This window comes from Pararge aegeria, chromosome 24 (genome assembly GCF_905163445.1).
Source record: "Pararge aegeria chromosome 24, ilParAegt1.1, whole genome shotgun sequence".
Taxonomy (NCBI): Eukaryota; Metazoa; Arthropoda; class Insecta; order Lepidoptera; family Nymphalidae; genus Pararge; species Pararge aegeria.
Genome location: NC_053203.1, coordinates 307,692 through 377,517, shown reverse-complemented (window position 1 = coordinate 377,517; position 69,826 = coordinate 307,692). Strand labels below are relative to the sequence as shown.

Below are 69,826 nucleotides of genomic sequence, written 5' to 3'. Positions count from 1 at the left end.
AAGACATTAAGACTAATATTAATTAAAAGATAGCAAATAGCAAAAGGTACGTGAGGTTATTAGCAAAATACAGAGAACTACTATAGTATGAGAATCTGGGAATTTATCGAAATAGGAAACTTAATTATAAAAAAAAAAGGAATTAAAACATTTAGATGAAATTTTAACAAAGAATATGCAAGGATTAAGCCAAATATGATCGATTGCATGGGTCAATGTGCGAGAACAAAGAACAAAGGCAACGAGCGTAATGGCCGACCCACATGCGTGTAATTTACCTAATTAAAAGATATTCTAACGTCTAAACTTTAAGGAATCGTTCAACACTTACCCGATACACGGGGCCTAGATAGCTCGAGGGAAGGTATCCTTAGGGTCTAAGGCAAAAAACAGCAATCGGGTGAGAGACGTAAAAAAAAATGCGGCGGCCGCACAGCGGCCGCGCGGCGTCCAATCTCAGGTAGCAATTCTGGGCGACTGACGAGCCGTGCGAAGTTAGAAAGCCGCGAGCGCGGTTGGTCCCCGCGTACCGCTCCCCTCGCGCCGGGATCCAGTTTCGCGACATTTCGGAAGATTGCCCGCGCGCAAATTCCAACAATATTATTATAAAATTTATGTAACGTAATTAAATAGACATTTATTACGTTACAACTATTTACTCATAAACACAATCTGCTAGGTAATACTTAGACAATCTGGTTTTGAAGATGGGTAGGGATTTGGAATTGCGAATTTCAGAGGGAAGGCTATTCCACAATTTGGCGGACTTACAGGTAATGAATTACTATAGTATCGTGTGTGACTAGCTGGAAAAACGCTCCTTTAAATAAGATGGCGCATGGGGGTTATATAGAACATAATATAGAAATGAAAGTAAGTGTAAATTGCGGCGCAGCCTGATCGGAAGCCATTTCAACCGGGCTCTGTACTCGGACACGTGGTCAAACTTACGTAGTCCGAAGATAAACCTTATACAAAGGTTTTGCTTCTTGAGGTGCTCATCAGACAAGTCAGGATAGGAAGAGTCGGCGTAATCCAAAATTGGTAAGAGAAGAGAATGAGCTAAGGAGATTTTGGTTTTTATAGGAAGAAAGTTTTTCCAACGCCTCAGGCATCCAATTGTTGCGAATAACTTTCGGCCTACAACAGCTATATGAGGCCCCCAAGTTAGAGAGCAGTCAATGTGTATGCCAAGGTTTTTGACAGTTGAACTTATAGCCAGAACTGTAGGACCAAGCCGGATCGGAGGTAAGTTACTTGGCACGATCTTCCCTACTTGCTTGGGACCACCCAATATAGCGACCTGAGATTTATTAGGATTTAGACTCAATCCACACGACTCGCTCCAAGTGTTAATTTTATCTAGATCACGGTTAAGATTATTAATAGCAACATGAATATCATTGGGGGGCGCAGCAGTATACAGTTGAAGATCATCAGCATACAGGTGGTAAGAAGAGGAGAGATGCTGGGTAACAGTATTAATAATTTATAAATTCTGGATAACAGTATTAATGCAGTATTTTATCTATGTAACTTGATATATTCTTATAATATATACTATACATAGATCTTAATCTAGTTTTATTCCTATTTATAGCGTAGTTTACGATCCTTTCACAGAAGTTCCTAAATTCCTTACTGTATATTAAAATAAAAATAAAATAAAATAAAATTCATTTATTTCGACCGACTTGGATCATAACTGGTTAGTAAAATACAAAGTTAAAATTAAGTTAAGTTGTTAGTAAACTTAGCCTAAGGAAATAGTTTATATAAAACCCTTCGAGCATGCCCGATTGGAAAGCACGTGTACCATGCAGCAATGGCACAGGTACTGACAATCAGTCCTGCCAACAAGTACCCTCAGAAGGCCGTTGGAACTAGCCATAACCCTGCGCACCAAGGATGTACACCGTTTTCGCATGATCGTGTAGAAACAATCTATATGCGCTTCGGCAAACATCCCTGACGCGCTGCAAGACCGAGGCAATCCCATCAGCATCCTGAACGCATTATTGTACTGTACGCGGAGGGCACTGTACTGTTTATGCGTGTAATTAATCCACAGACTGCTCGTGTAAAATGATGTACAGTATGCTCTGAAAAGAGTGACTTTAACAGGAACTGTACAACGAGCAAACCTGCGCGCTATCATATTGGCCCTCACAGACAATGCCCTGCGCTATCTCTCTATATCTGCATCATCTTTGAGGTCAAAGGATATCACATGCCCCAGGTATTTAAACTGTGTCACTCTCTTTAACGGTATACCGTACATTTTGATGGCAGGTACACTGGCAGGCAGTGCTTTTCCTTTGGCCTCAAAAACCATGCATTCGCCTTTCCATACGTTATAGTATAAGCCATGACTGCTGGCATAGTTCTCACAAATACCTAACAGTTTTGTCAATCCACAGACAGACGCACTCAGCAGTGCAATGTCATCTGCGTAACTAATGTTGTTGAAACATATTCCATCGATATGACATCCGAGACGAGAGCTGCTGAGTTCCTCTATTAGTGCATTAATATATAGGTTGAAGAGCTTTGGGGAGGTCAAACAACATTAAAGTTAAAGTTGCCAGGGTCTCCCTTTCAATTTTCAGGTTGGTTGCTTGCTCCAAATCGAACCGTAGCCTACAAAATTTTTGGCAATCTTCTAATAGGTGAATCGCGGTCTCTTCCGCTCCAGGTTCGCAAACGCACGCCGGACTGTCCTTGCACTTGTACTTGAAAAGGTACTCTCCGAACGCTCCGTGACCTGCTAAAATTTTAACTAATTTTGGGGTCTAAGTTGTTTTAATAATTTTTTTGCGTTTAATATGTCCGGAAGAAAGAGTTTTGTCGTTTGTGCCTTGTCACTTTTTAAGTACCTATCATTCCAAATTTTTATGGTGTCCGATCGTATTGATTTTCTTATGAATGATAGGGGACATTTGTCATAGTCAGGTGCTGTCTTTTTATATTGTTTTTTGCCAGTTCGTCTGCTCTTTCGTTTCCCTTTACTCCTGCGTGTGCTCTTATCCAAAACAGGTTCCCTTTTGTATCATTTTCCCTAGAATAACTAAGATTCTCTTTTATAGAAAATGTCAAGGGGTGAACCGCGCTAGCATTACACAGTAGCTCAAGGGCTGACCTCGAATCACTGAAGATGTCAACATTTTATCCAAGTAAATATATGTATTCTAATAATAAATATAATACTATAGATCCGTACTATCTGTATAGAACATACCAGCTACGACTTTAAGTTTTATTTCAGTTTATTGTTTTTATGGCTACTTTGGAGCAGAAATCCAAAAATGCGTCCTGTGTTTCCTTCCGAGCTATTAATAGTTTAAGAGAGTCCTCCTCCACCATGAAGATGGTCATCTGTTCGAACTCGAGGCGCTCTTTTCCGTATTTAGGACCGTCGATCAGTATGTGAAGCACCGACTCATCGTGCACAGGATCACAATTGCAGGCTGGACTGTCTTTACACTTGAATCTGTACAGGTAGTGTCTAAACCCGCCGTGTCCTGTTAAGATTTGGACGTGAATCGGTGTTAATTTAGTCTTCTTTACTACCCTAAACGCGCTCATTACATCAGGGAAGAAAAGCTTGGTCAAGGTTGCTGTGTCACTGCATTGGTATTCCAATTCCCGATCGTTTTTGTCTTATTGTGCGTTTTAGGAATGATAAAGGGCACTTGTCGTAGTCCGGAGCAGTTTTCTTCTTCCTCGCCGCTTCTTTTGCGAGGACGTCTGCCCTTTCGTTGCCGACGACTCCGACATAAGCCCTTATCCAGAATAACCTTGTGACGGTGCTTCCTCCCTCCCTGATGAGAGTGAGATTTTTCCTCGCTTCGAATGCCAATGGGTGAAACGTTCCCGGGTTTCCGATGCATTCCAAGGCTGACCTGGAGTCACTGAGTATATTGATGAATGGCTTGCTAGATTTTAAGGCTATGTCGGTGGCTTTACAGATTGCTAAAAGTTCAGCTTGGAATACAGTGCAGTAAGGCTCTAAGAGGAACTTACTACTCCGTATTTCCTTCTCGCCTTCCCAACAAGACAGCGCTGCTCCTACTTTGCCATCGATCTTGCTACCATCCGTGAATATGCTCAGTCCCTTTATGCTGTTACTCTTAGGTCTCGTACTCGTAGGTACATGCTTAGGTCTTCGAGGCTGGTGAAGGTTTCTATTGTTTCCCTTGCCGGGTGTAAAGCTTTTAGGAAACACACTTTTGTTTCCACTTCTCGATCTCCTAAAGAGCACTGCGGCTTTCCCCTTTTTGCCTCGTACAGTTCAACACACTCTAGGGCTCTCAAGCACTCGGATGGAGCCCAAACGTTTACCGCATACAGGATGATAGGTTCAATTATTTGCGACGTACATTATCCTGATGATCTCCGTTGACAGCCCCCACTTTATTTTTGCGGAACGAGCAAGTGGCTTATAAATATTTAACGCTTTTGAGCATATGTATTTTACGTGGCTGTTAAATGTAAGTTTGCTGTCAATGATTAGGCCGAGGATTTTAACTTCTTCGACCAGCTGGATCAAAGTGCCTCCCATGTCTATGCGAGGGGTGTTGTATTTCAATTTTTTGGTTATCACCATCGCACTTGTTTTGTGAGGCGCAAACTTCAATTAGTTCGTTACACCCCACTCATACACACGGTTAAGCACCTGATTTGCTTTCTCCTCAATGTCAGCCACTGATCCACCAGAAATCACCAGGACAATGTCGTCTGCAAACGCCTGACAGTGCACTTTTCTGCCGTCAATTTCTTCTAGCAGAGGTTCTAATAGGAGATTCCAGAACGTGGGGCCCGCTATCGAGCCCTGGATACACCCCTTTGAAGTGGAAACTACGTGTTCCTTTTCTGCGTATCGAACGCCAACTTGTCTATCTTTAAGATAACTGTCCACAATACGCCTCAAGTTTAATGGTCATTTTTTGTCTAACTGCCTACACTTCACTGCCGGCCACCATGCGCCATCGAAAGCTCCCTCTATGTCCAGCGATACGTGAACATTAAGAAGTCTCTTATCAATGTTGCTCCGTATTTGCTGAACCAGATCGTAGAGGGAGTCCTCAGTACTGCGCTGTGGAACGAATCCATACTGTCGTGGATTTGCTTTTGGAAGCAAGTGCCATCGAATTCTTCTTACGATCATCTTCTCCAGTATCTTTCCCAGGATCGGTAACAGTCCTATGGGCCGGTACGATTTTGCTTGACTGTAGTCTGCCTTGCCGGGTTTTCTTAGAACTATTACCGCTGCCTGTTTCCAAGATACTGGGAAGCATGATAATTCCAGGCACTTGTTGGCAATGGAAAGGTATATTTTTATGTCGACGAGTATGGCCTCGGCGGAGATGTCGGCTGTAAAGCCGTCACTTCCACTTTCAAACTCAACTCTATGTCATTACCAGTAATTGTACTGGTACTTGTATAGGATAATTATAAAAAGTATAGTGTGTGCATCTTATCAACCACTGGCACCAGACCCTAAATGCCCTTAAATTTTACCTCGTTAAAATATTTAAAGTGTACTCATTGCCTTCCTTGGATGTGGTAGCAGTTTCTCAGGCTCCCTCACCGGAATCGAACCCTGATTCCCCGTTACCCGCGACAAACAATGGTAGTCGCAGAAACTCATTCAGATTACGAGACCTCGTAAGAGTCCGGTATCGTTATTTTTCGTCACTACCTACCCCCCTACCTCCTCCCGTGCGGGGTACAATATTGATATGATATTAAAAAAATACCATTAATAAATAACATAATAAAAGACCACCACTTTTATAGAGACATAAAGCCACTGTGTGGCGCCGCCATCAGACTCGACACTTCGTCCTCACCGTCACCTTCGCACCTTCGCCCCATACAGTAGTGGCGCGGCGCGACGGGCCTAATGTGTAAGTGAACAAAAAAAAAAAATCAAAAAATTTAATTAATTGTTATTTTACAATATCTTCTAATATAAATAAGAGTACTTTGTAGTGGTACGTTTTGTTTTTATTTTTTTTTAAACGGAAGTGAACCTAAGTGCCCGGCCTGCGGCCGGGCACCCCTCTTGTTCATGTTCTAACCTAACCTAACCTATCCAAACCTTTTAAAACTAGTTTGGATTCCTTTAGACCTAAGCCCACCGGCAACTACGACTAACTAAACACTGATCTAGCTATCTGGCTTTCATCAGTGCATCAACAGCAGCATAACTAGTATTAAAATAGTAATGAGTTTTTATGAATGCATATATTCACATTAAATCTTGAATCTAGTCTAAAGGAATCAAAACTAGATTTAGGTTAGGTTAGGTCAGTACAGTCAAAAATTATATATTATTTACTATTATTTATATTTGAATGAGAATGAAAAATAGCAATTATTTTGAATAGTTTTCAGAATGAGACAGACGGGTGTGGTAGGGTAAAATCTCCATATTGCGTATATGTTATATGTGTTTGCATAGTTGACGTATATAATGCTTGTCAATTGTGTCAGTTGGCAGTAATAAACTAGCTACGGAGCGATACGGTAGTTTCATTCACACCAACCGACATACCATCTGGCGACGAGGCACGTTTAATTAAACCTACCCGCGTGTGTTTCAAAAATGAATCAAAATCAATTTTATCTCGGGAATTTAAGCCTTTTCGATTATAAAATTAACGAATGGGAAGTTTTTTACAGTCGGTTGACACAGTTTATAAAGTTAAACAATATTACAAAAGCCAGTCAAAGTGCAGTTTTGTTAACTCATCTGTCGGATGAATCATACCGTTTGGTTCGGAATCTAGTGCATCCGAATAAGCTCGAAGATTGTGCCTACAGTGAGCTAGTAGAAGTACTCAATCGTCATTTCACACCAAAGAGGTCGACTTTCGCAGACAGGGCGAAATTCTATGAAGCAAGCAGATCGGATGGTGAGAGCATCGAAGAGTGGGCGGCGCGCCTGAGGGGCTTAGCCGTGTACTGCGACTTCGGCACGGAGTTAGACACGCTAATGCGGGACCGTTTCGTTCTGGGATTCAGGGCAGGACCGGAGCGTGATAAACTTTTCGAATGCGATTCTAAGAGTTTGACGTTCGGACAAGCCGTGGAAGTGGCACAGAAGGCGGCGTGTGCACGGCAAGCGCGCGTCATCGTCAAGGAGGAGCCTGTATTTCGCGTCAGCGAGCAGCGCAGTGCCAACCAGGGCCAAAGCCAGGCAAGGTCCCGCGGCGGACCTCAGGAAGATTCACAGCGCTGTAATGTGTGCGGTCTCCGGTTTCATAGTGCGGAAAAGTGCAGGTTCCGAAATCTTAAGTGCAACGCATGTGGGCTTAAAGGCCATTTAAAAAAAATGTGTAAAGCTAAAAAGTCTAATTTACATAATATTGGTGCGGAATCTGATACATCTCAAGGAAGTGATTGCAGGGAGTGTGATCTTTTTAACATGCGGTATGTAGACTATAGTCCTATTAAATTAACTGTGAACGTTAATAACGTTAGCTTACCTATGGAATTGGATTCCGGATCAGGCGTCTCAGTGATGTCAGAAAATCTTTACTCGAAATATTTTAAAAATATGATGTTGCATAATTGTGATTTAAGAGTGTGTGTGTGCACTGGCCATAGAATAACGCCTTTGGGGTATTTCATTGGCAGGGTAAAACATAACAATAATACAAAAAAAATCAAAATGTATGTTATTAAAAATGGTGGCCCACCCTTACTAGGTCGTGATTTTATGGCTAAGTTTGGAATTTATTTTGCGTCGTCTAATAACAATAATTTAATTTGTACAAATAAGCCTATTGACGATGTGCAACGGCTATTAAAGCAATATCAGGAAATCTGGAGCGATGATTTAGGTTGTTTTAATAAATTTGAAGTCGAGTTACAATTAAAAGATGATGCAAAGCCGAGATTATTTAAACCACGGTCCGTGCCTTTTGCACTAAAAGACAAGGTTAGCGCAGAAATCGATAGACTAGTTAAATTAGGCATTCTAATACCCGTTAACCACTCAGAGTATGCGACACCTATAGTTCCAGTTTTGAAGGAAAATGGAAAGTTAAAAATTGCCGGTGATTATTCATGTACATTAAATAAAGACTTAAAAATAGATAAGTACCCTTTACCGAGGATAGAGGAGGTTTTTTCTAGACTAGGAGGGGGGGAATGCTATTCGAAAATTGATTTGAGTAATGCTTACAATCAATTTAAACTATCAGAATCATCTCAAAAGTTAAAGACTATTAATAACCATAAAGGCCTTTTTGCCTACACTCGATTGCTGTATGGATTGGCAAATGCGCCAGCAATATTTCAGAGAGCAATGGAAACTCTGCTATCGGGGTTGGACGGGGTCAGCGTCTGGCTGGATGATGTGTGTATAACCGGGCCAACGAAAGAAATACATTTGTCTAGGCTTAAAGAGGTCTTAGGCAAATTGCAAGAGGCGGGTTTGCGGTTGCAGAAAGATAAATGTGTCTTTTTCCAAAATAGTGTGACCTATTTAGGTTACGTAATTGATAAGAGAGGTCTAAGAACGTGTCCTACTAAAGTGGCGGCAATACTTGACGCACCCGCGCCGTCTAACGTACTCGGAGTAAAACGTTTTCTAGGGGTAGTGAACTACTACAGGAATTTCATTCCGAGTGCGTCAGCAGTGTTGAGCCCACTACACGAGTTATTGCGCGCGGGCGCAGGGTGGCGGTGGGGCGAGAGGCAGCAGGCGGCTTTCGACAGCGTAAAGCGTGAGCTAGCGAGCGAGCGGGTGCTGGCGCATTTCGACCCGGCCGCGCCGCTCATGCTCACCGTGGACGCGGGGCCGGTCGGACTCGGCGCAGTGCTCGCACATCGGGACGCCTCGGGCTGCGAACGGCCGATAGCGTTCGCGTCGCGGTCATTATCGACTAGCGAAAAGAACTATAGCCAAATACAGAAAGAGGCAACGGCTATTATCTTTGGGGTGAAATATTTTCACCAATATTTGTACGGCCGTCAGGAACCTTTTATTTTGAAAACCGATCATAGGCCATTACTTTCTATTTTTGGTAAAGAAAAAGGCATATCAGTCACGGCCGCATTACGGCTACAGAGATATGCGGTAACATTGTCTGCATATAATTGTATAGTGCAGTACGTAGACGGCAAAAATAACCAAATTGCAGATTTTTTCTCACGGGCTCCCTTATCAGTTCAGTATGACGATGGCGAAGGAGACGACTGTTCTAAATATTTTCTCTTTTTCGACTCGAACGCGGAACCAGTTCTGTTTAATGACATACGGCGGGCCACCGCGGCCGATAGCGTTCTAAAAACGGTAATGAAATATATGGACAAGGGGTGGCCTAAAAAAATCAAATGTAAATCGATATTACCGTACTTCCAATGCAAGACGGATTTAGAAGTGGTTGATGGGTGTTTATTACGGGGACATAGAATAGTCATTCCGGATACCTACAGAGAAAGGATGTTGAAAGAATTGCATTCATCGCATTTGGGCATAATAAAAACGAAAAATGTAGCACGGGGAAAAATGTGGTGGCCGCAGATCGACTTACACATCGAACGGTGGGTTAACTCATGTCAAACGTGTGCGGCAGTGCGAAGCGCGCCGGCGTCCGCGCCGCCCGCGCCTTGGCCGCGGCCGCCGGGTCCGTGGCACCGGCTGCACATAGACTATATGTCGATAGGGCAGTCCGTGTACCTGATTGTCATAGATGCATATTCCAAATGGTTGGAATGTGTTTATATGGACCGTGGCACATCCACCAATGCGCTTATTTTTAAACTTAAAGAAATTTTTTCTAAGTTCGGTGTTCCTAATGTCATGGTTTCCGATAATGACGTAAAGATATGTTCTGCGGAATTTAACACATTTTGTCGGATGAATGGAATCCAATATCTTACTTCACCGATCTACCATCCAGTTAGCAATGGGCAAGCTGAGAATTCCGTTAAAACTTGTAAAAAAATGATAAAATGCATTTTATCTGAAAGCAGATGTCAAAGACATGTAAACGAGAAATTACTCAGTTTTCTTTTTAACTACAGGAATACTGTCCATTGCACTACAGGTGCCACACCAGCGATGCTGATGATGGGTCGGAATTTAAGATCAAGATTGGATTTAATATTACCGCCTAAGGAAAACTATTCTAAACAAGATATGGCTGCGTTAAAGCCTAGCCGAAATTTTCATGTAGGTGAAACTGTATGGGCTAAATGGTTTATTGCAAGAAAGGCAATATGGTGCGTAGGCGTTGTTAAAAGAGTTATAGGTAACCGAATGTTTGAAATTTATTTTGAAGATTATAAAACTAGTTGTAACAGGCATGTAGATCAGATTACAAAATATACTAGTTTTTGTAATAGTGATGAAAGCCTCGACCAATCAGGCAGTACCCCGTGTCGACACACACTGAGAGCCCAGTCTCAGCAGCTGCATCTCCGCCTCCTCCGGCCATTGTAGTGGAGGAGAGGGACGTGCAGGTAGCAACAGACAATGTTGTACCTATTGTGGGGAGCGGTAATGATAGCGTAATGGGCCAAGGGGGAGCTGATAGTGAGGAAAAGGCGGACGTTGTAACGCAAGAAGAACCCCGACCGGTTGAATTTGGTGCCGAATCATTACGTTTGGTTAATAATAAATCAAGTAATCCAAGTAGCGCGGAAAACAGTCCAGTCGGGCGTTCTAAAAGGTCTAGGAAACCTATAGATTATAGACAATATTTTAAATAATGTTATATTTGGTATTACAGGGAATTATTTGTAAATTGTTCCAGGTTCCCAAACTAATGTTGGAGGGATGATGTATATAATGCTTGTCAATTGTGTCAGTTGGCAGTAATAAACTAGCTACGGAGCGATACGGTAGTTTCATTCACACCAACCGACATACCAGTGACACTTCAAGAAACTGCGTTACGCTCCGCTCACGTTATGCGCTCACAATGAGAGCGAGTGAGAGGCACGCGTCCCTTCCACTCGGGCATGGTTAGCCCGCCTAAGAGCGAGAGAGACAGACATAAAAAGTGAAAGGCACGCGTCCCTTTGTAGTAAACGCTGTTTCATTGTACGCAAATGTATTGCAAGTTATTGTATGTATATTTGTATATAAATACGTATGTATGTGTAAAGGTAAAAATAAAATTTTGTTAATATGAAATTCAGTGCGAGATTCTTTGTATAAATTAATGTTTTAAATATAATTCTTTGTATAAATAAATGTTTTAAATTGTTACTATTATTTCATCCTTCTTCCTACTATACGAATGAATATTCACATTAAAATTATTTTACCACTCAAAGTCGTTGTCACGTAAAACTTTCGCCCGTATACCGACTTTACAGGCAACCAATTTTTTTTTTTTTTTTTCACTTACACATTAGGCCCGTCGCGCCGCGCCACTACTATATGGGGCGAAGGTGCGAAGTCGACGGCGACGACAAAGTACCGAGTCTAAGGAGTCTGATGGCGGCGCCACACAGTGGCGTTATGTCTCTATAAAAGTGGTGGTCTTTTATTATGTTATTTATTAATGGTATTTTTTTAATATCATATCAATATTGTACCCCGCACGGGGGGGAGGTAGGGGGGTAGGTAGTGACGAAAAATAACGATACGGGACTCTTACGAGGTCTCGCAATCGGAATGAGTTTCTGCGACTACCATTGTTTGTCGCGGGTAACGGGGAATCAGGGTTCGATTCCGGTGAGGGAGCCTGAGAAACTGCTACCACATCCAAGGAAGGCAGCAGGCGCGCAAATGACCCACTCCCTGCACGGGGGGGGAGGTACGGGTAGGTAGTGACGAAAAATAACGATACGGGACTATTACTAGGCCTCGTAATCGGAATGAGTACACTTTAAATATTTTAACGAGGTAAAATTTAAGGGCATTGAGGGTCTGGTGCCAGTGGTGGTTGATTAGATGCACACACTATACTTTTTATAATTATCCTATACAAGTACCAGTACAATTACTGGTAATGACATAGAGTTGAGTTTGAGAATTATAAATATTTCAAAAGTATCGAATAATCAATACACGAACTGCCCACACACTTGTAAATATAGACGCGCAAGATCGTTACATGAACCGCTTACCATTATAGTAAAGTACTATGCAAACACACATAACATATACGCAATAAGGGAACTTTAAATTGGAGATTCTACCCTACCACACCCGTCTGTCTCATTCTGGAAACTATTCAAAATAATTGCTATTTTTCATTCTCATTCAAATATAAATAATAGTAAATAATATATAATTTTTGACTGAATTGAACCCAAGTGCCCGGCCTGCGGCCGGGCACCCCTCATATACATGTTCTAACCTAACCTAACCTAAATAGGTTAGGTTAGGTTAGGTTAGGTTAGGTTAGGTTAGGTTAGGTTAGGTTAGGTTAGGTTAGGTTAGGTTAGGTTAGGTTAGGTTAGGTTAGGTTAGGTTAGGTGGCTATTGGCTTTTTTAAGCATTCGGTGGCGCATTGGTATACACGCAAACTTCGTGCGGAAGGCACTGGTTCGAAACCTACCACGGCTATTGGCTTTTTAAGCATTCGGTGGCGCATTGGTATACACGTAAACTTCGTGCGGAAGGCACTGGTTCGAAACCTACCACGGCTATTGGCTTTTTAAGCATTCGGTGGCGCATTGGTATACACGTAAACTTCGTGCGGAAGGCACTGGTTCGAAACCTACCACGGCTATTTGGGATTTCGGAGGTTTGATTTGGTGATTTGTTGTTGTTTTCGTTGTTTTTTCCAAAAGCCCTTCTCAGGGCTAGTAGTAGTAGTAGTGGTTGTTGTTATTTCGTTGTTGTTATTGTTGTTATTGTTGATGTTATTGTTATTTATGGTTGTTATTGCTTGTTTTTAAACGGTCGTGAATCCAAACGGCTCTGGTTCGTTGCCGGTGCCGTGCTGGGTTCCACCCCTTGGGGGGGATCGTTTAAGGGCCCTTTTAAGGGCCACTTGCTAATTGTTGGTTTTTCGTTTCTCGTTGTTTTTTCCTTTCTTTGCGTTGTTTTTCTTTGTTATTGTTACCTATTTTTAAGTGTTAACAGAGGTTGTCGGCTGGCACTTTAGTGTGCGGTCCCTGATCGTCGGCCCACCTGGCTTTCCAGACGGGTGGACCATTGGAGATGACGGATGACTTGGGCTCATCCGGAATGGATGGTGCCCCTGGTCCTGAAACGCGCCCGCGTCGCAGGGCGGTCGCAGTGAGGGGAGGAGCTTCTGCCCGTACCCCTATTGTGGCGAGGTACTCGCGCCGTGAGGATTCGGCCTCGCCCAGCTCTCGCAACTCATCTGTCTCAAGGAGTACGACCCCGATTCCTAGGGGGAACTATGGGTTAGGGAGCGCGACGGCTGAGCTTAGGGCGGCAGAGGAGGAGACGAGGGAGAGCGGATTGAGTCGGTTCCTCCGGGACCGCGTGGTGGGGCGGGCGGCCCATACTACGGTCTTAGACCCAGAGGAGGGGATGGCGAGTGAGGAGTCTTGCCGAGAGGACCCCACCAAGCTCGGCACACAAGAGCTGCGGGCTTGGGCGGGAAGGAGCACGGCGTCCATCATACAGTTGGCTACCAAGTCCATTGTTTGTCGCGGGTAACGGGGAATCAGGGTTCGATTCTAAAGTACTATGCAAACACACATAACATATACGCAATAAGGGAACTTTAAATTGGAGATTCTACCCTACCACACCCGTCTGTCTCATTCTGGAAACTATTCAAAATAATTGCTATTTTTCATTCTCATTCAAATATAAATAATAGTAAATAATATATAATTTTTGACTGAATTGAACCCAAGTGCCCGGCCTGCGGCCGGGCACCCCTCATATACATGTTCTAACCTAACCTAACCTAAATAGGTTAGGTTAGGTTAGGTTAGGTTAGGTTAGGTTAGGTTAGGTTAGGTTAGGTTAGGTTAGGTTAGGTTAGGTTAGGTGGCTATTGGAAAAAGTTGTACTTTAGGCAGATTTGCTTGTTGAATTTTTGAATTTCATGTTTCTTTTGCTTGGTTTTGGTTCGTTTGTTGGTTCTTTGTTGTTTTCTATATATAGTTTGGTTGTTTTGTTTGTTTGTTGTTGTCCTCTGAGAGTTGACCTGCCAGGTTTCCCCGGCAGGTCAGCTCTTAGAGATGAGTGACGAGTTATCGTCCGAAAAAGGAGCTTCGTCTGCACGCAAAATGGTTCGCCAAACTGCTTCGAGGGTGAGCTTAAGGAATAGAAGCCCAATCCGACGGACCGCCCGCAGGGACGGGTTGGATTCGTCCGCCTTGAGTTCTAGGGAGGTTTCAACTTCAAGAGCGTCGTCAGTTTCGAGAGACCCTACCCCTGTTAGGCGTGGCACAGGGATAGCTCAGGCCAGAGCTGACCTCAGAAATGCTAAGGAAGAGGCCATTGAGCAGGCGTTTGATCAACGACTTAGGGATAGAGTCTATAGAAAAGAGGCAGTTGTAACCGTGCTGGACCCTGAGGAATGGTTCGAGACTGAAACTTCCAATAATGAGGATCCAGGCAATCTTAATTCAGAGGAGTTGAGAGCTGCTGCGGGACGCAGAGCGGCGGCGATTATTCATGTTGCTACTAAATCTGGTCATTTGAAAGGCACCTTCGTTAAATGCCTCAAAGAGTCGGCTTCGGCGCTGCAAAATTTTGTCGATACGCTTGTTAACAGAACAGAGTCAGAGGAATCCCGTCGGTTGAGGCTTGACAATACTCGCCTCCGCAATGAAGTGGATAGTCTTAAAGCGGAGCTGAAAGCCCATCGGCGGGAATTTGTAGAAATGAAAACTAGCATGGCGGCGGCTAATCGTACAACGACACCAACTTTAAATGTAGACATAATTGAGGAGATGAAGGCCTCAATTGTTGCATCGGTGGGTGTCATGCTTGACGCTAGATTCGCTGGTATTGAAGAGAGACTGCTGCCCGAAAGAGTGATTCGCCCGCCGTTAGCATCGGATAATAGAAGGCCGGAAGCCCCGCCGCCACGATCGGCAGCAGCTCCTCCGAAGTCTAAAAAGGTGCCAGAAAACCGAAATGGCGATGCACGATCGGCTTCTCCCGAGAACTCCGAGGCAGCCACGGGTTCAAGTCGCCCTGCTGTGAACGAGGTAGCGGGTTGGTCTACAGTTGTTAGAAGAGGAAAGAAGGGAAAGAAGGCCTCCTCTTCCTCAAATAATGCTTCCCCTGAGGCTACTTCTGCCCACACTAACAGACCTAGGGGCCCTCCGACGTTTACCCTTCCCAAGACTGCCGCGATTATTATTAATCTCGAGCCGGATGCCGTAAAAATGGGAATCTCATACGCTGAGGTGCTAGAGCGGGCCGAACAAAGTATAAACCTACAGGAGCTTGGTATTGGGGAAGGCATAAAAATTCGTAGGGCGGCCACTGGAGCAAGGCTTCTTGAGCTTCCTAAGGAACAGACTCCGGAGCAGGTGGAGCTGCTAGTGAATAGACTGCGGGCGGCCCTAACTGGCATGGCCACTGTCGTTCGACCCACCAAGACTGCATCCGTCAGGCTTATGGACCTTGATGATACTGTGACAGGGGAAAAAGTCATTGCCGCTATCGCCAGAGTTGGAAATTGCCCTGTTAGCTGCATTAAGGTAGGAGAAATACAGTCTGGCCCCAGAGGAATGGGCCTACAGTGCACTGTCCTGTCGAGGTTGTAAAAGTGATGTCCGATGCGGGGAAGCTTTTGGTAGGTTGGAGTTCCGCTAGAGTCCAGGTTCTCGATCAGCGCCCATTACGCTGTTATAAGTGTCTCTGTATCGGGCACACAAGGCCGCTGTGTCCTTCACTAGTCGACCGTAGCAACTTGTGCTTTCAATGTGGCGGCATCGGGCACAAGTCCTCAAAGTGCTCGAGCCCTATGCGCTGTGCGGTGTGTGTGGACGCAGGCCTTCCGTCGGGGCACATAATGGGGGGAAGGGACTGCAATCCCCCCCCAACGAGGGGTACATTGGACACATCGGCTCGGTCCAGCGAAGGGCTACATCAGGATGAAGGGGAAGCTAACATGTCGTCATGAACCAGGGACGGCATTTTAACTTCCTCCAGACGAATATTAACCACTCCGCGGGTGCTCAAGATCTTCTTATGCAGTCCATAGCGGAGTGGGAGATAGATATAGCGGTAGTGTGTGAACCGTATTTCGTCCCCTCACAGCCTCATTGGGTTGGGGACACGGAAGGTCTGGTGGCGATTGTATTGGGGGATAGCGCTGGTCCTCCTCTCGAGTCTATAGAGAGAGGGCCTGGATACGCGGTAGCAAAATGGCGGGATTATGTTGTCGTCGGAATATATTTTTCGCCCAACCGCAGTTTGGCAGAGTTCGAGATTTACCTGGACTCTGTCAGAGCGGCTATTTTCCGACGGGCAGGAAATATAGTCGTACTTGGCGATTTTAACGCGAAGTCCCAAGCATGGGGGAGTCCTAGAACAGACGAACGGGGCAGAGCTGTGCAGGAGTGGGCTCTTACTCAAGACTTATCTCTCCTGAATCGAGGGACTGCCAGCACCTGCGTGCGGCAACAAGGGGGGTCGATTGTAGACTTATCGTTTGCCACTGCCTCGGTCGCTGACAGGGTAGTTAATTGGAGAGTGGAGCAAGTGGAGACTCTCGCCGATCATAATTATATCCGTTTTGAGGTCTCCACTTCTTCAGCTATGGCAATGGCCCCCCGGATCGCTAGTCGATTCCCTCGCTGGTGCATAACCCGCCTTGATCGCGATCTGGCTAAAGAAGCTGCCATTCTGCGTCGGTGGACAACGGCTGGGTTTGCCGGCGATACAAGTGTGGACGAGCTTGCAGACTCCATGCATAATGCCCTAACTGTGGTTTGTGAAGCATCTATGCCAAGAGCCCGCGGACGGTGGCGGCGGCGTCACGTTTACTGGTGGACTACCGAAATCGCTGACCTTCGCATTGCATGCAATCGGGCCCGGAGAGCCTTTGTCCGCAGTCGCAGAAGAAATGGCTTGAACCCGGCACTGGAAGCCATGCTGCATGAGGGGTACCGCGTTGCTAAAAATAATCTGCGGGTCGCTATTAGCCAGGCGAAAGAGCTTGCACACAAAGAGATGTTAGAGAGACTAAACAAGGACCCCTGGGGACGCCCTTATCGAGTTGCGCGGAATAAGCTGCGAACCCAAGGGGCGGCTGTCACAGAAACCCTGCAGCCAAACTTGTTAATACGGCTAGTGGGAGAGCTGTTCCCTGATACGCGGGGCTTTGCACCACCAATAATGTCCGCACACCGGGATGATGTGGTCGAAGAGGGCGTCCCTCCAATCACAGAGGAGGAATGGGACATAGCCCTTAACCGCCTTCGAAGGAGAAAGACGGCGCCAGGCCCAGATGGCGTTCCGGGAAGGGTGGTTTTTATAGCTCTCGAAAGTCTAGGTGAGCGAATGCGGAAATTGTTCGACAAATGCTTACACACCGGAAGGTTCCCAAAGCTGTGGAAGGAAGGGAAATTGTGCCTTATTAGAAAGGAGGGACGACCGTTGGACTCTGCTCCGGCGTATAGGCCAATAGTCTTACTCAGCGAGACGGGGAAACTCCTGGAAAAGATTATTGTCAACCGTCTCAATGAGCATATCGACTCAGTGGGTCCCGGGCTCTCAGACGCACAGTTTGGGTTTAGGGAAGGTCGATCGACACTGGATGCCTTAGAGGCTCTAAAACATCTGTCCACGGAGGAAATAGAGAGAGGAAGGGTAGTTCTTGCCGTTTCGCTCGACGTGCGCAACGCTTTTAACAGTCTTCCCTTCGAGACTTTGTTGGAAGCTCTTAAATACCATCGGGTGCCCCTCTATCTCAGAAGGCTGTTAGAGGCGTACCTCCAGGACAGAGTAGTTGCGTGGGAGGGAAACAATGGTCGAATAACCCGGCATGGTGTTCATAGTGGTGTTCCACAGGGCTCAGTGCTGGGCCCAGTCTTGTGGAACATTGGGTTTGACTGGCTTCTGCGTGGCCCGCTGCTTCCAGGGATGAGGGTCATTTGCTATGCGGATGACACCCTCATCACAGCCAGTGGGGATACTTATGAGGACGCAGCGCGTTTGGCGAGTGTTGGTTCTGAGTTGGTAGCCAACCGAATACGGGCATTGGGCCTACAAATATCAGCGTCGAAGACTGAGGCTATCCTCTTTCACGGTCCACGAAAAGGTCCACCTCGAGGTGCTCATATCTCCATCCATGGCGTAGCGGTTGAGGTCAGACGGCACATGAAGTACCTAGGTCTTGTGCTGGATGGACGTTGGAACTTCAATGAGCATTTCGAGCAGTTGGGCGGCAGACTGATCAAGGCTGCTTCTGCTCTTGGTAGATTATTACCCAATATCAGGGGGCCGGCCTCGGCTTGTAGACGCCTCTATGCGGGTATTGTACGGAGTATGGCACTGTACGGAGCTCCTATCTGGATTCACGCACTTTCGCCGCAAAACAAAAGACTGCTGAGGAGGCCGCAAAGAGTTATAGCGGTGCGTGTTATCCGTGGATACCGTACAGTGTCATGGACTGCAGCGACTTTATTGGCTAGTGATCCACCATGGGAGCTACAAGCTGAAGTGCTGGCCGAGGTTTACCAGCATAAGCTGGACATAAGGTCAAGAGGCGAGCAGATAACGTCGGAGGGAATCAGTAGAGCGAGATCCATCGCTCATTTGAGTCTGATTCAGAGATGGCATGAAGACCTTGAGTCCTCTAATGTGGGAAGCTGGACGGTACAAGGGATTCGCCCACATCTGGAGCGATGGCTTAGGAGACGACATGGTCCACTGACATTCCACCTTGTACAGGTACTTACAGATCATGGTTGCTTTGGCAAGTACCTGAACAAGATAGCGAGACGGGAGCCCACTCCGGGGTGTTGGGAGTGCGATGCACCAGAAGATTCGGCATATCACACATTAACAGAGTGCGTGGCGTGGGCGCCGCAACGACACTCTCTGCTGGCGGCTTTCGACGGCGACATTTCGCTAGTAAATATAATAGACTGGATGATAGGTACTGAGTCCAAATGGCAGGCAATGACGTCATACTGTGAAACAGTAATGAGGCTGAAGGAAGCGGCGGAGCGGGAACGGGAGTTGGCAGCGGACGCCCTGCCACTCCGCAGGAGAAGAACGGGTTGTAGAAGGCGGAGATTTGCTCGCCTTATACCTCCTAATTAATATATTGCCTATATAATATATATTATAGCCGTACAATTGTCGAATGAGACGTTGAAGCGCAAATGTTGAGTGCAATTTGTGATCCGTTGGCGCTTCACATACAACGTAGAGGGTACGCTGGGTTTTAGTGGGTATTCTGGTCATCTGGCCAGTGAGTCCCACATACCCTCTCGTAAATGAGGCTAGGGGATAACATCTCCTGCATCATTTGCGAGAGGGATGCGTAAAAGCATTTCCCAGCGAGAAAAAAAAAAAAAAAAGGTTAGGTGGCTATTGGCTTTTTTAAGCATTCGGTGGCGCATTGGTATACACGCAAAACTTCGTGCGGAAGGCACTGGTTCGAAACCTACCACGGCTATTGGCTTTTTTAAGCATTCGGTGGCGCATTGGTATACACGCAAACTTCGTGCGGAAGGCACTGGTTCGAAACCTACCACGGCTATTGGCTTTTTAAGCATTCGGTGGCGCATTGGTATACACGTAAACTTCGTGCGGAAGGCACTGGTTCGAAACCTACCACGGCTATTGGCTTTTTAAGCATTCGGTGGCGCATTGGTATACACGTAAACTTCGTGCGGAAGGCACTGGTTCGAAACCTACCACGGCTATTTGGGATTTCGGAGGTTTGATTTGGTGATTTGTTGTTGTTTTCGTTGTTTTTTCCAAAAGCCCTTCTCAGGGCTAGTAGTAGTAGTAGTGGTTGTTGTTATTTCGTTGTTGTTATTGTTGTTATTGTTGATGTTATTGTTATTTATGGTTGTTATTGCTTGTTTTTAAACGGTCGTGAATCCAAACGGCTCTGGTTCGTTGCCGGTGCCGTGCTGGGTTCCACCCCTTGGGGGGGATCGTTTAAGGGCCCTTTTAAGGGCCACTTGCTAATTGTTGGTTTTTCGTTTCTCGTTGTTTTTTCCTTTCTTTGCGTTGTTTTTCTTTGTTATTGTTACCTATTTTTAAGTGTTAACAGAGGTTGTCGGCTGGCACTTTAGTGTGCGGTCCCTGATCGTCGGCCCACCTGGCTTTCCAGACGGGTGGACCATTGGAGATGACGGATGACTTGGGCTCATCCGGAATGGATGGTGCCCCTGGTCCTGAAACGCGCCCGCGTCGCAGGGCGGTCGCAGTGAGGGGAGGAGCTTCTGCCCGTACCCCTATTGTGGCGAGGTACTCGCGCCGTGAGGATTCGGCCTCGCCCAGCTCTCGCAACTCATCTGTCTCAAGGAGTACGACCCCGATTCCTAGGGGGAACTATGGGTTAGGGAGCGCGACGGCTGAGCTTAGGGCGGCAGAGGAGGAGACGAGGGAGAGCGGATTGAGTCGGTTCCTCCGGGACCGCGTGGTGGGGCGGGCGGCCCATACTACGGTCTTAGACCCAGAGGAGGGGATGGCGAGTGAGGAGTCTTGCCGAGAGGACCCCACCAAGCTCGGCACACAAGAGCTGCGGGCTTGGGCGGGAAGGAGCACGGCGTCCATCATACAGTTGGCTACCAAGTCCATTGTTTGTCGCGGGTAACGGGGAATCAGGGTTCGATTCCGGTGAGGGAGCCTGAGAAACTGCTACCACATCCAAGGAAGGCAGCAGGCGCGCAAATTACCCACTCCCTGCACGGGGGGGGAGGTACGGGTAGGTAGTGACGAAAAATAACGATACGGGACTATTACTAGGCCTCGTAATCGGAATGAGTACACTTTAAATATTTTAACGAGGTAAAATTTAAGGGCATTGAGGGTCTGGTGCCAGTGGTGGTTGATTAGATGCACACACTATACTTTTTATAATTATCCTATACAAGTACCAGTACAATTACTGGTAATGACATAGAGTTGAGTTTGAGAATTATAAATATTTCAAAAGTATCGAATAATCAATACACGAACTGCCCACACACTTGTAAATATAGACGCGCAAGATCGTTACATGAACCGCTTACCATTATAGTAAAGTACTATGCAAACACACATAACATATACGCAATAAGGGAACTTTAAATTGGAGATTCTACCCTACCACACCCGTCTGTCTCATTCTGGAAACTATTCAAAATAATTGCTATTTTTCATTCTCATTCAAATATAAATAATAGTAAATAATATATAATTTTTGACTGAATTGAACCCAAGTGCCCGGCCTGCGGCCGGGCACCCCTCATATACATGTTCTAACCTAACCTAACCTAAATAGGTTAGGTTAGGTTAGGTTAGGTTAGGTTAGGTTAGGTTAGGTTAGGTTAGGTTAGGTTAGGTTAGGTTAGGTTAGGTGGCTATTGGCTTTTTTAAGCATTCGGTGGCGCATTGGTATACACGCAAAACTTCGTGCGGAAGGCACTGGTTCGAAACCTACCACGGCTATTGGCTTTTTTAAGCATTCGGTGGCGCATTGGTATACACGCAAACTTCGTGCGGAAGGCACTGGTTCGAAACCTACCACGGCTATTGGCTTTTTAAGCATTCGGTGGCGCATTGGTATACACGTAAACTTCGTGCGGAAGGCACTGGTTCGAAACCTACCACGGCTATTGGCTTTTTAAGCATTCGGTGGCGCATTGGTATACACGTAAACTTCGTGCGGAAGGCACTGGTTCGAAACCTACCACGGCTATTTGGGATTTCGGAGGTTTGATTTGGTGATTTGTTGTTGTTTTCGTTGTTTTTTCCAAAAGCCCTTCTCAGGGCTAGTAGTAGTAGTAGTGGTTGTTGTTATTTCGTTGTTGTTATTGTTGTTATTGTTGATGTTATTGTTATTTATGGTTGTTATTGCTTGTTTTTAAACGGTCGTGAATCCAAACGGCTCTGGTTCGTTGCCGGTGCCGTGCTGGGTTCCACCCCTTGGGGGGGATCGTTTAAGGGCCCTTTTAAGGTGGTGGGGCGGGCGGCCCATACTACGGTCTTAGACCCAGAGGAGGGGATGGCGAGTGAGGAGTCTTGCCGAGAGGACCCCACCAAGCTCGGCACACAAGAGCTGCGGGCTTGGGCGGGAAGGAGCACGGCGTCCATCATACAGTTGGCTACCAAGTCCAGCCATCTGAAAGGGACGTACGTGAAGAAGTTCAAGGAGGCGGCCTCGGAACTCCAGGCCATAGTAGAAGCCCTCACCACGCGGAACGAGGCCGAGGAAACCCGCCGTCTGCAGGCGGATAACAACCGCCTCCGCTCTGAATTGGAGATAATCAGGGCGGAGCAGAAGGCGTATCGGCGGGACTTCAATGAAATGAAGACCGCGATGGCCAAGGAGGCAGCGAGGGAGGCCTCGAAGATGGCAGCTGAGGGAGCTTCGGCGAAGAAAGCGGCAACGGGTGCGCCACCTGCTTCGGCCCTGCAGGCGGATGTCCTGGAGGAGTTAAAAGCCTCCATAGTGGCCGCAGTTGGGAGGATGTTGGACGCCCGTTTTGCAGGGATTGAGGAGCGCCTTCTTCCTGAAAGGGTCGTCCGCCCACCGTTGTCCTCAGACAGAAGGGGCCCGGCTCCTCCCCGTACGGCTGGAGCTCCACAGGCAGGTCGGGGCCCCTCGGGCGGCCTCGGAGCGAGCCCGGCCTCAGCGTCACCTGGGGCACCCCCGGCGACGGCGGGCCCCAGCCGAGCAGCGCCGCAGGAAGAAACATGGTCGGAGGTGGTGACCCGTAAAAACAGGGCCAAAAAGACTCCCACCAGCAATCTCCCGACGGCAACACCGAAGAACCCTTCCGCGGCGGCCGCTAAGCCCAAGCCAAAGCCCAACCTGGCCCCGCCCAAGACTGCAGCCGTAGTAATTACCCTGGCTCCAGAGGCGGCCAGGAAAGGCGTGACCTACGCTCAGGTCTTGGAGCAGGCGGAGAGCAGGGTAAATCTGGAGGAGCTTGGCATTGGCGCGGGGATGCGGATTCGCCGCTCTGCCACCGGGGGCAGGCTACTGGAGTTGCCTAAAGAACAAACTCAGGACCAGGCTGAGGTGCTCGCGGAACGTCTCCGAATAGCATTGGAGGGAGTGGCGGAGGTCGTCCGCCCTACGAAAACGGTGACACTCCGTGTTACCGGGCTGGACGATTCTGCCACGGCAGTAAAAGTTGCGGAGGCGGTGGCTCGGGCAGGGGGCTGCTCGCTCACCGCGGTTAAGGCAACTCAGGTGCAGACGGGCCCCTTGGGAACTGGCTGGTCCACTGTTTACTGCCCAGTGGACGCGGCCAAAAAGGTTTGTGATGCCGGACGCCTGCTGGTGGGCTGGAGCTCAGCAGGAGTCCAGGCACTGGAGCACCGCCCTCTGCGCTGCTTCAGGTGCATGGGTATGGGACACACGGCGTCTTTGTGCCCCTCCAAAACCGACCGGAGCAAGATGTGCTACCGGTGTGGAGAGGAGGGCCACAGGCACGTAGGATGCGAGAGGCCCCTGCGCTGCGCCGTCTGCGCGGACGCATCTCAGCCGTCAGGGCACATCATGGTGGGGAAGAGCTGCCACCCCCCTCAAGGGAAAGCCCGAGTTGTCCCCTCTCAGAGCGACCGAAGTGGCCCAGCGCAGACCGAAGACACTGATATGCCGTCAAATGAATAGACGGCATATCAGTGTACTCCAGGCGAACTTAAACCACTCTGCGGGGGCTCAGGACCTCCTACTGCAGTCCGCCGCAGAGTGGTCTATCGACATAGTTGTGGCTTGCGAGCCATATTATGTCCCCACCCAGGAACGCTGGGTTGGGGACATGTGTGACTCGGTAGTCGTTGTTTCGGCGGGCGGCGCGGGCCCTCCCCTCTCACCTCTCGAGAAGGGTCCCGGGTTTGTGGTTGCGGGATGGGGACAGTACACCATTGTCGGCCTGTACTTCTCCCCTAACCGCACGCTGGCAGAATTTGAGGATTTCCTCGACTCTGTCAGCGAAGCCGTCCGCCGGCACAACGGAGGGCGTACCCTGGTTCTTGGAGACTTCAATGCCAAGAGCCAGGCGTGGGGGAGTCCCATCTCGGACGGCAGAGGCAGGGCAGCGCCTGTACGGCAATTACCGGGAAGCCGTCGGGACCCTGAAGGTAGCAATGGCAACAGCCAAAAATCTGGCGGAGGAGGAGATGCTGGCTAGCCTCGATGCCGATCCCTGGGGCCGGCCATACAAAATGGTGAGGCGTAAGCTTCGCCCCAGGGCCCCACCGCTAACCGAATCTCTTCAGCCTCAGCAACTGGAGTTAGTGGTGGGGACTCTGTTCCCCAGGAGGGATGGCTTGGAGCCACCGTGTATGGCGCCACCCATCGGTGCTGCGGACGCGTCTTTTACGGGCGCGCCCGAAGTCACCGAGGGAGAACTGAGGGCGGCGCTGCTGCGGCTTCGAGCCAAAAACACTGCTCCGGGACCCGACGGCATTCCCGGCCGGGCCTGGGTCGTGGCTTTGGGTCCGCTAGAGCCACGCGTCAGAGCGCTTTTCAGCGCTTGTCTGGATCAGGGTCAGTTTCCGACTGCTTGGAAGACGGGGAAACTGGTCCTGCTCCGGAAGGACGGACGTCCGGCAGACTCGCCGTCGGCTTATCGGCCCATTGTGCTGTTGGACGAGGTGAGCAAGCTCTTTGAGCGGGTAATCGCTGGTCGCCTCGTCAAGCACCTGGAGGAGGTGGGGCCGGATCTCAGCGACTTTCAGTTTGGTTTCCGCCGGGGCAGGTCCACCATTGACGCGGTCGCACGGGTGAGGGCTCTGGCGGAGGATGCAGTTTCCCGGGGTGGGGTGAGTCTTGCGGTGTCTCTTGACATCGCCAATGCTTTTAACACTCTGCCCTGGGCTTGCATTAAGGCGGCGCTGAGATACCACGCGATGCCGGTCTATTTGAGGCGAATCGTGGCGGCCTACCTCTCCGGTAGAGCCGTGTGCTATCCGACTGGCGGCGGGTCAGTCCGGAGGGAGGTCTCGTGCGGCGTTCCGCAGGGGTCGGTTCTCGGTCCACTCCTGTGGAACATCGGGTACGATTGGGTGCTGCGGGGCTCTAACCTGCGGGGTGTCGACGTCACTTGTTACGCAGACGACACTCTTGTTATGGCCCGCGGCAGTACCTTTAGGGAGGCACGCATGTTGGCGACCGCTGGGGTGGCCCAAGTTGTGGCTCGGATCCGACGGTTGGGGCTGGAGGTCGCCCTTAACAAATCTGAGGCTTTGTGTTTTCACGGGCCTCGGATGGCACCTCCAGCTGGGTCGAATCTGGTGGTGGGAGGAGTTTCCATCGCTGTCGAGTCAACGATGAAGTACCTGGGACTCGTCCTCGACAGCCGATGGAAATTCGAGGAGCACTTTCGGCGCCTGGCCCCCAAACTCATCGGGGCTGCAGGGGCGCTGAGTCGGCTCCTCCCTAACTTGGGCGGACCTGGCGTTGGCTGCCGCCGCCTGTACACAGGAGTGGTGCGGTCGATGGCCCTGTATGGAGCACCGATCTGGGCAGACGCTCTTGTCGCCCGTAATAGGACCCTGCTGCGAAGGCCGCAACGGGTCATGGCGGCAAGAGTGATCAGAGCGTACCGCACCATTTCGCACGAGGCGGCCTGCGCGTTGGCAGGGACACCCCCGTGGGACCTGGATGCGGAGGTGTTGGCGTGTGTGCACGAGCGAAGGGTGGAGGTCCGCATGCGGGGAGAACACCCTTCGCCGGAGAGGGTCACTGGGTGGCGGCGTTTAGCGCAGGCCGAGCTCTTTCGCCAATGGCGAGAGAGGCTCGAGTCGCCCAGTGCCGGTCTGCGGACTATTGACGGGATTCGCCCCGTGCTTCAGCAGTGGGTGGAGAGAAGACACGGGGTGATGACCTTCCACCTTGCGCAGGTGCTTTCAGGACACGGTTGTTTCGGAAAGTACCTGTGCAAGATCGCCGGTAGGGAACCTACCGAGGAGTGCCACGAGTGCGGCTGCGCTGTGGACACGGCGCAACACACGCTTGCCGATTGCCCGAGCTGGGCGGTGCAGCGGGCCGCACTCGTGGCGGTAGTGGGACAAGACCTCTCCCTGCCGGCTGTGGTCAGGGCCATGGCCGGCAGTGAGACGTCTTGGGATGCGATAGTCTCGTTCTGCGAAGACGTGATGACGCAGAAGGAGGCTGCGGAGCGGCTGAGAGAGGATGCCGTGGACTCCCAGCCGATCCGCCGCAGGAGAGTCGGGCGCAGGCGGCTTGCACAACACCGCCGCCTGCCCCCATAAGGAGGACCTCCGGGCGATAGATGCGGGGACATTTACCGCCCGTGGGAGATAGGTCCTCGTGCTGGAAGGCGCACTCTGTGTTCAAAGTGCGCCTTTGGCGAATGAGGGGGCACGAAATGCCCCCGGAGAAGGGTCCGCTTTAGCGGACGCCGCTGGCTGGGTCGCGGTCGTGTGCGAAAGCGTTCCCGTAACCCAGTCACCAGGCGAAGTGTTTGAACACCGTGGGGTTTAGTCGGTAAGAGTCCGACATAACCATTGCACCTCCCCGGGTGTGTTGGTATCCATGAGGATTCCCCACGTAAAAAAAAAAAAAAAAAGGTTAGGTTAGGTTAGGTTAGTTCGGGCCTCACCTGGAGCATAATTTTTAGACGGCCGAGTGGAGCAGTGGGCAGAGAGACGGCCGAGTGGAGCAGTGGGCAGAGACCCAGCTTACTGACTCGAAGGTCGTGGGATCGATTCCCACAACTGGAAAATGTTTGTGTGATGAACATTAATATTTTGAGGTTAGGTTGATATATCGCGGCATCTGAGTTCGAATCCTGACGCTTTGTATGAACTTTTTTTTGGAGGTTGAAAGTTGGTTTCGTTGGTTTTTCAAAGGCCCTTTTCAGGGCCAGTGGTAGTGGCAGCGGTTGTTGTTGTTATTTGTTGTTGTCAGTGGTTGTTGTTATCGTTATTGTTATTGTTATTGTAGTTTTAAGTCTATTTTAGGTTGGATTGCGGTTGTTTTTTGTGGGTGGTTGCCTTTGTTTGTTATTGTTATTGTTATTGTAGTTTTAACAGGGATAGGGGGATTGTCAAAGGGCCCTTTTAAGGGCCACAGGTTGTTATTTCTTATCTTGTTCTGTTGACTGTTGGCTGTTGTTATTGTTTTTCTCACTTGTTGTTGTTAATTGTTAAGTTTGGCTGTCCCTGACTGTTGGCCTGCTGGCTTTACAGACAGGTGGACCGTCGGAGATGGCGGATGAATTGTCATCGGGGAGGGATGGCGCTCCAGGGCCGCAGACGCGTTCACGCCGGAGCAACAGGGCGGTTGCAGTAAGGGGCGGAGCTTCGGCCCGTACCCCTGTTGTTGCGAGGTACTCGCGCCGGGATGATTCCGTTTCGCCGAGCTCCCGGAACTCGTCGATGTCGCGGTGCTCGACGCCGGTATCAAGGGGGAACTTTGTTCTTTGTGCGCAATATTCTACAGGGTTGTTGAGCTACTGTAACTTCTGGCAGGGCTTCATAGATTTTGCGTCGAATTGTATTTTTGGAAGTGCTTCTGTTCGCTAGCGCTGCGAGTCCTGGCGATATCATCACCCTGCTCGAGTCGCTCGCGATGCAGAAGCCTATCCCCAATCTCTCAGAGCTGTTATCCATAAACAGTGCCACACCACGGGTTGCACCGGGCAGGGTTGTTGGGGTAACGGGGCCTGGGTGGTCCTGCTCAAGTCTGGGCTTGGCGGCGTCGGGTTGCTGTTTCTCCTGACGGCAATGAGGAAGATCTTCTCCACATACCTCAGGAAGTCTGGTCTTCTCTCTGGATCCGCTACGAGATCGTGGAAGCTTCTAGTTGAGATTTCCCGATCGATTTGATGTTCGAGCTCGTAGCGATGGTTCGAGAATCTTGGGCATTCTACTATAAGGTGTTCGACAGTTTCTGTTTCGTTTGGGTCACATTCGCAGGCTGGGCTATCTTTTAGCCTAAAGGCACCCCTCGTATTCATGTTCTAACCTAACCTAACCTAAATCTAGTTTTGACACCTTTAGACTTTAGATTCAAGATTTAATGTGAATATATGCATTAATAAAAACTCATTACTATATTTTAATACTAGTTATGCTGCTGTTGATGCACTGATGAAAGCCAGATAGCTAGATCAGTGTTTAGTTAGTCGTAGTTGCCGGTGGGCTGAGGTCTAAAGGAATCCAAACTAGTTTTAAAAGGTTAGGTTAGGTTAGGTTAGGTTAGGTTAGGTTAGGTTAGGTTAGGTTAGGTTAGGTTAGGTTAGGTTCCCGTCGGGCGCGCCGGGCTTACACCCGTTGCCGCCGAAGAAGGCCACTGGACGCGCCGGAAGAGGATCGCCTATATAAAGAGCTCCAGAGGGCAAAAAGGGCATTCCAGGTGGCCATCGCTAATGCCAAGGACTCCGCCAGCGAGGAGTTCCTGGCAACCCTGAATAGGGATCCATGGGGTCGGCCATACCGCATCGTCAGAGGTAAGATGCGGAGTGCCCCACCCATGAACTCCATGGAGCCGGAGCTCCTTAATCGGGTGGTGTCTGGACTCTTTCCTCAACCACCAGCTTTTACGCCCCCGACTATGACGATTCCATCATTCGGGGAGCGAGAAGAGTCGATAGAAGCCCCTCCATTCACAGAGGATGAATTAGGAGAAGCGTGGAACCACCTGCGGCGGTGCAAGAAGGCACCGGGACCGGATGGAGTCCCGGGAAGAGTCCTGGCGCTGGCCTTGAGGCACCTCGGGAGCCACCTTAGGCAGCTATTTAATGACTGCCTGGAGGCGGGGCGGTTCCCGAGAGTATGGAAATAGGGACGCTTGGTGCTGTTGCGGAAGGAGGGTCGTTCTCCTGATTCTCCTTCGGCATACAGACCAATCGTCCTTATTGATGAGGTGAGCAAGATGCTGGAGAGAGTTCTGGCCTCTCGTATTAACCAGCACCTCGCTCTGCAGGGCCCTGATCTTTCGGAACACCAGTACGGCTTTAGGGTAGGCAAGTCGACGATAGATGCCGTTGGTGCTCTGAAAAGCTTCTGCGAAGGAGCGCAGAAGGAAAGCGACGGGGTATTGGCGGTATCACTAGATATCGCCAATGCCTTTGGCACCCTGCCGTATAGCGTGGTAGAGGAGGCGCTCCAATATCATCGGGTGCCCCTGTACCTGCGCCGAATGATAGGGCACTACCTGGAGGAAAGGGTAGTGGTCTATCAGGGAAAGGACGGGGCGAGGCAGGAGAGGCGTATGGCTTGTGGGGTTCCGCAGGGATCGGTCCTCGGACCCCTGCTGTGGAACCTGGGCTTTGATTGGGCAATTCGTCCGGTTCTGCTGCCCCGGATGGTAATTATTTGTTACGCGGACGACACCATGGTTGCCGTCCGGGGAAGCAGTTATGAGGAGTCGGTGAGGAGGGCTACGGTGGCCACCGAGCTGATGGTCACCCGAATTGGCATGTTGGGGCTCAAAGTTGCCCTTCCAAAGACGGAGGCCGTCCTATTCGGGGGAACGGGCTGGCGACCCCCGGCACACGCAAGCATTACGGTGTCGGGGGAAGTTGTCCAAATCAGGGCCCACATGAAATATCTGGGCCTTGTTTTGGACCGCAAGTGGAACTTTGAGGAACACTTCCGCCGCCTCGCCCCTAGAGTAGTGGGTGCAGCTGCTTCGCTGGGCCGACTACTCCCAAACGTGGGGGGGCCTGGAGCCCCTTGCCGTCGCCTGTTCGCGGGGGTGGTAAAAAGTATGGCAACGTATGGAGCCCCCATTTGGTTCGATGCACTCCGTGCGCCAACCAGGGCCCTTCTGCGGAGGCCGCAACGGGTAGTGGCAAACAGAATATGCCGGGCATACACGACCGTTGCGTTCGCGGCTGCCTGCGTGTTAGCTGGCACCCCCCCGTGGGAGTTGGAAGCAGGAGTGCTCGCTGAGACTTACCGCATCAGAGCGGAGAGTCGGGCAAGAGGGGGGCCACCGGCCATCGAAGTTATCGGGCGGGCACAGAGGATGGCGGCACGGAGGATGCGGGACCGCTGGAAATCGAGTCTGGCGGATGCCCTCTATGGAAAACGCACCATAGAGGCCATTCGCCCGGTACTGGGTCTGTGGTCCCGTCGCAAGCATGGGGTGCTATCATACCGACTGGTGCAGGTATTAACCAGCCATGGCTGCTTTGGCCATTATCTGTACCGAGTCGCGAGAAGGGAACCAACTCCGTCGTGTCATGAGTGTGGCGCTGTGGATGACACGGCTCAGCACACCCTAGAAGAATGCAGTAAATGGGACACACAGCGCCGCACTCTGGTGGCGGCAATCGGCGGGGACCGCTCGCTGCCCAGCGTTGTGCTTGCCATGCTGAGCAGCGAAGCGTCTTGGGACGCTGTGGCCGATTTCTGCGAAGAGGTCATCTTGCAGAAGGAGGCTGCGGAGCGGGTGCGCGAAGAAGATCCAGACGCACATCCGCTTCGGCGTAGACGGGGGGGAAGAAGACGGCGGCAATTTGCCGCTCGCCAGCTTCCCTTGGGAGGCGGCGGGTAGCTATTGGGCTAGCTACCCGCCACTATACTAGTCTCCTCACTGTCTAAGGGGGGGATCACGCTGTCCCGATCCCCTCCTTTTTAGCGCGGGAGCCCCGGCATTCGGCTGGGGCAGTTGGCAGACGCCTGGGAAGTATACAACGGGTTCCCCGGGCGTCTAGCAAAGCCAACGAGAGGGACATGCCGTGGTGGTTTTTAGTTCGGGTATACCCCAGAGGGGGGAGTCCCACATAACCTCCGTCCCGCCCAAGGGACGGGGGTAGTCATAAAGCTTTTCCACCACGCCAAAAAAAAAAAAAAAAGGTTAGGTTCCCGTGTGGGGTTGCTAGTCCCCCATCGGGCGCGTCCCCGGGTGGTGGATAGGGGAATGCCTCCCAGATATGGGGGGTACCGGGGAAACCCGGCGCGAACCAAAACTAGCACGAGGCGGGGTGGGGCGCTTCTGTGCGCTGCCACTGAGGGTGGGGCGCTTCTGTGCGCTGCCACTGAGGGTGGGGCCTTACAGGCCGCGAGGAAGGACAACCTCGGTAAAAAAATCACCGGTGTGGGTGGGAACGCCCAGCGCGGTGGGCTCTCCGGTCTTCATGGCCGGTGAGCGCTGGCTTCGGCCACCGTCGGGCAACCCGTAATCCGCACTGAGCGGAACCGGGGGTCCCGCGCACTGAGCGTGGGGCTGCGAGGAAGACAACCTCTATAAAAAATTACCCCAATCCTAAGGTTTGATGCCCGCCGATGGGATGCATGGTTGCTGGGAGTGCAGCCACTAGGGTGTCTGGGAAGGGTCCCCATTAGGCCTAAAAAACAAAATGGAAGTACGAACTGGAAATAAATCTACCCGGGAGGGTCCCCGCGAGGGGGAATCCCTTGGTGCGTCGCTAGTCGCGCATCGGCCCCATGTATACGGGGGGGCCACCATTCGTAAGGAAGAGGAGAAGATTGTGGGGGGTTTAGGGATAGATGGAAACGTTCAAGGGGGGAAAGAATTGGTAGTGGCCTTAGAGAGGTGCGAAGTTTTAGCACAGAGGCACGAGAGAGAAATGCGTAAGGAGGAAGAGTTAGAATTGGGGGGGAAATTTTGGATGGATGTAGGAGAAGGGGGGAGGAAGAGGAGCGGAACTGAAGAGGCGGCGTCGGAATCCGACTGCAGCCTTATAACCGTCGAGAGCAGGCCCAGATCGGGCTCAGGCTCGTCGGTAGCGTTTTCAGTGTCCGATATGACAGGAGTGAAGCGCCCACGCCTCAGTGAAGGCGATGATATGTCGACTGACGAGGAAAGGCCGGGGACACCAGTCCCTGTAAGAGGTAGAGGGCGTCCACCTACCCATGGGCGTTATGTCGGCATTGGCAAGGCCAGGGAGGCCCTTAATATGGAAAAAAGAGCCGAGGCGAAAGCCCAGGCCAAACAAAAGGCGGAGGATGACCTCCTCAAGGAGGCCGCCGTCGCCCGTTTTCGGCGGGAGGCGCGCAAAGAAGTGTCATCTCCATTCGGGCAACGTGTGGATGAAAAGACCGCAGCCCGACTGCAGGACCAGGTCTGGGAAGACTTGGACCTTATTAGAAAGGTGGCCACTAAGTCTGCCCACTTGAAGGGCACCTTCGTGCGTGACCTGAAAGACGCTGCGGCTTCCATCAAGGAGACTGTAGAAGCCCTCGGGTCGCGCACCGTTTCGGATGAGACGCGGCGACTGCAGGCGGACAACACACGCCTGCAAGCCGAGATGGCTAGCCTCCGCAGAGAGCTGGCCCAATTACGGACAGAGATGGAGGGTATGCGGAAGCAGGGTTCCGCTCACTCTTCCCCGGACAAGACAGAGGAGGCGCCCCCTGCAATGCGTTACATTGTAGTTTTGTTTGCTCCGAAAAATACAGAAGTTAAAAGATTAAAGGTGGAGAGCAATTAGATGAAATTTATTCGCTTAAACTAAGAAAGAATTGACAGGAGAAACGGCTAAAGGGCGAATATTTAAAGAATTTGCAAGGGATGATGATTACAATCAAGGTAAGGGGAGAATGCACAGCGAAGAGAGTACAGGGCCAGGGTATAGGGCTGAAATGATAAATTCACGGGAGATAAAAGCAAAGCAGCATTTAAGGGGGGTTGCAATACGGGAAGAGTCAACTAGGCTAAAGTGAGGTGAAGCAGGAAATGTGGCAAGGGTTTAAAGGCGTCAGACTGGAGAAAGGACAACTTAGAAAATTTTACAGTTATTGGGCCAAAATTTGATGGGGGTTGGGAGGGGAATACATACAATAGAGGTTACGGGTGGGGATGAGGGGAATACATCGTTGAGAGCAGAGTGGTTGGGAGGGGAAGAGCAGGGGTCCGAAGGTGAAGGAGGGGAAGAGCAGGGTTCCGAAGGTGAAGGAGGGGAAGAGCAGGGGTCCGAAGGTGAAGGAGGGGAAGAGCAGGGGTCCGAAGGTGAAGGAGGGGAAGAGCAGGGTTCCGAAGGTGAAGGAGGGGAAGAGCAGGGTTCCGAAGGTAAAGGACGGGAAGAGCAGGGTTCCGAAGGTGAAGGACGGGAAGAGCAGGGGTCCGAAGGTGAAGGAGGGGAAGAGCAGGGTTCCGAAGGTGAAGGAGGGGAAGAGCAGGGTTCCGAAGGTGAAGGACGGGAAGAGCAGGGGTCCGAAGGTGAAGGAGGGGAAGAGCAGGGTTCCGAAGGTGAAGGACGGGAAGAGCAGGGTTCCGAAGGTGAAGGAGGGGAAGAGCAGGGTTCCGAAGGTGAAGGAGGGTGTTAGCGACGCAAAAAGCCCTCTTGTTAATTATTAATTAATAAATTATAAATAATTAATATTATATAATTTAAGCTGAAATAAATGATTGTCTATGGTTTTAATAAATAATGTGCTAAAAACGGAACGTAGGTGGCGGGGGCGGCAAACCGTTATTCTGACGTCCGCGGCGGTTCAAATTGTAGACGTTCACCGCAACCGACCGCAGCCGCATCGTTTAAACTTTTCCAACCGCTACACACGTTCTGTCAGCCAAGTCACTTAAAGAAACCCTGTGTTTTCACTTGCCCTGGCCCCTACAAGTGGTCCTTCGAGCCGGATCGCAAGGTATGTTCCAAACTTCACCGCCAAATATGGTGAACACTATTTGAATCACTAGAATAGTACAAGATGTCCAGAAGCTTCCAGCAATGGCACAGGAATATCATAAGGATATAGTCAAGTTTTCCGTTAAAGTTCAAAATTTCGTCGCAGCAGTCCTCGCTATCGGTGAAGATGAGTACCTAAAAAACATGAATATCATGTCGGCCGTGTTGTCTAAGTTCCCAACGGTTTTGTTATCAAAATGGACGGACTACAGCTATCCGCTTATAACCGACGGATCTAAAGCCAAACTCGTAATATTATCCGATTTTTTAAAAGAGGAAGCAGTTAAAACTACAAAAACCGCGATTAATATTAATAGCATCAAAGCCGATCAAAACTTTTCAAAGCGAAAATATGCCGTAAACTATGTAAACAAATCTCATGTGTTATTACAAAGCGAATCTAACACGGACGCGGGTATGAAATGTCGGTTTTGCTACAGCGGGCCGAAACACAATCTACCGGACTGCAAAGTATTCAAAAAGGCACTACAAAAGGATCGGTGGCGTCACGTAAAGCGGTACGGTATATGTTATAAATGTCTGTCACCCACGAAGCACGACAGGGATATTTGCCCGGCGCCTGCTTGTGATAAAAACAATTGCGGGCAGGCTCATCACCGATTGTTACATTATGAGAAGAGCAGTACGGGAAATGATAACACTACGGGCCTACACGAGTCTTCTGAACGCGAACCCACTACCGAAGCACAACAAGTAACGCACATTAAAGAAAACAATCGTCAGGTACTATTAAAGGTTGTAACGGTACAAATACACGGACCGATGGGAACTGTAACAACTGCCGCGTTGCTCGACGACGGGTCAACTGTAACGCTAATGAACTCGGAACTAGCCGCAAGAGTGGGGCTACGCGGGCATAGAAAAACTATGCGTGTGCGCGGCGCATGGGACACTAATGAGCTAGAATGCGACAGCGAGATAGTAAATTTCACTGCATCCAACAAAGACGGCCAGCTATTTACACTTACGGCGCATAGCGTTAGCGATCTGAATTTACCTGCTCAAGATACCTCTAATTTAGGTATTTCACGATATGGACATATTTCTCAAATTAAAAATCAACTTAATCTTGAATATTATAAGCCACAGCTGCTAATAGGGCAAGATAACTATCACGTATTATTACCATTACAAGTTCTAGAAGGCAAACGAGGGGAACCGTTTGCTACTCTTACTCCTACCTACTGCTTAAGCTGCTACTGGGGGACGCATTCTCGAGCTGCCTGGCGCCTCCAGCGCCGAAAAGGCGGATGCCCTTGCCCTCATGCTTAAGGAGGTGGTCAGCGAGGAGATCGCTCGAGTCTCAAGGCCGGTTAAATGTGCTGATATGCGCATAGCGGGCCTTGATGACTCGGTCTCAAAAGGAGATGTCGTTGGCGCTGTGGCGAAAGTTGGCGATTGTCCTCCAGAGCAAGTGCTGGCGGGAGAAATCAGGCAAGACGCGGGGGGCCTGGGTACAGTGTGGCTGCGTTGTCCAGTGGCAGCAGCCAAGAAAGTGCTTGAGGGTGGCAGGCTGCTCGTCGGCTGGGTGTCAACCCAAGTCAAGGTGCTAGACGAGCGGCCCCAGCGGTGCTACCGCTGCCTGGAATTTGGCCACATGAGGGCGCTTTGCACTGCCGAGATCCGTTTAGTGGTCGGAGCGTACTTCTCGCCGAACAGAGCTCTGGTCGAGTTCGAACAGTTCCTGGTCGAGATCGGGGCTCTTATCGGCCGAAGTCGTCCTTGCCGGGTACTCGTCGTCGGAGATCTCAACGCAAAGTCTACTGCGTGGGGATCCCCGGCGACCGATGCTCGTGGTGAGGCACTCGAGGAGTGGGCGGTTATGACGGGCCTAGAGGTGTTGCGGGGGTGGGTCCATTGTGGACGTGACGTTCGCAGATTCCATCCTGGCGCGCCGTGTGTCGGGCTGGGAGGTTCTGCAGGATGAGGAGGCGCTCTCGGATTGCGCTTGTACGGCAATTACCGGGAAGCCGTCGGGACCCTGAAGGTGGCAGTGGCAACAGCCAAGAATCTGGCGGTACCTTTAGGGAGGCACGCATGTTGGCGACCGCTGGGGTGGCCCAAGTTGTGGCTCGGATCTGACGGTTGGGGCTGGAGGTCGCCCTTAACAAATCTGAGGCTTTGTGTTTTCACGGGCCTCGGATGGCACCTCCAGCTGGGTCGAATCTGGTGGTGGGAGGAGTTTCCATCGCTGTCGAGTCAACGATGAAGTACCTGGGACTCGTCCTCGACAGCCGATGGAAATTCGAGGAGCACTTTCGGCGCCTGGCCCCCAAACTCATCGGGGCTGCAGGGGCGCTGAGTCGGCTCCTCCCTAACTTGGGCGGAACTGGCGTTGGCTGCCGCGGCCTGTACACAGGAGTGGTGCGGTCGATGGCGGTTGACGCTCTTGTCGCCCGTAATAGGACCCTGCTGCGAAAGCCGCAACGGGTCATGGCGGCAAGAGTGATCAGAGCGTACCGCACCATTTCGCACGAGGCGGCCTGCGCGTTGGCAGGGACACCCCCGTGGGACCTGGATGCGGAGGTGTTGGCGTGTGTGCACGAGCGAAGGGTGGAGGTCCGAATGCGGGGAGAACACCCTTCGCCGGAGAGGGTCACTGGGTGGCGGCGTTTAGCGCAGGCCGAGCTCTTTCGCCAATGGCGAGAGAGGCTCGAGTCACCCGGTGCCGGTCTGCGGACTATTGACGGGATTCGCCCCGTGCTTCAGCAGTGGGTGGAGAGAAGACACGGGGTGATGACCTTCCACCTTGCGCAGGTGCTTTCAGGACACGGTTGTTTCGGAAAGTACCTGTGCAAGATTGCCGGTAGGGAACCTACCGAGGAGTGCACGAGTGCGGCTGCGCTGTGGACACGGCGCAACATACGCTTGCCGATTGCCCGAGCTGGGCGGTGAACTCGTGGCGGTAGTGGGACAAGACCTCTCCCTGCCGGCTGTGGTCAGGGCCATGGCCGGCAGTGAGACGTCTTGGGATGCGATAGTCTCGTTCTGCGAAGACGTGATGACGCAGAAGGAGGCTGCGGAGCGGCTGAGAGAGGATGCCGTGGACTCCCAGCCGATCCGCCGCAGGAGAGTCGGGCGCAGGCGGCTTGCACAAGACCGCCGCCTGCCCCCATAAGGAGGACCTTCGGGCGATAGATGCGGGGACATTTACCGCCCGTGGGTCCTCGTGCTGGAAGGCGCACTTTGTGTTCTAAGTGCGCCTTTGGCGAATGAGGGGGCACGAATTGCCCCCGGAGAAGGGTCCGCCGGAGCGGACGCCGCTGGCTGGGTCGCGGTCGTGTGCGAAAGCGTTCCCGTCACCAGGCGAAGTGTTTGAACACCGTGGGTTTAGTCGGTAAGAGTCCGACATAACCATTGCACCTCCCCGGGTGTGTTGGTATCCATGAGGATTCAAAACTCAAAAGGATTCAAAAAATCCAGGAAACAAAAGACGAGCTCATCGACAGGGCCAGGAGTGCGGTCTCCTCGATAACGTGCGAGACTCAGAAGTCCAACAACCTCAAGTCCTACACTTAAAACGGTGCAGATATTTTGAGAACCCACCATGTCCGGTTAGAATTTGCGTCTGTAGTGCCGTATGCTCCAATTTTCGGATTTCCCGGTATGCTTCGATGGCGTCTGGGTAAAACACTTTCGTCGTTGCAGCTGTCTCGCCGGATCTATACCTCAGATTCCATTCCTCCATTGTTTTTATTCGAAGCTGACGCTTGACGAATGAAATCGGGCATTGGTCATAGTCAGGTTTGCGCTTGAGGTTGAGCGCTGCTTCTTTTGCCAGTTTATCGGCCCTCTCATTACCCTCCAACCCTGCGTGGGCTTTCACCCAAAATAACGAAACAGTTTTATTTTGGGAGTGGCAATTATTTAAATTGCCTCTTATTTTGGTCACTAGGGGGTGGAGGGAATGTCCACCAATCACCGCCTCGAGGAATGATCTGGAGACGCTGTAGATACCGAACGTCTGCTCTTGGCTCTCTAGGATCAGGGTGGTCGCTTTTTCTACTGCTAGAAGTTCAGCCTGATAGACCGTGCAGTGAGAATCTAGCTTTAGCTTGAGGGCTTTGGTTTCAGACACATCATTCCATATGGATATTGCTGCGCCAACCTTGCCCTCAATTTTGCTACCATCTGTATAGATTCTCACTGCTTGATCGTTGTGCCTGTTTACTTCTTCCTGATCCGTGAGGCTTGTGAATTTGTAGTCTCTATTTGTTGCCGGATGTGGTAGTGTGGCATACTTGGCACTTCTTTCTACCTCCCTGTCCCCCAGCTCCGGCAGAGTAACACCCCTTCTCACTTCATACAGAGAGGCTGCTTCCCAAACTCTGAGATCGAGGGGAAGTATCCCCGCCAGGAGCAGAACGGCGTTCAAGGAGACCGTTCGGTAGGCCCTTACCATTTTCTGCCCAAAACCTCTCGGATCACCGCTACATTCGGTTCGAGGTTTCCTCCATCCCGGCGGCTACCCGAATAGTGAGCCGACCCGTGCCCGGGGACAGCCCTCGATGGGCTGTCCCCGGGCACGTGACGTGAGGAGGGAGCCGAGTGCCTCGGCCAGGCCATGTTGCAAGTTTGCGACGCGGCCATGCCACGGATCGGTCCTCAGCCTCCGAGGGGTGCAGTGTACTGGTGGTCCAGCGAAATAGCGCAGTTGCGCAAATCTTGCGTGGCTGCGAGACGCCAGTACACCCGGTGCAGACGACGGCGTCAGCGGAACGCAGACGCGGAGCAGCGCCTGTACGGCAATTACCGGGAAGCCGTCGGGACCTTGAAGGTGGCAGTGGCAACAGCCAAGAATCTGGCGGAGGAGGAGATGCTGGCTAGCCTCGACGCCGATCCCTGGGGCCGGCCATACAAAATGGTTAGGCGTAAGCTTCGCCCCAGGGCCCCACCGCTAACTGAATCTCTTCAGCCTCAGCAACTGGAGTTAGTGGTGGGGGAGGAGGGAGAGTAGTGTTTCCGAGATGGTCCCTAGCCCGCCTCGACCGGGAAATGGTGGAGGAAGGAGCCATTGTTGAGGCCTGGAACGCAGCCACCCCGGTGCTGACTGACGTTGAAGAGAGGGCGAGGCGTTTCCGCATCGCATTGACGAGGGTATGTGATGCAGCGATGCCCCGGACCAGGTGCCTCCCAGCCCGGAAGGCGGTTTACTGGTGGTCGCAAGAAATTGCTGCTCTCCGTTGCGACAGTAATCGGGCGCGCCGGGCTTACACCCGTTGCCGCCGAAGAAGGCCACTGGACGCGCCGGAAGAGGATCGCCTATATAAAGAGCTCCAGAGGGCAAAAAGGGCATTCCAGGTGGCCATCGCTAATGCCAAGGACTCCGCCAGCGAGGAGTTCCTGGCAACCCTGAATAGGGATCCATGGCAGGGACACCCCCGTGGGACCTGGATGCGGAGGTGTTGGCGTGTGTGCACGAGCGAAGGGTGGAGGTCACTGGGTGGCGGCGTTTAGCGCAGGCCGAGCTCTTTCGCCAATAGCGAGAGAGGCTCGAGTCGCCCAGTGCCGGTCTGCGGACTATTGACGGGATTCGCCCCGTGCTTCAGCAGTGGGTGGAGAGAAGACACGGGGTGATGACCTTCCACCTTGCGCAGGTGCTTTCAGGACACGGTTGTTTCGGAAAGTACCTGTGCAAGATCGCCGGTAGGGAACCTACCGAGGAGTGCCACGAGTGCGGCTGCGCTGTGGACACGGCGCAACACACGCTTGCCGATTGCCCGAGCTGGGCGGTGCAGCGGGCCGCACTCGTGGCGGTAGTGGGACAAGACCTCTCCCTGCCGGCTGTGGTCAGGGCCATGGCCGGCAGTGAGTTGTCTTGGGATGCGATAGTCTCGTTCTGCGAAGACGTGATGACGCAGAAGGAGGCTGCGGAGCGGCTGAGAGAGGATGCCGTGGACTCCCAGCCGATCCGCCGCAGGAGAGTCGGGCGCAGGCGGCTTGCACAAGACCGCCGCCTGCCTCCATAAGGAGGACCTCCGGGCGATAGATGCGGGGACATTTACCGCCCGTGGGAGATAGGTCCTCGTGCTGGAAGGCGCACTCTGTGTTCAAAGTGCGCCTTTGGCGAATGAGGGGGCACGAAATGCCCCCGGAGAAGGGTCCGCTTTAGCGGACGCCGCTGGCTGGGTCGCGGTCGTGTGCGAAAGCGTTCCCGTAACCCAGTCACCAGGCGAAGTGTTTGAACACCGTGGGGTTTAGTCGGTAAGAGTCCGACATAACCATTGCACCTCCCCGGGTGTGTTGGATGTTGAGTCACTCGTGGATTCAGATTCGGAGGAAGCAGACAGAGAGTTGGAGGCTTTGGTTGGGCCTTGGAAAGGCACTGGAGCCGCCCCTAAGCGGCCCCGTGAGGTGATGGACCCATTAGACGAGGAAGAGGGGGAGCCCTTGGAGAAGGCTGCGGCAGTGGAGCCTGAGCCTGAACCTAAATTGTGGTCGAAAACTGGGAGGGGGATGGGTGCAGAGAGGGGGCGCCGTCCTACTACCACTCAGAGTAGGTCTCAGACAGCGGATGAGGAGCTTCGAGAACGTAGCCCCATCCTATCGCACATTGACTACGCCCTTTCAAGGGATGAATTGATTGACAGAGCCAGGAGCGCGGTTTCCTCGATAATGAGTGAAACCCAGAAATCAGGCAACCTCAAGGGCGGTGTTAGGGGGGAAATAAACCGGGCCACTAAGATTATCTACTCGGCCATGGATTCCCTCCAGGCAATGACGGCTGACGAGGAAGCTAGGAGGCTTCGGGCAGATAATAGGAGGATGCGACAGGAGATGGCTGTTTTACGAGCCGAGGTCAAGGCTCTCCGGACCTCTTTCTCCGCAAGGGAGAAATCCCCTGCTCCAATGCGTCAGCCTGACCTAGATGTGGATCCCCAGGCCTCCCCAGCTCTTGGGGAAATGCTCGAAACCCTCAAAAGGGATCTCTTTGTTTCAATTGGAGGGATGGTGAACGAGCGCCTCAAACAGCTGGAAAAGCGGCTGCCTCAGGAGCCCATACTGAGGCCCCCACTAGCGGCAGACAAGAAGAGGGGGAAAGTAGACCGCCACCCCCCGGACGAGCCTTCCGCGGGCCCATCGCCAGCTCGCCCAGCGAAGACGCAACGGACGCAAACGGCAGGACCTAAGGCAACCAAGCCTGCACCTACGTCACAGGCAGAGGGTAGCGCTCCCTTGCGTAAAGAAACGCCACATGAGACCGAGGCCGCTGCGACCACGGCCCCGACTCCGCCAGCCTGGTCAGAAGTAGTCGGGAGGAAGGCCAAGGCCAAGTCCAAGAAGCCCGCTGGACGCAAAACTACCGTCCCAGCCCACGCACCTGCTAAGACTCCGCCGGCTACCCGGAAGGGTAAATTGACCTCGCCCAAGTCCTCGGCAGTCGTCATTACCCTGAGGCCAGAAGCCGTCGCAACACAAAGTTATGCGACGGTCATGAAGGCAGCCACTTCTGGCTTTGCCCTTTCGGAGGTCGGGGTAAATCACGTGCGGGTCCGCAAATCCGCCACCGGGGCTCGAATTATTGAGGTCCCAGGAGCCGGCAGTGCAAAGGCCGCGGATGAGCTGGCCGGGAAACTGCAAGGCCTAGTTGGCGAGTGGGTGACGGTGTCCCGGCCCATGAAAACTGCCGAACTTCGGCTGGTCGGGCTCGACGAGTCGGTCACTCCCGAAGAGGTCCAGCGAGTGGCGGCAGAGAAGGGAAACGTCCCACCGGAGCAGGTTAGGGTTGGCGCCATTCGAATGGGACCAAGTGGGACTGGATCATCCCTTGTCCGATGCCCGGTGCCCGCAGCAAAGCTGCTCATTGCGGCAGGACGGTTAGTCGTTGGGTGGTCTGCGGCCCGTATTACCCTTGTGGAACCTATCCCGATGCGCTGCTTTAAGTGCATGGGGGTGGGTCACACAAGGGCTCTCTGCCCGTCACCTGCCGACCGAAGCACTTTGTGCTTCAGATGTGGTAAGGATGGGCACAAGGCGGCCTCGTGCTCAGCTGACCCGAAGTGTGCAGTCTGCACGCAGTTGGGTAGGAAAGCTGGGCATGTCATGGGGGGGCTGAAGTGCTCTCCACCCCCTACAAAGGGTAAAGAGGCCCCTTTGACCCGGGCCCCTGACACAGGCAATGGGCAACAGGAGACTGAACCGGAGGACATCGAAATGGACGCTTAATGCCAGAACGCCATAACGACTTCCTCCTGGCAAATCTTAACCACTCTGCCCGTGCGCAGGATCTCCTGATGCAGCACATGGCGGAGTGGCAGATTAAAGTGGTGACAGCCGCTGAGCCCTACTTTATCCCCCCCCAACCAAACTGGGCTGGGGATACTGAGGGCTCGGTGGCCATCGTGGTGCCGGGACACGGGGTTCCACTGGTTCCAATACGCAACGGACCAGGGTTCGTTGCTGTCGGATGGGGGGAGGTGATACTTATTGGAGTATACTTCTCCCCAAACAGACCTCTGTCCGACTTTGAGTCATATCTCAGAATGTTGGAGCCAGTGGTGAGAGGTGCGGCCCCAGCCCAGGTTATCTTGATGGGAGATCTCAACGCAAAGTCCGCCGCGTGGGGATCGCCCATCACAGACCTGAGGGGGGTTGAGCTACAGAGCTGGGCTGCCATGGTTGGCCTGGTCCTACTCAACCGAGGACGCGTCAACACCTGTGTGCGACAGCAGGGGGGGTCAATAGTGGATATTACATTCGCTACCCCTGCCATCGCCTCACGTACCCGGGACTGGCGTGTCCTTGAGGAAGTAGAGACTCTGTCTGACCACCGATATATTCGGTGGAGAGTCTCCGCGTCACTCCCGGCCTCTCAAGGGCCGCCCGCCCGCCGCTATAGGCGGTGGCACTGATGGGACTGTACACATGCTGGCTAGCGCACTCAAAGAAATGGCAACTATTGCTAAGCACAACGCACCACATGCACAAACACATAAGTTTTTAAGCCGTATTAGCACACAGAAGGATCTACCAACGTTTGAGGGCGACCCCATGGACTGGCTTTATTTTAAGCAAGCTTACGACGAGTCCACAAAAGTATGTAGCTTTAGCCCCAGGGAGAATCTGTGGAGGCTACGTAGTTACCTCCGCGGACCAGCAAAGGAAGCCGTCACGGCGCTGCTGATTAGCGCCACCACACCGGACATAGTAATGTCAGCACTGGAGCTACAATTTGGTAACCCCGATATTATTATCACTAGAATAGTACAAGATGTCCAGAAGCTTCCAGCAATGGCACAGGAATATCATCTTCTTCTTCTTCTTCTGTTCCTGGGCCTTTTCCGCACTTGGTTGGTCTGGGACCGTCCGTTGTACGTATGGCCACTGATGCGGCTCCCCGCTGGATCACTCCAGCCAGCCGAGCTCGCTCCAAAAGCTTAGCAGGCCGCCCAGGTCGCCGAGTGCTTCATGGAGTGTTGCTGAGGAGCCAATGTGTGCTGCGCGTTGTTCTGCTACTCCGTTGCATTGGAGTATTACGTGTATCGGTGTTTCCTCCGCCTCCATGCATGCTCTGCAGAGAGGGCTGTCAGTTATACCTAAAATGGAAAGGTGTTTGTTTAGTGGGCAGTGCCCTGTTATCATACCTACAACTGTCCTTAGTTTAGGTCGATTCAGTTGCAGTAATTTTGTTGTTAGTCGTGGGTTGAGAACTGGTACGGCCTCCTTCGTGTGTTTGCACTCTTTTGTTTTAGACCATAGTACCGAGTGTGATGCTTGCGTCTGGTTGTGGAGCCATGTTTTGTATTCAGTGAAGGGTATGGGTATGATGGGTTCCGGTCCAGCTACCCTTAGTGATGCTGCCTGACGCGCTAATTCGTCGGCTGCGTCGTTTCCTCTGTTTCCGTTGTGACCTCGTATCCATTTTAGGGTTACTCTGTTGGATTTTGATAGGGCTTGTAGGTTCTTGTGACAGTCAAGTATGAGTTTTGATGTTGTTGTGTGTTTGGTTAAGGCTTTTAGTACAGCTTGACTGTCACTGTTTATGTTGATGCTGAAGCCTTTTACCTTTCTGTTTAGCATGGCTATGACTGCTGTTGTTATGCCCACGCACTCCGCTTGGAAGACGGAGTTGTTCTTACCAAGCGGCTGGGCAATGTTTATGTTAAGCTCCGGGCAGTATATCCCCGCTCCAGTGCCTGAGTTTGTCTTTGATCCGTCGGTGTAGACCTCTATTACGACGGTGTCAGCTTTGTCTGTTTTTCCTCCTTCAGCGGCTACTTTATAGTGCCTGTCTAGCACATAGTGTTTCCGCGTCTTGTCACATATCCAGTCTAGTTGTGGGCATTTATTAATTTCTTTTGATAGTATCCTTGTATGTCCTATGTTTGTATCCTTCCACAGCCCGTAAGCCCTCAGTCTAAGGGCTGCAAGTGTGGCTTCCTCTTTGATGTGTAGGTGTAGTGGTGGTATGCATAATATAGCTTCCAGCGCAGTGGTTGGTGTTGTGCTCATGCAGCCTGTGATAGCTAGGCACGCTTGACGTTGGAATTTTTGTAGTTCTAGTTGGGTTGTCGCAAGGAGTGTTCTCGGCCACCATATCAGTGAGGCGTAGTTTAGTGAGCTCCTGACGACTGCTAAGTACAACCATTTCATGATGTATGGTTTAAGCCCCCAGGTTTTTCCTGCCATGCGTTTGCATTGGCTGAGGATGATCGTTGATTTTTGGATTTTTGTATCTATATGTGTCTTCCAGCTTAGTTTGGAGTCCATCGTTACTCCGAGGTACTTTACCTCGGTTGATAGTTTTAGGCTTGTTTTAAACAGTGTTGGTGTTTTTGGAAATTGTGGTTTCCTTTTGTTGGTAAATAATACGAGTTCTGTCTTTTTCGGGTTAACCGTAAGTTCATTTTCCCTGCACCACTGTTCTAGCAGTTTCAGTGCGTTTTGCATTATTGAATTCAGGGTGTTTTCTTGCTTTCCACTTATGAGGATGGTGATGTCATCGGCATATCCTATGGTGAGGAAACCGTTTTTGTTCATTTTTGTTATTAGGTCGTCAACTACCAGGTTCCATAGGATGGGGGAAAGGACCCCTCCTTGTGGGCACCCTTTAGCTACAATACCCTTGGTTGTTCCATTAAAGTCCAGTTGGATGACCCTAAATTCTAGTAGGGCTCTAATCCAAGCTCTTAGTGTGTCCGGTACTTTATGTCTCGCAAGAGCTAAGTCTATGCTCTTGAATGTTGTTTTGTCGAAAGCTCCTTCTATGTCTATAAAAGCCCCGAGAGTCGAGAGTTTGTTTTCCAGGTCGTGTTCTATTTTGCTTACAACAGAGTGCAGAGCTGTTTCTGTTGATTTACCCGTGCAGTAAGCGTGTTGATTTTGGTTTATAGGTATGTGCTTCAGGGTTCCGTCCCGGAGGTATCTATCTCCGAGTCTTTCTAGGGTTTTTAGTAGAAAAGATGTTAGGCTAATAGGTCTGAATGATTTGGGTTGTGTGTAGTCGCTTTTACCTGGTTTGGGTAAGAATACTACTTTTACCTCCCTCCATGTTAGCGGTATGTATCTATGTGCTAAGCATGCTCTAAAGATTTCTGCTAGCCATGGTATGAGTTGTTCTTTGCCCCATTGTAGGAGGGCGGGGAAAATGTGATCTGTACCTGCAGATTTGAAAGGGTGAAAGGATTCGATAGCCCAACGGACCCTTTCATATGTCACAATGTTGTTTGCTATTTCCCAGTCTGCTTTTGTTGGTGTCGTGTTGTTTTCTTCCCACACTGGTTTGTCGACAATCTTACAGCCTGGGAAGTGGGTTTCGATAAGTGTCTCACTCACTTCTTTGTCGTTTTTAGTGTAGTTCCCGTCTTGTTTCTTTAAAGATCCGATGGTGCGGATATTGTCCCTTGACAGGATTTTCCTTATGCGGTTTGCATTATCGTAGTTTTCTATGCTCGTGCAGAAATGTTGCCAGGATTTGACAGTTTTCTGTTGCACAAGTTTTTTGTATTGAGATTGAGCCTCTTTGAACTTGTCCCAATCTGCGTCTTTCCTGGTGTTCTTTGCTCTGTTGAAAAGGTGCCTTAACCTTTGTCTTTTTCTCTCCAGGTCGGGGCCCCACCAACTGTGTTTTGGTGCATGTTTTGTTTTTTGTATTCTTAGTGGGCATGCTTTTTCGTAGCATGTTGTTATGTGTTTTGTTATTTGTTCTACATTTTGGTCTATTTGCATCGTTCCCTTTATTTTGGGTTTGTTGTTGTACATTGTGTCTCCTTTTATAAGAGTTTTGTATTTCTCTCTGTTTGTTTTTCTGGGATTTCTTCCAGGAGTTGCTTGCGGTTTAATCAGATCCAGTTCAAAACTTATTCGCCTATGGTCGGAGAGTGTGAGCTCTTCGCACACGTGCCAGTTTTTTATTTGGTCTGATATGTTGTTTGACGCTAGAGTAAGATCAATAATCGTCTGGTATCTACTTGAAACAAAAGTCGGTTCTGAACCTTTGTTAAGAATGTTTAGGTTAGTGGTTAGCAAGTATGAAACTAGTTGCTCACCTCTTTTGTTGTTTGTTTTACTTCCCCATAGGATGTGGTGTGCGTTGCTGTCGACCGAGATAATCAGATCGGTGTCGTCTTCTTCACATTGTTTTATAAGGTCCATCACCTCTTTTGTAGGTATTTCGCCTTCTATGGGTAGGTACAGCGAAGCCAGGACAAGTGGTCTGGCCGCTGCAACTGTCCCTTGTTTTGTTCCGTTCTGTATTCTTACTGCCGTTAGATCTCTGTAACAGTAATGTGTTAGTAGTGTCGCTGTTAAACAGCGAGGTATGTATATACATGTTCTAGGTTGTTCCTGCGGGCTGTTGTAGTACAACTTACCATTACAGCTGCCGAAACCGCATATGTTTTGGGCCCTTACCCACGGCTCTTGGATTAGGGCGATGGTATCGGTCTCAACCTCCAGCTGTCCTCGTAGTGTGGCCGTTGCTAGTTGTTTGTGCTGGAGGTTGGTTTGTATTATCTTTATGTTGTCGTACGTGGTGTATTATAATGGATTGGAGTTGTTGTTTAAAGGTCGGCCTCAGGGGCCCATCCTTTTAGCAACTCTTGTATCCTCGCCTCGTTTGCGTTCTCGTCATCGTCAGTCTCAGTCTCGGCCACCCCCTCCCATGGTGTCATGTTTGATGGGTGGTTTGTCCCGGTCTCCATTTCTATCGCGTCGATATCCTCGGAGGCGTTTTCAACGGAGGGTCCGGGCGCAGTGGCTTTCAGGTTTGTTGTCGCTGTGTCATTTTTCGTTTCTGGCTCCGGGGTCTTCTTAGGCGGTACGTCGCTGAGTCCTTCGCCGTCGAAGAACCGGATATAGATAGATCCGGTGGAGTAAGAGACTCTCCTTCCCTTGGCCAGGATGTCTTCGACCTGCTCCGTGGGTATTCCTAGGACTAGAAACACTCCCGGAGGGTTGCTGTTTGTTCTTTTATATGTGTACAGGGTCCACGACGAGACCTTGTACCAGGGGTTTTGGAGGGACAGCATTTGTTGGAGTATTGCTATCTCCTCCGTGAAGTCAGGCACGTATAGTGCTGACCTAATCCGCACTGGTATGTCGGCCTGCCTTATGAGCGTGAGCCCCGTGCCCTCCCTTGGCGACTTCAATCGAGGTACGATTTCTTGGAGCCAAGAGAGGGCTTTGTCGTCGTAACACCACAGTTTCAGCACTCCTTCGTTGAGAAAAGCTTTCCCTACAAAGGATGGGGCATATGGTGTCGTTCCTGGCGCTGGTTTTCTGAGGCAGATAGCGAGGATCTCTTTTTGGATTTGACCCTGGACGCTATTTGCCTCTGGTTGGGTCATGTCGCTTCTGGGCACTAGGGTGACGGCCACACTTAGGTGTGGTTGGGTCACTCTCGCGTAAGAGTCCCTTGTGCGCGTTTGTCTGTCTGTCCGTGGTCTTTTGTATTCTCCCCGGGGCGAGATGGTGTCGTCAAGCCTATCCCTTTTCAGGGACTGGCTTGTTGACGTTCCGGGGTTCCCACTCATGTCACCGGTCTCACCACTGCTCCGCCCTCTCCAGTACGCATTCGACCGGTGGGCGACAGGGTGTGTCCGGCGTTGAGCAGGAGTGTTGGTCGATGTTGGTTTTTGGGGCAAGTCACGATTGGATTCCGGTCGGGACACGCCCGCAGATGCGTCCGTGCCCTGTCCAGAGACGACAGTCGCCGCGGGTGGTTGACGGCCTTGATGTGGCTGTCTCCCTTCCCCACTTTGTCCGTACAAGCCTCTAGTCTGGTGATGGACTTCCGCGTGCGTGTTCCTACCGGGTTCCATCGTCTGCTCGTCAGTCTGCGTGGTTTGGGTTTGGGGTGTGTCAGTCCGTCTGTCTGTTTTCTTTTTCTTAGGCCTCTTTCGCTTTTGTCTGCGGACTACCTCTGTCCAAACGCTCTCGGGAGCAGGTGGATGAGGTATCGCAGCAGCAAGAGAGGCCATATTGATCTCTTTGGAAGCGGTCGGTTGGGTGGTTCGGGTGGGCGCGGGTATCGGGGTCCGGTTGACATGGCTGGGGGTCTGTCTTGTGTCGTGTGGGGTCGTTGTCCGTAATGGGAAAGCGTTTGGTCGTTTGATGTTGTGCATAGCACAGGGCGGGTCTGTGCCCCCCCCAGAATACGAGGGGCAGCCTGCAGCCCGAGTTCCGTCCGCGACAGGAGCTCGAGTTGCAGAGAGGGATTCTCCGGTCCCATCTCTGGGTCCGGTACCCTCCTGGGGTAGTGTATCTTTCGGATCCGCTTCCATGGTTTTCTACGATTTGTGTTGTTTGTGAGGTGTTTGTGTGTGATTGTGTTGAGTGAGTGTTTGCTTGTGATGGGGATAGAGTGGTACGAGGAATAAGGTTTTAGGTGTTTGGGAAATAGAGTGGATCATGGGAGCAAGGTTTTGGATCCTGGCCAGTGTTGGGAGTGATCACTGGGCAGGGATTTTTGAGCGTTGAGGTTTACTCCTCCTACAGGCGAGGCCCGTAGCTTGGCTGCTCGTTTAGCACCACCCAGGGGACACGTGTAGGGTGGGCCTCAGGATGAGGTGGTGGCTCCTACGGACGCGAGCTGCCGATCGTCCCCTACAGGAATATCATAAGGATATAGTCAAGTTTTCCGTTAAAGTTCAAAATTTCGTCGCAGCAGTCCTCGCTATCGGTGAAGATGAGTACCAAAAACATGAATATCATGTCGGCCGTGTTGTCTAAGTTCCCAACGGTTTTGTTATCAAAATGGACGGACTACAGCTATCCGCTTATAACCGACGGATCTAAAGCCAAACTCGTAATATTATCCGATTTTTTAAAAGAGGAAGCAGTTAAAACTACAAAAACCGCGATTAATATTAATAGCATCAAAGCCGATCAAAACTTTTCAAAGCGAAAATATGCCGTAAACTATGTAAACAAATCTCATGTGTTATTACAAAGCGAATCTAACACGGACGCGGGTATGAAATGTCGGTTTTGCTACAGCGGGCCGAAACACAATCTACCAGGGCTTTGGTTTCAGACACATCATTCCATATGGATATTGCTGCGCCAACCTTGCCCTCAATTTTGCTACCATCTGTATAGATTCTCACTGCTTGATCGTTGTGCCTGTTTACTTCTTCCTGATCCGTGAGGCTTGTGAATTTGTAGTCTCTATTTGTTGCCGGATGTGGTAGTGTGGCATACTTGGCACTTCTTTCTACCTCCCTGTCCCCCAGCTCCGGCAGAGTAACACCCCTTCTCACTTCATACAGAGAGGCTGCTTCCCAAACTCTGAGATCGAGGGGAAGTATCCCCGCCAGGAGCAGAACGGCGTTCAAGGAGACCGTTCGGTAGGCCCTTACCATTTTCTGCCCAAAACCTCTCGGATCACCGCTACATTCGGTTCGAGGTTTCCTCCATCCCGGCGGCTACCCGAATAGTGAGCCGACCCGTGCCCGGGGACAGCCCTCGATGGGCTGTCCCCGGGCACGTGACGTGAGGAGGAAGCCGAGTGCCTCGGCCAGGCCATGTTGCAAGTTTGCGACGCGGCCATGCCACGGATCGGTCCTCAGCCTCCGAGGGGTGCAGTGTACTGGTGGTCCAGCGAAATAGCGCAGTTGCGCAAATCTTGCGTGGCTGCGAGACGCCAGTACACCCGGTGCAGACGACGGCGTCAGCGGAACGCAGACGCGGAGCAGCGCCTGTACGGCAATTACCGGGAAGCCGTCGGGACCTTGAAGGTGGCAGTGGCAACAGCCAAGAATCTGGCGGAGGAGGAGATGCTGGCTAGCCTCGACGCCGATCCCTGGGGCCGGCCATACAAAATGGTTAGGCGTAAGCTTCGCCCCAGGGCCCCACCGCTAACTGAATCTCTTCAGCCTCAGCAACTGGAGTTAGTGGTGGGGACTCTGTTCCCCAGGAGGGATGGCTTGGAGCCACCGTGTATGGCGCCACCCATCGGTGCTGCGGACGCGTCTTTTACGGGCGCGCCCGAAGTCACCGAGGGAGAACTGAGGGCGGCGCTGCTGCGGCTTCGAGCCAAAAACACTGCTCCGGGACCCGACGGCATTCCCGGCCGGGCCTGGGTCGTGGCTTTGGGTCGTGGAGACTCTGTCAGACCATCGGTACATCCGGTGGAGAGTCTCCGCATCCTGCTCGTTGCCTCAAAGTCAGACCGGAGGAGGGAGAGTAGTGTTTCCGAGATGGTCCCTAGCCCGCCTCGACCGGGAAATGGTGGAGGAAGGAGCCATTGTTGAGGCCTGGAACGCAGCCACCCCGGTGCTGACTGACGTTGAGGAGAGGTGTGTCTACTATAAGGTGTTCGACAGTTTCTGTTTCGTTTGGGTCACATTCGCAGGCTGGGCTATCTTTTAGCCTAAAGGCACCCCTCGTATTCATGTTCTAACCTAACCTAACCTAAATCTTGTTTTGACACCTTTAGACTTTAGATTCAAGATTTAATGTGAATATATGCATTAATAAAAACTCATTACTATATTTTAATACTAGTTATGCTGCTGTTGATGCACTGATGAAAGCCAGATAGCTAGATCAGTGTTTAGTTAGTCGTAGTTGCCGGTGGGCTGAGGTCTAAAGGAATCCAAACTAGTTTTAAAAGGTTAGGTTAGGTTAGGTTAGGTTAGGTTAGGTTAGGTTAGGTTTTTTTTTTTTTTTTTTTTTTTTTTTAAATACTCCAAGGTTCCTTGGAGCAACCCTTTTCCTCCGACATGGTGGTCGGAGACCTTGTACATCCGTTTTCTATTTCATAGAACTTAGTTAAGGATAATATAGATATAATAAGATTATTGTTTTATTGTATGTTGTTTCATTTGATATGCTATAATATTAAATATGTTTATTTCTTTTATTCTTATAATATAAGGTAAACATATTTCTTTCATTATGCATGCTGTAGTGTTGTGGTATGGTTGCTGTTTACGTTTGTGTATTGTGTTATGTGTTTGAGTGCTGTGTAATTGTTTCTATGGTTCTTGGTTGTAGATATATTTGAATGCGTTGTGTCTTATTTATCGTTCCAATTTGTATTTCTATGTAATTTCTTTATTTATTTATTATAATTAGGGTAATGAAAAGGGTCAGAATTTATTATTTATTGTTTATTAATTTTAACAACTATTTTTAAAAGATATTTATATATAAGTGATAGATATTTAGTATAATATGAATACCTAATTTGTTAACTCAGTAACCAACTCAATATTCATACATTATACATTTTATTTTGCCGGTGATCAAACTTGGCGACGCATTGGTGGTAATCTCGGATACGGTTGTGATGATGGCGACATTTGGTGGGTGGAATTTCCTAGTTATTATATTGTAGATTTTTGGTTTTGTAAGGGCTAATAGTTGTGTTCTATTTTTAATTTTTCCGCTGTTATTTTCCATCAAAATTTGTTCGGATTTCGCATGAAACCCGCTCAATTTTGTTTTATAGCATTGTGTGTGAATATTAGATATTATAATTTTTTTGTATTTTAGTATTATTGTGCCGTGATCCGAGCTCACCACTCTGCCATCGCTCAGTTCATGCGAGGCTATATCTGTGACGCCTTCAGCAATAGGCGACGCTCATTCTTGCTAGCCCGTCCCATTTTTTTCGAATTGGACATTCTTTAGAAAAAGTGTCATGATCCGCCTTTTCCAATTTAGCCACCCGGCAGTTACGGCATGTCGCCTTTTCGCCTGCTGTCCAGTGGGGGCAATCTCTGCGCAGGTGCGGCCCGGTGCAATGACTGCACTGGTCTACCGCCTCCGCGCAGAGCTTCTTGCCATGTCCGTATGCCAGACATCGTGTGCATTGGATCAATGGCGATTGGTCTTCAACCAGCACCCTCTGCAGATCGATATGCGCCCTGCCTACTTGTGTCAGGCTTTGCCATACTGGTGGCGATACCTGCAGGACTGCGTGGCACTCGAGCGGATTTCTTGCCTTCCGTCGATACCTCACAGCAGCCCTGTAGTTTCCTTCAGGTATCGCCCCCAGTATGTGCGCATTTTGTGTTTGCAGGGCGCATAGTATGTCCTCATCTGTGTTGTAGTTAAGGACGTTCTTGAGAATGACTAGGGGGTCCTTATTCTCTTTTTCCTCTATGAGAAGTGTTGGGTTTCCAGACCTAAGCCTATCCGCCACCTTGGCCAGCTCGTCCCGGGTTTGGCAACCCAACACCACTTTTTGGTCTCTAACTTTCCTGAGCCTGTCCACTCGCAGGCCGGAGGTTTTCGCACTCACTGCATTCCGTATCTTGCCGATGACATCTTCGCTTGTGTCCTGAGTGTCAGCTGAGGATATAATTAGTGAATGGACAGACTGAGGATGAGGGATAAGAGTCGGGGCCGATTTTGTGGTTGCGGCCATGGCCGCATAGGTAACGCCGTTGGTTTCCAGATTTACGCATAGCTGGTTCACTGCAGTTCTGACGGCTCCCATGTCAGCCCTAGCCGCAGCCACAATTTCCCTTTGCTGTTCAAGTTCTGTTTTGAGCTCCTTTGACCAGTCAGTGGAAACAGTCGGGACGACGGGAGACGGAGAGCAGGCCTCATACCTCTCGACAACTGAGTATAAGCCGTAGAGGCAATCGGTCACTGTCCCTTTTATAGTTGCTTTTATGTTGCCCGACTGCTCCAACTGATTTAAAGCCTCTTCGTAGATACGCTTTGCTAGTGATGTCAGATCCTCCATTGGACATTCAAGAGCCATATCCACGAAGGAGGCAGAACTAGAGCTTTGCTCGAACAGCTGCCTACGAGTGCTCAAGTCGACAAGCTTTAAATTTATTTTCTTTGATCTGGTCGATCTGGGTGCGACTGCTTTGGTAGAAGGCGACATGTCCTTGATTATAGCGATTGGTAATTGATAATTAAACTAACCTAACCAGGAATTAAGATAAACCTATAATGTCAAGTGGTGAGAGGGGTAAAGTGCCTCTCAACAGTCAATAAAAATAATAATTTAATAAAGACTAAAGACTAAGGTTGTGTATAGGGCAACCCCAGGCGTCAGACACACGATCCCACCCAAAGGTCACTAAATTGGTCTTTAAAGTTTTTGCCGGTCTCTTTACGGTATTGCTCCTCTCCTACACCCACAATAACCGATATAGGGCGGGTTGGGTGGGCAAGCAGGCCAGGAATCGCACCCCGACAGTGGACTCGTAAAAAGTCTCGACCAGGAGCGGCGGTAAGTGTGTTTAGTAGTCAATTTCTTGAATGAAATCACTCAAAGTATGGCAGTTTTGTAGGGCCTATGAAGCCTCGGTTCAAAATTTTTGTCTTTTTAGACAGTCTAAAGTGTGCGAAATTCGCGTGCGCGCCGCTCTCGCGCGTGCGGGTGTCGTGCAGTCCAGTGAGGAGCACACGCTTATGTGGAAATTTTGTTTGAAAATTTAGAAACTCGGAAAATTTTCGGAAAAAGTCCAAAAATTTTCCAGTGAAATTGATTATTTTTCTTTTTGCAGGGTGGCGCAGAAGGCCAGGAATCGCACCCCGACAGTGGACTCGTAAAAAGTCTCGACCAGGAGCGGCGGTAAGTGTGTTTAGTAGTCAATTTCTTGAATGAAATCACTCAAAGTATGGCAGTTTTGTAGGGCCTATGAAGCCTCGGTTCAAAATTTTTGTCTTTTTAGACAGTCTAAAGTGTGCGAAATTCGCGTGCGCGCCGCTCTCGCGCGTGCGGGTGTCGTGCAGTCCAGTGAGGAGCACACGCTTATGTGGAAATTTTGTTTGAAAATTTAGAAACTCGGAAAATTTTCGGAAAAAGTCCAAAAATTTTCCAGTGAAATTAATTATTTTTCTTTTTGCAGGGTGGCGCAGAAGGCCAGGAATCGCACCCCGACAGTGGACTCGTAAAAAGTCTCGACCAGGAGCGGCGGTAAGTGTGTTTAGTAGTCAATTTCTTGAATGAAATCACTCGGTTAGGTTAGGTTAGGTTAGGTTAGGTTAGGTTAGGTTAGGTTAGGTTCCCGTGTGGGGTTGCTAGTCCCCCATCGGGCGCGTCCCCGGGTGGTGGATAGGGGAATGCCTCCCAGATATGGGGGGTACCGGGGAAACCCGGCGCGAACCAAAACTAGCACGAGGCGGGGTGGGGCGCTTCTGTGCGCTGCCACTGAGGGTGGGGCGCTTCTGTGCGCTGCCACTGAGGGTGGGGCCTTACAGGCCGCGAGGAAGGACAACCTCGGTAAAAAAAATCACCGGTGTGGGTGGAAACGCCCAGCGCGGTGGGCTCTCCGGTCTTCATGGCCGGTGAGCGCTGGCTTCGGCCACCGTCGGGCAACCCGTAATCCGCACTGAGCGGAACCGGGGGTCCCGCGCACTAAGCGTGGGGCTGCGAGGAAGACAACCTCTATAAAAAATTACCCCAATCCTAAGGTTTGATGCCCGCCGATGGGATGCATCGGCCCCATGTATACGGGGGGGCCACCATTCGTAAGGAAGAGGAGAAGATTGTGGGGGGTTTAGGGATAGATGGAAACGTGCAAGGGGGGAAAGAATTGGTAGTGGCCTTAGAGAGGTGCGAAGTTTTAGCACAGAGGCACGAGAGAGAAATGCGTAAGGAGGAAGAGTTAGAATTGGGGGGGAAATTTTGGATGGATGTAGGAGAAGGGGGGAGGAAGAGGAGCGGAACTGAAGAGGCGGCGTCGGAATCCGACTGCAGCCTTATAACCGTCGAGAGCAGGCCCAGATCGGGCTCAGGCTCGTCGGTAGCGTTTTCAGTGTCCGATATGACAGGAGTGAAGCGCCCACGCCTCAGTGAAGGCGATGATATGTCGACTGACGAGGAAAGGCCGGGGACACCAGTCCCTGTAAGAGGTAGAGGGCGTCCACCTACCCATGGGCGTTATGTCGGCATTGGCAAGGCCAGGGAGGCCCTTAATATGGAAAAAAGAGCCGAGGCGAAAGCCCAGGCCAAACAAAAGGCGGAGGATGACCTCCTCAAGGAGGCCGCCGTCGCCCGTTTTCGGCGGGAGGCGCGCAAAGAAGTGTCATCTCCATTCGGGCAACGTGTGGATGAAAAGACCGCAGCCCGACTGCAGGACCAGGTCTGGGAAGACTTGGACCTTATTAGAAAGGTGGCCACTAAGTCTGCCCACTTGAAGGGCACCTTCGTGCGTGACCTGAAAGACGCTGCGGCTTCCATCAAGGAGACTGTAGAAGCCCTCGGGTCGCGCACCGTTTCGGATGAGACGCGGCGACTGCAGGCGGACAACACACGCCTGCAAGCCGAGATGGCTAGCCTCCGCAGAGAGCTGGCCCAATTACGGACAGAGATGGAGGGTATGCGGAAGCAGGGTTCCGCTCACTCTTCCCCGGACAAGACAGAGGAGGCGCCCCCTGCAATGCGTCCTCCTCAACAAGGCAAAACTGGCCGCCCTGGGGTTACCCCAGCTGCGCCTTCATTGGAGGAGATTTGTCGTACGGTGATGGTCCAGGTCGGAGGAATGTTGAATGCCCGCCTGGAGTCACTAGAGGACAGACTCCTCCCAGAGAGGAACCTCCGGCCGCCTTTGGCGACCGACAAAAGGCGAGACGGGCGCACATATGCTGCCGCGGCATCGGGATCTCCAGGCACCGCAAAACCGCCTACTGAAAGCGCGCCTAAGGGGCCCGCCCGATCTGAACACAGCAGGCTCGCAGGGCAGGCGCCCTCGGCACCACCTCATCGCCCAGCTGGGTCCTCGTGGAGTCAGCCACGGGCACGGATGACGACAGACCCTTCTACTTCCTCTTCTACTCCACCTTCCGCGGAGAAGAAGAAAAAGAAGAAGAAGAAAAAGAACGGGAATCAGGAGGCTGGCCCACACCAGGGGAAGAGCCAGTCGTCGGAATGGACGAAAGTAGGTCCCAAGAAGCGACCTGATGCGAAAAGTCGCGCCAGCAAACTCCGCACACCTCGGTCATCAGCAGTCATCTTAACGCTGCAACCGGGGGCGGAAGAAAGGGGCGCGACTTATGCAAAAGTTATTGCCGCTGCGAAGGCGAGAATAAATGCAGCAGACATTGGCGCACAAGGAGTCCGACTCCGAAAGGCAGCTACAGGAGGCCGCCTGTTCGAATTCCCCGGGGCCTCCAGTGCTGAGAAGGCGGACTCCTTGGCTAGAAAGCTCAGAGAGGTCTTGAGTGACGAGGTCGTTCGGGTCTCTAGACCTACGAAGTCTGTTGACCTGCGGATCACAGGCCTGGACGACTCCGTCACCAGCGCCGAGGTTATCGCAGCGGTGGCAACGGTAGGAGGATGTCCCGTCGAGCAAGTGCGTTCTGGCGAAGTTGTCAGTGGCTACGACGGGCTAGGGGCAGTGTTAGTGCACTGTCCCGTTGCAGCTGCCAAGAAGGTAGTAGCAGGAGGAAGGCTCCTCGTGGGATGGGTGTCGGCCCAAGTAAAGTTGCTGGACGCCCGGCCCCTGATGTGCTATCGGTGCCTGGCACCGGGGCACATGGGTGCCCAGTGCAAGGCAGGGGTCGACCGCAGTGGTTTGTGCTATCGCTGCGGCCGACCGGGTCATAAGGCCCGTGAATGCTCCGCTACACCACATTGCGTGGTCTGTGCAGCGGATGGCAGAACGGCGAAGCATCGCGTGGGCAGCAAGTCCTGCGTATCCCCATCTGCGGGCAAGAAGAAGAGAGGGAAGGCAGGCCAGGCTACTGAGCAGTCTTCTTGCTCACCTCAGCAAGCGGAAACGCAGCAGGGGACTGAGGAGGTTCCAATGGCCGAAGACTAATAATGGACCTGAACCTCCTCCAGGCGAATATCAACCACTGCGCCAGAGCTCAGGACCTCCTCTTCCAGAGCATGGCGGAGTGGTTGATTCACGTAGCCGTGGTAGCTGAGCCCTATCGCGTCCCTTCTGGGGATAATTGGGTGGGAGATACGGAAGGAGTGGTTGCCATAACGTCCCGGTCCATAGTGGGCTCTCCAGCCTTCGATAACGTAGTGCGAGGTCGGGTATACGTCTCGGCTTTCGTTGACGACGTTATGGTAGTCGGAGTGTACTTCTCGCCTAATAAAAGTCTCGCTGACTTCGAACAGTTTCTTGCTGAAGTCGGCGTCCTGATAAGCAGAAGACGCTCCGGCCGCGTTCTTGTCGCTGGGGACCTCAATGCAAAATCTGTGGCATGGGGGTGTCCAGCGACGGATCCGCGTGGACGAGAGCTGGAGGAATGGGCGATGGCGACTGGCCTCACGGTCTTAAACCGAGGATCGGTAAACACATGCGTGCGGCAACAGGGCGGCTCCATTGTGGACGTCACTTTCGCAGATGCTGCCCTGGCGCGCCGTGTTCGGGGCTGGAAGGTGCTGGAGAACGTGGAGACGTTGTCGGACCACAGATACTTGAGGTTCGACATCTCCGCAAGTTCGGTTCTCCCGAGCGGTCCAACCCCCTTGCGAGAGGACGGTCCTCGTTGGTCGCTGTCGCGCATTGACCGGGACTTTTTGGTCGAGGTCGAGGTCCTTAACCGGCCGGACTGCGAGGAAGAAAACCTCTATAAAAATCACCCCGAATCCCAAGCGGCGGCGCACCGCGAGGGGATGCATGGCTGATGGGTAGTTCAGTCTCTAGTGCGACCCCCGTCAGGGTACCGGCCGACACCCTTTGGCGAGTTACGCTTTGGCTTATCTGGGTGCAGGGGGCACCACCCGGATGGACTGAATATTTCCCCCATACTCGTGGGATCAAATATGGAAATAAATAAAATTAGAAAGAATAGTAATATTAGAGGGCTAGAAGGCCCGCAAGGAGAGGAAGAGAGAGGAAGGAAGAGAGAAGGACAGGCTTACCGGCTGAAGATTGTTCTGCCTAAGCCAACGGAGGAGGAAAAGGTTAATGAGCTTCTAATGGACACTGATTCAGACGATAGTGACAGAGTTTTGGAGGCCTTAGTGGAGCCTTGGAAGGTAGCCGGAGCCGTATCAAAGCGGCCCCATGATCAGGTGGACTCACGGGAAGAGGAAGAAGGAGAGCCCTCGTTGAAGGCTGTCGCAGTGGAGCCTGAGACTGAGTCTGCAGTAACAACAAAGGCAAAGATTAAAGTGGGAAGGGCTCGGGCTGAAAGAGTAGATGAAGGTGTGCGAGAACGGAGTCCTATCAATAGGGCTAAAGTGACCATGAATGCCGATGGCGAATATGGCCCAACAAAAGACGAGCTCATCGACAGGGCCAGGAGTGCGGTCTCCTCGATAACGTGCGAGACTCAGAAGTCCAACAACCTCAAGGGCGGCGTGAAGGGTGAAATAAACCGGGCTACCAAAGAAATCCGCGCAGCCATGGACGCCCTACAGGCAATGACGATTGACGAGGAAGCCCAAAGGCTCCGGGCAGACAACAGGAGGATGCGACAGGAGATGGCCGCCTTAAGAGCGGAGGTCAAGGCCCTCCGGTTCGCGTTCTCTGCAAGGGAAAAATCCCCTGCACCAGTGGGTCAGCCCGATCTGGGCATGGATCCCCAGAGCTCCCCGGCACTCGGCGAGATGCTTGAGACCTTAAAGAGGGATCTCTTTATATCCATCGGGGGGATGGTAAATGACCGCCTCGAGCAGCTGGAAAAGCGACTCCCACAGGAGCCCATTTTGAGGCCGCCACTCGCGGCTGATAAAAAGAAAGGAGCAGTTACCCGCCGCTCTCCCGATGAGCCATCAGCGGGCCCTTCGCCTGCGCGTCCAGCAAAGACTCGCTCGGCGGCAGGAACTAAGACCACTAAGCCTACCGCTGCGCCGCAGACAGAGTGCAGCGTCTCCACACGTAGTGCAGAGCCACGTGAGGCTGAAGCCACTGAGACCACGCTCCAGCCCCACCAACCCCACCCGCCTGGTCAAAGGTAATTGGGAGGAAGGCTAAAGCCAAGATGGCTAAGTCCACTAAGCCCAAGGCTCCTAACTCAGCCTGCGCACCTGCTAAGGCTACGCCGGCTAAACGCAAGGGTAAACTGAGCCCTCCAAAGTCCTCAGCGGTCGTTATCACCCTGAGGCCAGAAGTCGTCGCAACCCAAACTTACGCGACGGTCATGAAGACAGCCACCGCGGGCCTGGCCTTGAAGGAGGTCGGAGTGGATCATGTACGGGTGCGCAAATCAGCCACCGGGGCCAGAGTTATTGAGGTTCCGGGGGCCGACAGCGCCAAGGCTGCAGATGAGCTGGCGGGCAAACTGCAAGGCCTGGTCGGCGAATGGGTGACGGTTACACGGCCCATGAAAACCGCAGAACTGAGGATCGCTGGTATTGACGAGTCCGTCACACCTGAAGAAGTGCAGAGGGTGGTGGCGCAAATGGGAAGTGTTCCACTGGAGCAGGTTAGAGCTGGTGCTATTCGGGCGGGACCCAGCGGGACTGGATCGATATTGGTCCGATGCCCTGTGACTACAGCGAAGCTACTCGTAGCAGAGGGAAGGATAGTCGTTGGGTGGTCGTCAGCCCGTGTTACCCTTTTGGAACCTATCCCGATGCGCTGCTTTAAGTGCATGGGGGTGGGTCACACAAGGGCTCTCTGCCCATCACCTGCCGACCGGAGCACTTTGTGCTTCAGATGTGGCAGGGAAGGGCACAAGGCGGCCTCGTGCTCGGATGAGCCTAAATGTGCAATCTGCACGCAAATGGGCAGGAAAGCTGGTCATGTTATGGGAGGGCTTAAGTGTTTCCCGCCTCCAACGAAGGGTAAGGAGGCTCCTTTGACTCGGGCCCCAGGCTCTTCAAGAGGTCGACAAGAACCGCCACAGGAGGACATCGAAATGGCGACTAATGACCATACGCCATAGCGAATTTCTGCAGGCCAATCTGAACCACTGCGCCCGTGCCCAGGACCTCCTGATACAACACATGGCGGAGTGGCAGATTCAAGTGGCGACAGCCGCCGAGCCCTACTTCATCCCTACTCAATCAAATTGGGCTGGTGACGTCGAGGGATCGGTGGCTGTTGTGGTGCCGGCACATGGAATTCCACTGGTTCCACAACGCAGCGGACCAGGGTTTGTAGCGGTCGTGTGGGGGGAGGTGACACTAATTGGAGTATACTTCTCCCCAAACAAACCCCTGTCTGCCTTCGAGGCTTATCTTAGAAGTCTGGAGCCAGTGGTGAGAGGTGCGGCCCCGACCCAGGTAATCCTGATGGGGGACCTAAATGCGAAGTCTGCGGCGTGGGGATCCCCCATAACAGATCTGAGGGGAGTTGAGTTGGAGAACTGGGCTGCCATGGTCGGCCTGGTCCTTCTCAACCAAGGACGCGCAAACACCTGTGTGCGACGGCAGGGGGGGTCAATAGTGGATGTCTCATTCGCTACCCCTGCCATCGCCTCACGTGCCCAGGATTGGCGCGTCCTCGAGGAAGTGGAGACTCTGTCAGACCATCGGTACATCCGGTGGAGAGTCTCCGCATCCTGCTCGTTGCCTCAAAGTCAGACCGGAGGAGGGAGAGTAGTGTTTCCGAGATGGTCCCTAGCCCGCCTCGACCGTGAAATGGTGGAGGAAGGAGCCATTGTTGAGGCCTGGAACGCAGCCACCCCGGTGCTGACTGATGTTGAGGAGAGGGCGAGGCGTTTCCGCATCGCATTGAAGAGGGTATGTGATGCAGCGATGCCCCGGACCAGGTGCCTCCCAGCCCGGAAGGCGGTTTACTGGTGGTCGCAAGAAATTGCTGCTCTCCGTTGCGACAGTAATCGGGCGCGCCGGGCTTACACCCGCTGCCGCCGAAGAAGGCCACTGGACGCGCCGGAAGAGGTGGCCATCGCTAATGCCAAGGACTCCGCCAGCGAGGAGTTCCTGGCAACCCTGAATAGGGATCCATGGGGTCGGCCATACCGCATCGTCAGAGGTAAGATGCGGAGTGCCCCACCCATGAACTCCATGGAGCCGGAGCTCCTTAATCGGGTGGTGTCTGGACTCTTTCCTCAACCACCAGCTTTTACGCCCCCGACTATGACGATTCCATCATTCGGGGAGCGAGAAGAGTCGATGGAAGCCCCTCCGGTCACAGAGGATGAATTAGGAGAAGCGTGGAACCACCTGCGGCGGTGCAAGAAGGCACCGGGACCGGATGGAGTCCCGGGAAGAGTCCTGGCGCTGGCCTTGAGGCACCTCGGGAGCCACCTTAGGCAGTAGGAACATCGCTGGGTTTTAGTGGGTATTCTGGCCGCTTTATGCCGGTGAGTCCCACATACCCCTCCGGAAACGGCGCAGCTTCGGATGCGCTGTTTCCGGAGGGGATGCATAAACGCATTTCCCAGCGTTAAAAAAAAAAAAAAAAAAAAAAAAATAGGTTAGGTTAGATAACATCCAATCCTTATATTTTTTAATATCGCCAGATCAAACTTTTTTGTTTTTACTTACGTATTTACATTGACAGGTAACCGCAGTAATCAACGATTACCAATATAATATAGCTCCAGTCAAACCATTTGGCTTTACGTATGCACGTGCCCTGTGGGATCTAAACCGGATCTGCATGGTGGATTATACAATTTCTGTCATCGTTATACACCACACAGATTTTAGTACAGAGTTTATTATATATTAGCACACCCACGGAGATAGGAAATTTGGGGTCTGAGCCCCAGTGGCTTGAACAGAACATTAAAGTGTCGGTCCCCGTTATTACTAACTTGTGATATTAAAAGTAGTTCTACTATAAGAGGGAGGAGGCGTGTACCCAGCAATGGGACATTCAAGCTATGGATGAAGATGATGGTGAATCACGTAGCAACGTCGCAAGTTTACCTCACTAACAGGATTCTACAAGGTATGTGTAGGAGCTTGTTCGTCGAGCAAGTATCTACGTCACCACGTACCACGAGCCAACTTTACAAAATATACGTCATTCAAGTACGGGTACGACGCGGTCCGCGCGAGCGCGCCCGCCGCGCCGCCGAACGCCATGTTAGTGAGGCCTCGCGGGCTCGAGCCCGTGTACTCTGCGGAACAGATTTAGCTCGATTCATTCATTTAATTCATCCATTACAACTCAAGCCATCGACCGCATATTGCTAACTTCCCATTGACATTGCTATTCCAAGTAAACGGTAAAATGGTTTTATACACACGGGTTTTTCACGCCATTGGTTGCCTTGAAGAGATCGAGGCCACTGGCTTTTTAACCGACTTCAAGAAGGAAGAGTTTCTTAATTCGTCGGAATCTTTTTTTTTTAATGTATTACCCGATTACTCGAAGACGCCTGAACCGATTTGCTGTTATTAAAAAATCAACAATAATGTAACCCAAAGTAGCAAATTTTTTTTTGTATTTAAGTTCCTGGGCGTATGTTGAAGTCAGTTTTTTTTTTAATTTAAAATAATGTATTTATTACGTATTATGTTATTTTGTTCTATACTTTGGTCTGTTGTATAATAAATGTGTATTCATTCATTAAGGTGCTTAATGTGTATATAAAACTTTAGAGATTATAGGTAATAAAATGGTAATACAAATTTTCCGCTCTCATAGTTCGCTCTTTCGTTCAATCGTTCTTTCGTTTACATATCATTCAACATGAACAGCTATTTGAAACGGAGCTCATCCGCGGAAGTATCACCACCATGTTTTATTCTGTCGCTGAGCAGCATTGTTGTAATGCAGCGTTCCGATCTAAAGCGCGTGATTACAGTCACACGAGCCCAAACACCTACCCACCAAATTGCTGCTGCTGTTTTAGTTACTTTCACAGCATTAGGTCAATACTATGGGATACTGCTGCTAAGGTAAGCAGTGGTTACCTGTACAAGGTGTTACATGCAATTCTACCCTTTGTAGCTATACCTATCCGCAACGGTATACGTCTCAAATTGAAGGACACGGGGCGACACGTCCCATTCATTTGTTCATTCACTCACATTCGGGCGTCGTGAGTTAAACACGTGTAGCAATGTCCCGCGACTCACCCAGGTACCAGTGCTTCAGCGAGTCGTAGGTGAAGAAAGACACCCCCGCGTAGGGGATCACCCCCAGCACAGTGGCGGGGTAGCCTCTGCGGACACGGAGACCAGTCCATTATTACCGGAAACAATTCGCTACTTTTCTTAATTTGTGAAACAGCTAAAAATTTGCGACTTTTTCTATAAAACACCAGCGTACAGACAGTTGTCTGATTAAATCTGTACTCAAAGAATGGGATAAGTTATTAAAATAATACTATTTTTACAAAATTAAAATTAAAGCGAAGCAGCGTATCGTTGATAAGATAATTATACTAAAACAATGTCAGAATAAAATATACTGGTTGTTGTATGAAACAATAATAAATTGATTGAATTACATTGTAGTTTTGTTTGCTCCGAAAAATACAGAAGTTAAAAGATTAAAGGTGGAGAGCAATTAGATGAAATTTATTCGCTTAAACTAAGAAAGAATTGACAGGAGAAACGGCTAAAGGGCGAATATTTAAAGAATTTGCAAGGGATGATGATTACAATCAAGGTAAGGGGAGAATGCACAGCGAAGAGAGTACAGGGCCAGGGTATAGGGCTGAAATGATAAATTCACGGGAGATAAAAGCAAAGCAGCATTTAAGGGGGGTTGCAATACGGGAAGAGTCAACTAGGCTAAAGTGAGGTGAAGCAGGAAATGTGGCAAGGGTTTAAAGGCGTCAGACTGGAGAAAGGACAACTTAGAAAATTTTACAGTTATTGGGCCAAAATTTGATGGGGGTTGGGAGGGGAATACATACAATAGAGGTTACGGGTGGGGATGAGGGGAATACATCGTTGAGAGCAGAGTGGTTGGGAGGGGAAGAGCAGGGGTCCGAAGGTGAAGGAGGGGAAGAGCAGGGGTCCGAAGGTGAAGGAGGGGAAGAGCAGGGGTCCGAAGGTGAAGGAGGGGAAGAGCAGGGGTCCGAAGGTGAAGGACGGAAAGAGCAGGGGTCCGAAGGTGAAGGAGGGGAAGAGCAGGGGTCCGAAGGTGAAGGAGGGGAAGAGCAGGGTTCCGAAGGTGAAGGAGGGGAAGAGCAGGGGTCCGAAGGTGAAGGAGGGGAAGAGCAGGGGTCCGAAGGTGAAGGACGGGAAGAGCAGGGGTCCGAAGGTGAAGGACGGAAAGAGCAGGGGTCCGAAGGTGAAGGAGGGGAAGAGCAGGGGTCCGAAGGTGAAGGAGGGGAAGAGCAGGGGTCCGAAGGTGAAGGAGGGGAAGAGCAGGGGTCCGAAGGTGAAAGAGGGGAAGAGCAGGGGTCCGAAGGTAAAGGACGGGAAGAGCAGGGTTCCGAAGGTGAAGGACGGGAAGAGCAGGGTTCCGAAGGTGAAGGACGGGAAGAGCAGGGTTCCGAAGGTGAAGGAGGGGAAGAGCAGGGGTCCGAAGGTGAAGGACGGGATGAGGAGGGGTCCGAAGGTGAAGGAGGGAAAGAGCAGGGGTCCGAAGGTGAAGGACGGAAAGAGCAGGGGTCCGAAGGTGAAGGAGGGGAAGAGCAGGGGTCCGAAGGTGAAGGAGGGGAAGAGCAGGGGTCCGAAGGTGAAGGAGGGGAAGAGCAGGGGTCCGAAGGTAAAGGACGGGAAGAGCAGGGGTCCGAAGGTGAAGGACGGGAAGAGCAGGGTTCCGAAGGTGAAGGAGGGGAAGAGCAGGGGTCCGAAGGTGAAGGAGGGGAAGAGCAGGGGTCCGAAGGTGAAGGAGGGGAAGAGCAGGGTTCCGAAGGTGAAGGAGGGGAAGAGCAGGGTTCAGAAGGTGAAGGACGGGAAGAGCAGGGTTCCAAAGGTGAAGGACAGGAAGAGCAGGAGTCCGAAGGTGAAGGACGGGAAGAGCAGGGTTCCGAAGGTGAAGGAGGGGAAGAGCAGGGGTCCGAAGGTGAAGGAGGGGAAGAGCAGGGGTCCGAAGGTGAAGGAGGGGAAGAGCAGGGTTCCGAAGGTGAAGGACGGGAAGAGCAGGGTTCCGAAGGTGAAGGAGGGGAAGAGCAGGGGTCCGAAGGTGAAGGAGGGGAAGAGCAGGGGTCCGAAGGTGAAGGAGGGGAAGAGCAGGGTTCCGAAGGTGAAGGAGGGGAAGAGCAGGGTTCAGAAGGTGAAGGACGGGAAGAGCAGGGTTCCGAAGGTGAAGGACGGGAAGAGCAGGGTTCCGAAGGTGAAGGACGGGAAGAGCAGGGGTCCGAAGGTGAAGGAGGGGAAGAGCAGGGGTCCGAAGGTGAAGGAGGGGAAGAGCAGGGTTCCGAAGGTGAAGGAGGGGAAGAGCAGGGTTCAGAAGGTGAAGGACGGGAAGAGCAGGGTTCCGAAGGTGAAGGACGGGAAGAGCAGGGGTCCGAAGGTGAAGGACGGGAAGAGGAGGGGTCCGAAGGTGAAGGAGGGGAAGAGCAGGGGTCCGAAGGTGAAGGAGGGGAAGAGCAGGGTTCCGAAGGTGAAGGAGGGGAAGAGCAGGGGTCCGAAGGTGAAGGAGGGGAAGAGCAGGGTTCCGAAGGTGAAGGACGGGAAGAGCAGGGTTCCGAAGGTGAAGGAGGGGAAGAGCAGGGGTCCGAAGGTGAAGGAGGGGAAGAGCAGGGGTCCGAAGGTGAAGGAGGGGAAGAGCAGGGTTCCGAAGGTGAAGGAGGGGAAGAGCAGGGTCCGAAGGTGAAGGACGGGAAGAGCAGGGTTCCGAAGGTGAAGGAGGGGAAGAGCAGGGGTCCGAAGGTGAAGGAGGGGAAGAGCAGGGGTCCGAAGGTGAAGGAGGGGAAGAGCAGGGTTCCGAAGGTGAAGGACGGGAAGAGCAGGGTTCCGAAGGTGAAGGAGGGGAAGAGCAGGGGTCCGAAGGTGAAGGAGGGGAAGAGCAGGGGTCCGAAGGTGAAGGAGGGGAAGAGCAGGGTTCCGAAGGTGAAGGAGGGGAAGAGCAGGGTTCAGAAGGTGAAGGACGGGAAGAGCAGGGTTCCGAAGGTGAAGGACGGGAAGAGCAGGGGTCCGAAGGTGAAGGACGGGAAGAGGAGGGGTCCGAAGGTGAAGGAGGGGAAGAGCAGGGGTCCGAAGGTGAAGGAGGGGAAGAGCAGGGTTCCGAAGGTGAAGGAGGGGAAGAGCAGGGGTCCGAAGGTGAAGGAGGGGAAGAGCAGGGTTCCGAAGGTGAAGGACGGGAAGAGCAGGGTTCCGAAGGTGAAGGAGGGGAAGAGCAGGGGTCCGAAGGTGAAGGAGGGGAAGAGCAGGGGTCCGAAGGTGAAGGAGGGGAAGAGCAGGGGTCCGAAGGTGAAGGAGGGGAAGAGCAGGGTTCCGAAGGTGAAGGAGGGGAAGAGCAGGGTTCAGAAGGTGAAGGACGGGAAGAGCAGGGTTCCGAAGGTGAAGGACGGGAAGAGGAGGGGTCCGAAGGTGAAGGAGGGGAAGAGCAGGGGTCCGAAGGTGAAGGACGGAAAGAGCAGGGGTCCGAAGGTGAAGGAGGGAAAGAGCAGGGGTCCGAAGGTGAAGGAGGGGAAGAGCAGGGTTCCGAAGGTGAAGGAGGGGAAGGTCCGAAGGTGAAGGAGGGGAAGAGCAGGGTTCCGAAGGTGAAGGACGGGAAGAGCAGGGTTCCGAAGGTGAAGGAGGGGAAGAGCAGGGGTCCGAAGGTGAAGGACGGGAAGAGCAGGGTTCCAAAGGTGAAGGACGGGAAGAGCAGGGGTCCGAAGGTGAAGGACGGGAAGAGCAGGGGTCCGAAGGTGAAGGAGGGGAAGAGCAGGGTTCCGAAGGTGAAGGAGGGGAAGAGCAGGGTTCCGAAGGTGAAGGACGGGAAGAGCAGGGTTCCGAAGGTGAAGGAGGGGAAGAGCAGGGGTCCGAAGGTGAAGGACGGGAAGAGCAGGGGTCCGAAGGTGAAGGAGGGGAAGAGCAGGGTTCCGAAGGTGAAGGAGGGGAAGAGCAGGGTTCCGAAGGTGAAGGAGGGGAAGAGCAGGGGTCCGAAGGTGAAGGAGGGGAAGAGCAGGGGTCCGAAGGTGAAGGAGGGGAAGAGCAGGGGTCCGAAGGTGAAGGAGGGGAAGAGCAGGGGTCCGAAGGTGAAGGAGGGGAAGAGCAGGGGTCCGAAGGTGAAGGAGGGGAAGAGCAGGGGTCCGAAGGTGAAGGAGGGGAAGAGCAGGGTTCCGAAGGTGAAGGAGGGGAAGAGCAGGGTTCCGAAGGTAAAGGACGGGAAGAGCAGGGTTCCGAAGGTGAAGGACGGGAAGAGCAGGGGTCCGAAGGTGAAGGAGGGGAAGAGCAGGGTTCCGAAGGTGAAGGAGGGAAAGAGCAGGGTTCCGAAGGTGAAGGACGGGAAGAGCAGGGGTCCGAAGGTGAAGGAGGGGAAGAGCAGGGTTCCGAAGGTGAAGGACGGGAAGAGCAGGGTTCCGAAGGTGAAGGAGGGGAAGAGCAGGGTTCCGAAGGTGAAGGAGGGTGTTAGCGACGCAAAAAGCCCTCTTGTTAATTATTAATTAATAAATTATAAATAATTAATATTATATAATTTAAGCTGAAATAAATGATTGTCTATGGTTTTAATAAATAATGTGCTAAAAACGGAACGTAGGTGGCGGGGGCGGCAAACCGTTATTCTGACGTCCGCGGCGGTTCAAATTGTAGACGTTCACCGCAACCGACCGCAGCCGCATCGTTTAAACTTTGCCAACCGCTACACACGTTCTGTCAGCCAAGTCACTTAAAGAAACCCTGTGTTTTCACTTGCCCTGGCCCCTACAAGTGGTCCTTCGAGCCGGATCGCAAGGTATGTTCCAAACTCCACCGCCAAATATGGTGAACACTGTGAAGAAACAGGACCTAGTTGAGGAGCAGGAGCAGAGCCAGCACACATGTAAGCAGGTGAAAAAGCAGGTACCCCTAAAGGAGGAGCTTAGAAAAAGGCTTTTCGATGAAGTAGAACCAGCTACTAGTGTTAAGAGCACTAGCGGCCACGCAGTGGCACCGAGTAGGGCTTCTACACGCAATGGCACGTCGAGAAAGTCAAGTTCAGCATCCATCCGAGCAAGAAAGACACGGCTGGAACTAGAGGCAGCGGAGGCGAAAGCGCGTATTGAGATGCAGCTAATTGAGAAAAGGTTGCAAGCTGATATGGCAGCACTAGATGAGGAAGCATACAGTCCACTACCGGAGGAGCATGAGGTGCGTAGCAATCATAATAGTTCTGTAGAGAAATGGTTAGAGCACAGTCAGCACGAGCAGTCAGCACAGCCCGTCCAGCAGGATGGTTAAGATTTAGGCGAGCTGTGCCCGCCCGCCGCTATAGGCGGTGGCACTGATGGGACTGTACACATGCTGGCTAGCGCACTCAAAGAAATGGCAACTATTGCTAAGCACAACGCACCACATGCACAAACACATAAGTTTTTAAGCCGTATTAGCACACAGAAGGATCTACCAACGTTTGAGGGCGACCCCATGGACTGGCTTTATTTTAAGCAAGCTTACGACGAGTCCACAAAAGTATGTAGCTTTAACGACACTAATGAGCTAGAATGCGACAGCGAGATAGTAAATTTCACTGCATCCAACAAAGACGGCCAGCTATTTACACTTACGGCGCATAGCGTTAGCGATCTGAATTTACCTGCTCAAGATACCTCTAATTTAGGTATTTCACGATATGGACATATTTCTCAAATTAAAAATCAACTTAATCTTGAATATTATAAGCCACAGCTGCTAATAGGGCAAGATAACTATCACGTATTATTACCATTACAAGTTCTAGAAGGCAAACCAGGGGAACCGTTTGCTACTCTTACTCCTACCTACTGCTTAAGCTGCTACTGGGGGACGCATTCTAGAGCTGCCTGGCGCCTCCAGCGCCGAAAAGGCGGATGCCCTTGCCCTCAGGCTTAAGGAGGTGGTCAGCGAGGAGATCGCTCGAGTCTCAAGGCCGGTTAAATGTGCTGATATGCGCATAGCGGGCCTTGATGACTCGGTCTCAAAAGGAGATGTCGTTGGCGCTGTGGCGAAAGTTGGCGATTGTCCTCCAGAGCAAGTGCTGGCGGGAGAAATCAGGCAAGACGCGGGGGGCCTGGGTACAGTGTGGCTGCGTTGTCCAGTGGCAGCAGCCAAGAAAGTGCTTGAGGGTGGCAGGCTGCTCGTCGGCTGGGTGTCAACCCAAGTCAAGGTGCTAGACGAGCGGCCCCAGCGGTGCTACCGCTGCCTGGAATTTGGCCACATGAGGGCGCTTTGCACTGCCGAGATCCGTTTAGTGGTCGGAGCGTACTTCTCGCCGAACAGAGCTCTGGTCGAGTTCGAACAGTTCCTGGTCGAGATCGGGGCTCTTATCGGCCGAAGTCGTCCTTGCCGGGTACTCGTCGTCGGAGATCTCAACGCAAAGTCTACTGCGTGGGGATCCCCGGCGACCGATGCTCGTGGTGAGGCACTCGAGGAGTGGGCGGTTATGACGGGCCTAGAGGTGTTGCGGGGGTGGGTCCATTGTGGACGTGACGTTCGCAGATTCCATCCTGGCGCGCCGTGTGTCGGGCTGGGAGGTTCTGCAGGATGAGGAGGCGCTCTCGGATTGCGCTTGTACGGCAATTACCGGGAAGCCGTCGGGACCCTGAAGGTGGCAGTGGCAACAGCCAAGAATCTGGCGGTACCTTTAGGGAGGCACGCATGTTGGCGACCGCTGGGGTGGCCCAAGTTGTGGCTCGGATCTGACGGTTGGGGCTGGAGGTCGCCCTTAACAAATCTGAGGCTTTGTGTTTTCACGGGCCTCGGATGGCACCTCCAGCTGGGTCGAATCTGGTGGTGGGAGGAGTTTCCATCGCTGTCGAGTCAACGATGAAGTACCTGGGACTCGTCCTCGACAGCCGATGGAAATTCGAGGAGCACTTTCGGCGCCTGGCCCCCAAA

At 51.6% G+C, this 69,826-nt stretch overlaps 5 protein-coding genes across 5 annotated transcripts; 4 read left to right on the top strand and 1 right to left on the bottom strand.

Moving 5' to 3' along the window:
- The first annotated feature begins 22,091 nt into the window (after nt 1-22,091).
- Nucleotides 22,092-23,708, top strand: LOC120634617 (translation initiation factor IF-2-like). The gene has a single exon (XM_039905351.1). It carries the CDS (start codon nt 22,092-22,094, stop codon nt 23,706-23,708), a length of 1,617 nt encoding a protein of 538 aa, XP_039761285.1.
- A 13,481-nt stretch (nt 23,709-37,189) lies between these two features.
- Nucleotides 37,190-38,089, bottom strand: LOC120634616. Its single transcript, XM_039905350.1, has one exon. It carries the CDS (start codon nt 38,087-38,089, stop codon nt 37,190-37,192), a length of 900 nt encoding a protein of 299 aa, XP_039761284.1.
- A 1,587-nt stretch (nt 38,090-39,676) lies between these two features.
- Nucleotides 39,677-41,853, top strand: LOC120634615. The gene is made up of 3 exons (XM_039905349.1): nt 39,677-39,788; nt 39,959-41,504; nt 41,640-41,853. The coding sequence occupies exons 1-3, from the start codon at nt 39,677-39,679 to the stop codon at nt 41,851-41,853; spliced, it is 1,872 nt and encodes a 623-aa protein (XP_039761283.1).
- LOC120634614 lies at nt 41,853-44,082 on the top strand. The gene is made up of 2 exons (XM_039905348.1): nt 41,853-42,371; nt 44,029-44,082. The coding sequence occupies exons 1-2, from the start codon at nt 41,853-41,855 to the stop codon at nt 44,080-44,082; spliced, it is 573 nt and encodes a 190-aa protein (XP_039761282.1).
- Nucleotides 44,083-59,899: 15,817 nt separating this feature from the next.
- On the top strand, nt 59,900-60,304 carry LOC120634443 (the record flags this gene model as incomplete). Its single annotated transcript, XM_039905010.1, has 1 exon — nt 59,900-60,304. A coding segment is annotated over one exon (405 nt), but the record flags the coding sequence as incomplete, so codon positions are not given.
- Nucleotides 60,305-69,826: the final 9,522 nt, after the last annotated feature.

Coding starts and splice junctions, on each gene's coding strand:
- LOC120634615 (XM_039905349.1), top strand. CDS start 39,677: ATGCGGGGACATTTACCGCCCGTGGGAGATAGGTCCTCGTGCTGGAAG. Junction 39,789..39,958: donor CGAAATGCCCCCGGAGAAGG/GTCCGCTTTAGC, acceptor TCGTGGATTCAG/ATTCGGAGGAAGCAGACAGA. Junction 41,505..41,639: donor CTGCTCATTGCGGCAGGACG/GTTAGTCGTTGG, acceptor TTTGTGCTTCAG/ATGTGGTAAGGATGGGCACA.
- LOC120634614 (XM_039905348.1), top strand. CDS start 41,853: ATGCCAGAACGCCATAACGACTTCCTCCTGGCAAATCTTAACCACTCT. Junction 42,372..44,028: donor GACAGCAGGGGGGGTCAATA/GTGGATATTACA, acceptor ATCCTTCCACAG/CCCGTAAGCCCTCAGTCTAA.
- LOC120634616 (XM_039905350.1), bottom strand. CDS start 38,089: ATGGTAAGGGCCTACCGAACGGTCTCCTTGAACGCCGTTCTGCTCCTG.
- LOC120634617 (XM_039905351.1), top strand. CDS start 22,092: ATGGCGAGTGAGGAGTCTTGCCGAGAGGACCCCACCAAGCTCGGCACA.